The following is a 72089-nucleotide window of genomic DNA, read 5'->3' on the forward strand; positions in this document are numbered from 1 at the left end:
TTCTCAGGCTGACGAGCCCTCACGGGGGCACAGCCTGGCAAACGGGGAACAGACCCCCCGATCCCTCAGTGGCCACGCACAAGTACACTACTATCTGGGGCAGCGCACCCAACATAACGTGCCAGGAGGGGGGGGGTTCACTGAACGCACCCCACGTTAAGAACCAGGAATAAGCTAGAGGATGTGCTCTTGGAGGTATGAGCCAGAGGCTTTGCTTGACCTGAAACACGCAGAATGTGCGGCTAGTGGAGTAGCCTGGGGAATTGGTTGCCCCATCTGGCCAGACAGTAGGTGCATAGCAACGGTCCACAGCCCCAAACAGCTGCCCGTCGTAACGGACACAAAAGGTCAGAAAAATAACATTTTAAAACCCAGAAAGTGCCAAATCCATACCTGGAAAAAAATCATCGCACGCCCGGAACGGGTCCTGGAACTGACAGAGGTCATCTTCTCACAAGAGAGGCTAAGAAGTCCTCCAGCGCCCTGGCTGCCCCAAGTGCCCAGCGGCCCCGGTGAGGGCTGCCTCGTGCGTTGCTGGGCTCCACTGCAACAGTGACCCCGGAGGTAAGTCTCGAAGGACAAGGAGACGTTGACAGAGAGGGCACAGACACGTAGGGAGGTAGCAAATCGAGAGAACATTACGTCCACTATCGGGGCCTCAGCCACGCCTGGGCAGATGGGGAAATGGGAAGGAAGAGGTTTATGGAACTTGTATTTGCATGACCCCGAAGACCAAGATATATTTAGGGGAACAGAGTGCTCGACACCAAGCGCGCGGCTTGTTAAAGGAGAGGGATCCTTCTGCGAGCAGAGTGGTGATTCCCGTTGCATTTTGTCTCCTGGTTAGAACCCCATGAACCTGTGCGTGAGTCCAACGGTGGGGAAGGGGTAGGGAGTGCTGGGGGAGGGAGGTGGGAGGCACCATCAAATAGAACCTGCAAGGACTGACACTGAGCTGTAAGACAGTGGTCACAAGTAGCCACACGTTTCAGCCCCTAGGATGGTGTCACAAGAGGGGGCATGCTTTACCCTACTCTGTAGAAATCCCTTGTGGTTTGGGACCTTCAGAGGCTGGGGGAGGTGCAGGGTTTCGGTGCCTTCTGAAGGTGCTGGTGCTGTCCCGAGGCAGTGAAAGAAGCCATACCCAGCAGAGGGGACCCCAGGCCTGGAGACATCGTGGGGTCAGCAGATGGCAGTGCCCCTAGAAGCAATATGACTGAGGAGAAGGATGGAGACAGAGCCACATGGGGAGGGATGGATCCCTGTTTGATCATATGCGACCTGCCCCTGGGGACCTAAAGGTGACTGGGGGGAAACATGGGGACTTCTGTAGAGGCCTGGGGTCCAGCATTCACAGACCACCGCAAGAGCTAGCAAAGCCCGACTGCACAGGGAGGACGCACAGGTGTCCTGACAGTTGGGAGAACAGGTAAGAGCCAAGATTACATCCGTAATCCAAAATGATTTTCAGTATCCTAAAAGTGCTTCATTGCCTTTCCGAACCCAAACTGTGAAATGTAAAAACATCCAGAACGGCTCCCACAAAAGCGCACTGCTCCTCGCCTGTGACGCTCGGGCCTTGCCCCTCACTAGCCTTATCTGTCCCCGGAACACGCCAAGCTTGCTCTCACCCGTGGGCCTGTACACTTGCTCTTCCCTCTCTCTGGAATATTCTCCCTCCAAGCTTTGCAGAGTGGGCTCCTTCTTGTCATTCAGATCTCAGCCTAAATGCCATTTCCTCAGAGAGGCTTTTGTCTGACTGTACAATTTTTTAGCCCATCTTTCCACCCACAGCTACTCCCGCACATTATGTGGTTTTATGGTTTTAATGACACTTATCATTAGCTGAAATTATCTTGTTTGATTTTTTTTTTTTTAAGTTACTTATCTATCGCCTGTCTATCTCCAACAAAATGTTAAGTACCAAAAAATCCAGGGCATTTGTCTGTCTTATTCCCAGCCGTATTCCCTGGCACGTTACCGCCTGGCACGTACAATGTGCTCTTTAAGAATTAGTGGAATCAATTAATTTTCAACATTCATTTTCAATTTCCCTGCAATTGGGGGAAATACTCACCATAGGTCCACATAAAAAAAAAAAAAAAAAAAAAAAAAAAAAAAAAGAATGATGTCTCTAGACCCTTTATCTGATCCATTTTCCAGGTAAATGAGAACAAGAATTTCTGCCTCAAATTTAGCCTGGAACTGTGATTTGTTTGTGTGTGCTGACAGATCACTTTCAAATCCACGTCTCTGACATCTTTGTACATTAACCCTTTGCACACATCAGTACGTTAACATTCATTTTGCCAGAACATCAGGTGTCTCCACTCTTCTGACCGTGCCTTCTCTAACCCGGTGCCGTTAAAACAACACGTCGCTAATGAGAATTTGCGATCTATCAGCAACGTGTAGGACAACCTTTTACCCCAATGGCAACACCAACATCCTCCGCCTGCTTTGTGGCAATTCTGATCCTCAACATTCTGATCCTGCTTTAAAAATATTTGTAGCCAGAGACTGTGTTTGGAAGAGAATCCAGGTCCCTTCCTGTGTTCTAGTAACTTTGCATACCCACTGGGATTATGTCTAATGTTTTCCAGGACCTTTTAGGTGACTGATGTGACACCAAATGAGCTTCTAAGACACACTGCTGAATCATCTTCATTGGAAAGTTTTAAGAATAGAACAGGTAACTGCCTATTGCTAGATGAGATGTCACAGCACTCTGAAGCTAGGGATAAACCAATACACCCCTTGAGATTTGCTCTAGGAAGGTGATTTTTCTACCTTTGGATAATAATTAGTCCTCTAAAACTGGCAAGTTTTTTTTAAGTGTATTTATTATTTTTTTTAATGTTTGTTTATTTTTGAGAGAGAGAGACAAGGAAAGAGTGAGTAGGGGAGAGGCAGAGAGAGAGGAAGACACAGAATCCGAAGCAGGTTCCAGGCTCTGAGCTGTCAGCACAGAGCCCGACGCAGGGCTGGAACCCACAAACCGCGAGATCATGACCCGAGCCGAAGTCGGACGCCCAACCGGCTAAGCCACCCAGGTGCCCCCTTTTTAAGTTTATTTATTTATCTTGAGAGAGAGAAAAAGAGAGAAAGTGGGAGAGAGACAGAGAGGGAGAGAGAGAATCCCAAGCAGGCTCTGGGCTGTCAGCACAGAGCCCAACGAGGACTTGATCTCATGAACCATGAGATCGTGACCTGAGCTGAAATTAAGAGTTGGATGCTTAACTGACTGAGCTACCCAGGCGCCCCTAAAATTGTCAAGTTTTGCTCTTAACAAACAAAATTATCTTGAAAAAAACTTTATTAATCAATATTGTGGAATGCATATATATTATACATGTATTATATATTATATATGTATTTTCAAATATTTGTTTATATTATATACATGATATGTATTATATGTAAGATACATTATTTACATTTCTATACATGACATATATATATAATATGCATTATATACATTTATGTTTATATATGTTTTCCGCCAGTTAGGAATACCAACAGAGTATTGAAATGATGTGGGTTTTTTTTGTTTTTTGTTTTTTGTTTTTTTTTTTGAAGGGATGTTTAAGACCAAAAAAGACCAGTGACTTTTGGGGATATTTCCTGATGTGTTTGGCATTTTTTAAATTTTTGTTGTTGTTCTTTTTTCATGTAAATCATCCCCTAGTAACTAGCATGGGGTATTTCTGAAATTCATTTACTGCCATTTTGCTATATTGTCCAACAGATTGTTTCTAGTACCTTCTGATGTGTGGCAGCTGTGTTTTAACAATTCCAAGTGTACCATATGAAAGTAATCAAAGACATTAACACACTCGTGTCTGCAGCTCTGGAGGTATTTCCTGAATGTGGTACTGCTGGGCCATGCAAAGTTGTACGTAAATTACTTTTTCTTTTTCTCGTTTGTATGCTGATGTCTTCTCGAAATATATGTAGAATCATCACATGTTTGTGTCTGTGGATCCCTGTCTTCATGGACACAGCTCTCTACAAAGGGCGAGCATACCAAAATCTGCATTCAAGTGCCATTTTTACAAAGCATAGAACACCTGACACATTAATCTGTGCAAAGTGATCTCTCAGATTCCCAAAGGAGGAAATAGTTAAAGTTTAGTGTTTTCTCTGATATAGTGTACCCTGGGTAGAGTAGTAATCGCTAACGGCATAACATCCTAATGCACGTGGTTATTGGGAAATGTTTCGCAAACAGTATTTTATTATAGTGAGATTGCACTGTACTTAAAGTAAATACCCCTGGATCCCCTCCAAAGCCGAAAGAATGTAGTTAGGTTACCGAATCTGCTCATTCAGCAATTGTGTCATGATAAATTAGGAATTTGGAGGGGGAAAAAAAAGTTCTTTGTTTATCATAAAAGGTGTAGAGAGGGAGAGTAACCTGAAGAAGGTACACTTTCAGAATACCGTTTGTCAGGAAAAGGATGTGTTGTGCAATTTCGAAAGAAGGTATAAAAATATGCACGTTGTATTACCTCCCTGACTGTCAAGTCACGTATATCATGCAAGCTAGGTATCCGAGGGTGAAGCTTAAAAAGGAAGTTTCCACGTGTGGCACATGGAGTCCTCAGTCATATTTCAAGATTTAAATCTAGCTTTCCACACATACAATTTTACAACACTTTTGAGACCTTTATCAAAAAAACGTAAACACTTTCATTCGCCGACTATGGATTCCGCATTTCGGTGGACATACGTGTTATAGATAGAGTATAGATCTGGAGAGAGATTTAGAGAGAACGCCCAGTCCCAGCTTCGCTTTCCTCGCTAGAGGAAGTGTGGTTTCCAAACACGCTTTACATAAGGGTTCTAGGACTCTGTGGTAGAATCCAAGAGCCTGCGTTTATTTGACATTCCATTTCTCCCCAATGACCACTACTGACTGAGCCTGGCCCTTGAGGAACTTTCACTCTTAATTAAAATAGTGACACCAAAAGCTTTTAATGATTCCCCAAATGCTATTACAAGATACAGGGTAAATGTTAGAGCTGGGGCCCATCTTTGGGGAATAACTACAATTTGGAAGTAACGTTTTCCATACTGCTTTGTCCATTGCCTTCCTTTGGCCTTCCCACAGGAGTTCAGTAGGCACTGGGCCACATCTAACCTTAACTCCTTGCTGAAGGAAACCCTTTGCAGCATCAAACACCAGAACAGGACATTTTTCCAATCAGAAAGAAAAAAAATGTGAACACGTTCAACTCTGTCCAATTCCTGGCTTTCTTCTGGATTCCATTGTCTTACTTACTTTAGATAAATATTGAGGAAACGTGAAGGAATTGTCCCCTCCCCCAGAGCACCTCGAAAAACTTACACATTATCAGTCCTCGGGGGAGTCTGTATTTATGGAGTACTTACCGCTGACAAATGATGATACTGAAGATTTCTTTTTAATCTAGGCTTAATCCTCGTCATTCTGGTTGTGCATGAATGTGGTTCCTAGATCCACCTGAATCGTGTCTGTTCATAGACAAATAGATGTTGCTTTGAAAAGGAAGAGTTAAGGATTATCCCGCAATACAGAACCCTTGCTGTCTACCTCTTATTTCTGAACCTCAAACTTGCCTGTCGTTTTCGGGCAAAGACAATTAGAAACACTTCCTGAAAAATTACCATTTGGATCGGCTACTTTCATTTGCCCCACAAATCCTTTTGACGATACTTAGAATGTGAAGGTACTGTACTGTGCTGGAGAGATCCACAAAACGTGAAATCAAGCACCTTTCCTTCCATCACTCACTCCCCAGTGGGAGGCCACGTCTGTGAAGGAAAGGACTTCCAGCTGGCAGAGAAGCCAGTGGGCCCTGAGGGGGCCACCTACAAGGAGGAACTTGTATAGCAGGCTTAGAAACGAAGAGGTTGATTGCTTTGGCTGAAGATTAATCTGCCTGGAGAAATAGAGAGAGGTAGGAGAGGGACTAGGAATAGAGGTGAGGCTCTAGGACTTAGAATGTCAGGCTTAACATTTGGCTGTTACATCCTGAGCAATGGAGGGCCGCTAGGCGCTTTGCAAGGACAGGGAGCTCTGTGATCAAATATGTCTCTTTCATATTTACTGCTGAGGAGGTCTTCGGTGTCGAAACTCAGAAACTATTCAGGAGACTTTTAGCAGCATCCCTAATATCACCTAAATCTTGTGAGAACGTGGTGGTTTTAAAACTAACAAAATCATAGCAGAGGAGGCAGAAATTACACTAAAAACCTGTATTTTCCACATCAAGAAGCTATGTGCTGGGGCACCTGGGTGGCTCAGTCAGTTAAACGTCCAACTCTCAATATCAGCTCAGGTCTTGATCTCAGGGTCATGGGTTCAAGCCCTGCACTGGACTCTGTGCCGGGTGAGAAACCTACTTGAAGAAGGAGAAGAAGGAGAAGGAGAAGAAGGAAAAGAAGAAGAAGAAGGAGGAGGAAGAGGAGGAGGAGGAGGAGGAGGAGGATGGGGAGAAGGAAGGGGGAGAAGGAAGGAGGAGAAGAAAGAAACAGTAGCACCTATGTGCTTAGTCATGGTTCACCTTAGCACAATCACAGTGTAGAAGAGCTTTGTGTTGGTGTTTCCCCACCCACTGTACCACAGCCCCCCTGATCCCTGCATCTCCAGGCATTCATCTCCCAGCCCAGCCCCACCTGGAAAAAGACTAGCTCTCCGCCCTCACCTAGCCAATAGTTAGCTTCAGTAAGGCTGTAATGGAGGTGAAGGGGCAGGGTATTCTATAAAATTAATGTCAGAGTAAATGGAAGACTCCTTCGGGTATGATTCGTGAGGAGCAGATTTTAATCTTCTTGCCCTTTCCTCCCCTACCAGTGCAAACTCCACCTGATTGTTTATCCATGAAATTCCTGGGAACCAAAAATCTTTTAGTGCCACAGTTGGACTTACTATCACAAATGGCCGAGAGAGGAAGAAAACCTTGAACTAAATTTATAGTAAGATGTAATGACCCATAGTGTAGAATAGTGTATCCATCACGTTCTGGCGGGAAGTAGATGGCATGCTCAAATTAGCATCATTCCATGAGATTTTAATAAATTTAACAAAGAGACTATTTACAGAGCTGTAGGGAAGCCATAATGGTTAGTACAGCACCCTGACCCAATAAAAGCACAGCTGTTACCATTTCTAGGCCCAAGATAGGAGGGGAGGGAGCAGTTACTGAAACCAAAATGAGAGAGTCCTGCAGAGAGGGGTGTCATGAGAGGAGCTCGGACCTTCGGGCAAGGGATACCACTGGCTCAAAGTGACTGCAGAGACAAAGCCAAGGGAATAAACATGACGATGTCACTTCTGTCACTGCCTTCACTCATTCTCCGGGGCTCCGCATTGGCGGAACTCAACCAGAAAAGGAAGGGCAAGAAAGTCTATTGATGAAGACGTTGTAAGTCAGCTTTTCTGTGCAGAGTCAGGGAGAGACGAGTTCAGAGAATATTTGGAGGGATGAATGGCAGACCCAGCACTAGAGGGAGGAAGAAAGAGAAAATAGAAGTAGCAAGCTTGGTGGGGGGGTGGGGGGGTATAGGAGACGTTGGAGAAGGAAGGTCTAAAATTTACTATTCCAGAGGATTGACCTTGTGGTTGAATACACACACAAACACACACACACACACACACACACACACACACATGCCCCTTTCGAAAAGAAACCCAGTGTTGGGACTTCCTTGCTCTCAAGTTGAAGGGAGACCTTTTCAGGTGCCCCTGACTCCCCAAGATGACCGCCCTTCTTTCTTCGAGGAAAACAAACTCATCAAAATCCAGACACCAATGGGATGTTAAAGCATGCAAGCAGATCACTGTGAGGTAGGTAGACAGTTTTATTTTATTAGCCAACTGAGAGCACCCATGAGGATCAACGAAAGAGCAAAACATTGCTTCCCTCTTCCCATGGGATTACCTTCCAGGGATACAAAGTCGGCCTCAGAAGGAAACCCAGGTGTTCCTGGAGTGTCTCCAACATTTCCTTTTCTCTTTTCTACTCCTTTGTCCTTCCTCCAGCCAGGGCTTCTCTTCTCTAGGGCAAAGACTTAGAAATCTTCATCCCTGGGTCTATCCTGGAAGATACCATGAAATTTCTATTCTGCACCTCTTTAATTTTCCCTGGGAATAAGATCCTTATGCCTGAAGCATCTACAGGGGAAACTTTATCTTGCTAACAACTGGCAACTTTGAAGCACGATTGTGCTGTAAGAACCTCTTCCCACCTGCACACATCTCGCCCCCACTAGTTCCCCCCAAATCTGAAACTTTGTTTTGTCTCACTGACTTGAGGGAATTATTTTTTGTATGATTTTTATTGAACAATGGACTTGTTGATTAGGTTGGCTTCACAAACTATGTTCATCTTTTTGTTTATAACTGAATTGCCTTTTGGTTTTTAAGCTTTTATTTGGTTACCTGTAGCTGCATAAAACTATGCCAAAATGTGGTGGCTTGAAACACAAAACAAAACAGTGTATTAACTTTCACAAGCGTATGAGTTGTCTGGGTGCTTTTCGCTTAGGATTTCTCGCTTAGGCTCCACTGGGCTGGTCATCCAAGATGGCACTCACACATGGCTGTTGTTGGCTGAGATGAGCTGGAGACTTTGACTAGAACGCCTGTCTGTGGCATCTCTATGTGGCTTCCATTTCTCACATCATGGCAGCTAGGCTCTGTGAGGAAGTTTCTCAGAATGAGCCTTCCAAGAGACCCAGGGTAGAGGTTGCCAACTTCTTATAACCTAATGTCAGAAGTCCCACCTCAGACTTGCTCCCAAGATCACCCAGATTCAAGGGGAAAGGAATTAGACTCTCCCACCCACAGGAAGAGAGGAGCAATCTGCACCTACAAAGAGGCGAGAAACTGATGATGGCCACATTTGGAATCCAGCATAAAATTTCATCTCTTCTTTTGTGTTTTCCTAATGAAATCATGATCATTCATTTGTGCTATCGTTATTCAACAGTCTGCTTAATATAGTGGAAAAGAGCACTGAATTCAGAGTGAGAAGGCCAAGCCAACAGGCCCAACCAGTGCCAAAATGTATCCAAAGCAGCAGCTGGGCTCTGAGGTGCCTGTGCATCCTGGGCAGCTCTTGGACTCGGGGGCATTTCTGTGCCTTCTAATCCTACTCCAGTGAGCGCGGAGTTAAGAAGAACTAATCTGTGGTTGTCTCATCCATTTTAACATCTCCCACCCCCTGAGAGATTTGGGGAGGAGAACTGAGCAGGCAAATTCACCTGAAGCATTCACAGTAGATGGAATAGGACCAAACAAAAATGGCCCCTCTTCAACCACAGAAGAGGGAGGATAAGTAGGTCTCTGGATGGCCGATTAGTTGCCCTCTCCTTTCCAAATGTTGTCATCTCTAGTGCGCCAACCGATCACTTTGTGCTAATCCCAAAGTTGCCAGGTGCCACCTCTGTGATCTTGGGTTAGTCACCTTCTAATTTTATTTTCTTGTTTTCTTTTTTTTTTTTTTTAACAGGAAATTCCCACTGGACTTTAAGTGTCTAAATTAAGAGATTAGGAGAGAAACTGCCTATCGGTATACTTGCGTTATTTCCAACTTGACTGCATCCCATCTTTAACTCTGTCCCTGAACACTTTGGGTTTTATTTTTATTAATTTTGTTTTATTTTACTTTTTAATTGATGCATAGTTGACCTGCAATGTTCTGTTAAATTCAAGCGTACAGCATAGTGTTGACCATTCTGTACATTATACCGTGCTCACCACAATAAGTGGACTCACCGTATATTATTACAATATTAATGACTGTTCTCTATGCTGTGTTTGTCATCCCCGTGACTTATTTATTTTGCAACTGGAAGTTTGTACACCTTAATACGCTTCACCGATTTTTGCCCACCGTCCCAACCCCCTCTCCTCTGGCAACCACCAGTTTGTTCTCTGTATTTATGATTCTGTTTCTGGTTTTGCTCGTTTGCTCATTTGTTTTGTTTTTTACAAACAAAAACATGTTAGTGAAATCATATGGTATTTGTCTTTCTCTAATTTTCCCATCTGTAAAATGAGAGAATAGGCATTTCCGAGGTACAAGAAGACCAAGATAAATAAGATAAGTAAAAATGTCGTGAACAGTAAAGCCCTGGGTACAGGTGAAGTATTTTCAAGAATGTTGAAAGGGCGCCTGGGTGGCGCAGTCGGTTAAGCGTCCGACTTCAGCGAGGTCACGATCTCGCGGTCCTTGAGTTCGAGCCCTGCGTCGGGCTCTGGGCTGATGGCTCGGAGCCTGGAGCCTGTTTCCGATTCTGGGTCTCCCTCTCTCTCTGCCCCTCCCCCGTTCATGCTCTGTCTCTCTCTGTCCCAAAAATAAATTTAAAAAAACGTTAAAAAAAAATTAAAAAAAAAAAAAAGAATGTTGCCTAAATCAGGGCAAAGTTTCTCAGTGAGAGGATGGCCTGTTAATCTTTCCAGCCCAGTGGACCACATGGTCTTCTGTCGCAACTGCGCACCTCCGCTGTTGTGGAGTGCATGTGTGAAACCAACCTTAGACAAAAAATAGTAACAAACAGGCGTGGCCGGATTTGGCCATCTCGCCTTAGTTTGCCGACCTCTGGTCCAAATTATGATTTCACCTGGGAAAAGGATGGGAGAAAAGTCAGGACAAGTAATCTTTTGACAATATCTTTCGTTTATACATACTGTGATTCAGACACTAGACAAGGTGAATTAGAAATGCAAAGAAGTGGGAAAATACTGTTTGATACAACCAGTAGATGCCGGATTTCCCTCCTGGAAAGAGAAGAGCAAGAGAAAATATCCTGACAATGGAGAACACGAGACCTTGCGGGGAGGAGGTCTGGTGTAGCTGAGAGAGGAGGAGTAATATTCCATTGATTCCAGATAAGAATTGAAAGGAGGGGGAGGGCCTAAATGTTTCTCAATGGAGCCCTACCCCATGAACCTCCATTTCCCTCCCAGGGCTGTTTAACTCCTAAAATGTTTAGAGCGAGTGGTTGGTTGGCTTGTCTGTTTTAAAAGCCAGTGAAGAGATTGGGGCCTCCTATTCATTTCATTCAGAGCAGATCCTCAGTCTCCTTCCAGGATCTTGGCATGTAGGTGCAAAGAAAAGCCTAAGAGTAGGTTCTAGACACATCAAGAAATCACACGGAGGTCTCTCGACTGCCACGCCATGGAAGTGGGGTGCAGAGGGCAGGGTCCCTGGCTGGAGTCTCTGACAGAAATGTTGAGGGGCGCCTGGGTGGCTCAGTCAGTTAAGCGACCGACTTCGGCTCAGGTCACGATCTCGCAATTTGTGAGTTTGAGCCCCGCGTCGGGCTCTGTGCTGACAGCTCAGCACCTGGAGCCTACCTCAGATTCTATGTCTCCCCCTGTCTCTACCCCTCCCCTGCTCACGCTCTGTGTCTCTCTCTCTCTCGATAATAAATAAACGTTAAAAGTTAAAAAAAAAAAAAATGTTGAGTATAGCATGATGTAAATAACAATGATTATAGCGCTCTTATAAAATATGTCAAAAACTTTCTATTAAAATATGGCAATTAAAGTTTTTTAAAGATCACTAACTATCCCATTCCATTGATTACAACAGTAATCGATGTAAGCAACTGGCAATTTTACACAGTTTTTAACGGAGATTTATCCAAATTGTGCCTTTCTGGAATGAAACTTTTTTCTAAGTGAACATTTCTTTTTGGGAAGAGGTTTCTCACACTTCATATTCTCTGCAGTCACATTTCCAAATGGCCCATTGCCAATTTTGGTTTGGAAAAAAAGAAAATTAGGAATTAGCAATTAACCCTGGGCATTTGAAGAAAGAACGTTTATAATAATAAAAGACTCCAGATAACCCTTCCATAGAATAGTAACACATAAATGTGTGCGTTCACTTCTCCGGAAATGAATGATGCTAAGAATGTCATGGCTGGATATGTGCTCACATATTCTGCCATATTCTTGGCACATTGTATTTGATTCTTGACTGTAAGATTGGAGCGAGCCCCTGCTAATGATGGCTGAAGAAAACATTTCAGAATGTCTTTATTTTACAGGCAAGCCACTGTGATTGAGAAGAAAAACTTCTAACCAAGAAATGGGTGAACTGAATTGGAGTTTGAAATCTGCTACTTCTGAACTCTGTATCTGAAGTGACTTCTAGAGATCTACGAGCATCCGTATCATCTGCAAATGGTAATAATAATATCCCTTCATACATCACCTGATTGTTGTGCAAATCAAGGGAGAAAAGTAGGCAGAAAAACCTTTGCAAATCAATGTAGAAAAAGAAGTTCTTTTACTCTGATGTTTCAGATTATACTGCAACTAATTGTTAGGTATTTAAAGAATATTTTCAGGTTTCACTTTGGAGGATTCAAGCATGAATTTACTTAGAATATGTATATTAGCAATATATCGCCAGTACCATGGACTCTTAAACAACTTGAGTTTGAACTCTGGGGGCACCACTGATACACAGATTTTCTTTTGATAAATACAGTACCATAAACGTATTTTCTCTTCCTTATGATTTTCTTAATAACATTCTCTTTTATCTACCTTGCTTTATTGTAAGAATACAGTATATAATATATATAACACAAAAAATGTGTATTAATTGGTGGTGTATGTTATCATTAAGGCTTCCAGAAAATAGCAGGCTATTAGTAATTAACTTTTTTGGGGGCAGAGGTCAGAAAGTTACACATGGATTATTTTTTAAATGTTTATTTATTTTGAGAAAGAGAGAAAGAGGAGGGTGAACAGGTAGGTAGAGAGAGATGGAGAGAGAGAAATCCCACGCAGGGTCCATGCTGTCACCACAGAGCCCGATGTGGGGCTCGATCTCACCACCTGTGAAATCATGACCTGAGCCAAAATCAAGAGTCAGTCGTTTAACCGACTGAGTCATCCAGGTGCCCCTTCACGTGGATTTTTGACTGACGGTGTCAGTGCCCCTGACCTCTACCTTTGTCTGAGTGTCAACTGTATATGTTAAGCAAAATATTCTTTGCCTCCACTTTCTTCTCCCAACATCGCCACGGTTGGCAAATTGATAATGAATAGGATGAAAGTCATTGGCAAGCTGTGCATTGTATGGTCAACAGTACTGGTGGCCTCCCCAAGAGCCATCTACCCATTCTCCCTTCCCTGTTAACAGAGTCCAGGTTTTATTCATATATCCATATAGAGATCCACATTGTTAGCCCCCATTTTGAGGATAAATACTGAGTTTCAAAGCCAATCGTGGTAACCTCCTTCCTTTTGCCAGTAGCTGATTAAGGGATGGACATGTAGCCCAATTAGGTTGGTTGAATGCATGATAATGGACACTTACTGAACACTTACTATATGCCAGGCACTTTTCCCAGTACTTTATGTATATTAATACTAATCCTTACACCACCCTTATGAGGTAGGTTGTATGACTAAGTTTTGCAGCTGAGGAAATTCAGAGCTAGAGACACTAAAAATACTTGTCCTGGGAAGTGTGTGGAGTAGAGCTAGATTACAGACCCAGGGTGTGCAGCTTGTTATCCACACTCATTGCCACTATGCAGTAGTAAGGTGGGAGTCTTCTGAGGGCTTTTGGACAAGGTCTCCTCACTAACAAAAAAGAATCAAACAGGATATGGCCTCTTTCTTCTGCTGGGTGTCTGATGATCGTGTGTGATGCCTGGAATAATGGCAGCCATCTTGTGACAATGAGGGGCACTAAAGCTGATACACTGAGGATAGTGTAGTGAAAAGATTGAGAAACCCTGGGTCTTTGACATTGTGTTGAAACACTAACTTCACAAACTATGAAACTTACCTACTTCAGCCCTTCTTATCAGATGAAATACTGTATTTTCATCTTCGTTTGAACAATTTTGGAGTCACCTGATACTCGCAGCTGAACACATCCCAGCTGAACTAACACAGACATGCTGTTAAGTATGGTATGTCCAACCAAAGTAATTGGCTTCTTTCTGAAGTAGCAATTTACTATCACTAGAAATATGTTAAGGATGCTAAAGGGGGATTATAATTTCAGGAGAGTACATTAGACAAAATGATCCAAGATGCCTTCTAGTTCTAGGTTGCTGATTTCACTGAAATGATGGTTTTCTCTCTATCCAACAGGATCATTACGATGGAAGGTGTTAAAATACAACTGAACAGTCTTCTGGAGAAAAAACAAATATTTGGAAGATAAAGGAAGAAAAGATAAATGAGCGGAAATGTAGGCAGGTCCTGTGGTTCAGTCAAGGAACTGAAACCAAAAATAACTCGGAGAGCCAGGATAAGCCAAACTGAATTTGGGGACTTGAATCCTCAGTCCCACCAGGTAAGCAAAACTCTTAGCCTCAACATCCATTTGGGGACTTGATTCCTCAGTCCCATCAAGTAAGCAAAACTCTTAGCCTCGACATCAACTACCTGCGTACTTCTCTTTTCCCTTTACTTCCAGTTTCTAGGAGATCACAAGGCCTCCTTCCTAATTTCTCTCAAAATCAGTTACTTGGCTTCTCTCAAAATCAGCAGGGACTCCTCAAGCAGTGGCTACTCACTTCTCCACTTGCAAATCTTACAGCATGTTCAGTGCTTGACCGGTCCAATCTCTTCTTGGTGTTTAGCCTCAACTTGCAGCTCTTGCTTCACCTTGCGTTGTCCCTCTCTGAGTAACCACCCTGTCTCCCACTGGTGCACGCCCCGTTCTATTTCACCAGCCCAGAGCTCTCTCCCAACCTCTAGACCCCTGTTGACAGCTCCATCCTGGATGGCTTCTCTACACTCTGGGAAACCAGCAGTCATCTTGGCTCCCCTGTCTCTCTCTGCCTCTACCTCCCTTGCATCTCTTGTTGGTTCAAACCCTAAAACATGTTTTCCATCTGTCCCTGATCCATTTCCATTGTCCAACGCCAGATCTTCATCTCTCTTCTGGGCTCCCAAGTGGCCCACCCTCAAATTCCACGCTGGCCACCAGCGTGGTAAGTCCGAAAACAAGTCAGTTGATGCTTTTTCACTTTTTTACCTGGGATGATTCCTCATTGGTTTGAATGGTGATTGCCTTCAGAATAACATCCATTTTAGTTTGGCTGTTTCTCCAACTGGCCCCATCCTACCTGCCAGCCTCAGCTCCAGCTATGCCCTCCACGCACTCTGTGGTTTTCCTATGTGAAATTGCTTCCTTTTCTATGTCTGTGCTGTGAATGGGTGCTGGTTCTTTGACTGAATTGTTCCCATCTACCATTGCATGGCCTGGCAAACTCATCCTATCTCAAGGCACAGTTCAGATTGTGTCTTTTCCCTTTATCTTGCCCACCACCAGGCAGACTTTTAGCTCCCCATCTGTTTCTATAAACATGCCTCCATTCAAGCATGCATTGGGAAAGCAGGAGCTGTCTGGATAAGGCAATGTATCACCACCCCCAGCTCCACAGAAATGCCCAAGTCCTGAGGATCTAACCACAGCTGAGCTAATGTGTCCCTTTCTGGACATGTTTTGGTTTGAGACCAGAGAGAACTAGCACTGAATCTCTCTGACATTCAGTCAGGGAGGAAAACTATTATCCTACACAAGAACAAACTCAGCCTTAACCTCAGACTTCTGTAAAGGGGAGAATCAATGGAGCAACTGTCTAAAGATTTTTATAGGAAGAAATTGTAACCAATAATTTTAACCTAAACCGTTTTCAGAAATCTCAGAAATCTAAGGACTCAAAATAAAGTGCCACCCACATGTTTGTCTTGAACAATTCAAGAGAGGGAGCAAAGCTAGAAGAACTTGAGACTTGAAAGGTTGAGTGATTAGGGACTAATGGTAATCTGGGATTATTATTTTTAATCAAAAATAAACACAAATATCAAATTCGTTTTGATAGAGAAGATAAATAAAAGAATGATTCAATAATAATTGATCTGGGTATAAAATCACAGAAGACAAAACAAAGGTGTTCCCATTAAACATTATGATTAAGCCTTTTTTGAAGTTCTGGCCAATGCAGTAAGTAAGGTAGGACAATAAATGGAGTAAAAATGAGAAAATTATTATCATGATCCTGAGATGATATTATTTACGTGAAAAACTCAAAAGAATCATTTGATAATAACAAGTTTCAGTGAACTTATTTTATGTGAAAAGAATGTGCATGTGATATATTCAAACTTCAGGAGCTCTTTCTATGTATCAGCAGTAATTAATTAGAAAATATAATGGGGAAATCAACTATAGTAGTTATGATGCTTTGGGGTACAAGTTGATGAAGAGAGAGATTTTTTTCTTAGGTATTATATGTATTTTTTGCTTACTCTTGTTAATGATATTTTAGTAACTCTTACTTGGGGAAGAATGCTCTTTAGTTAAGAACTGCCCCAAGGAAAAAAATATTCCCAGAAGACTTTAAAAATTTTTCAGGAGCACAATGACTGTAATAAATGGACAAACAGCGACAAGAAGACAACATTAAAGAAATGTCATCGACACTCCCCAAAATCCTTAAACTTAATGAAATCCAATCAATCTCAATATATTTTTTCTTGAAACTTAACAATCGGAGGCTCACGTGAAATCAAAACAACAAAGACAAATAAAAATCTGAGAGATTACAGTAATGAGAGGGGCTTTGCATTAAGATGTCAGAGTGTTACAAATCCACAATAATCTAAATAATCTGGCACTGACGTTATTTTCTAACCCTGATTTTTGTTTTCTCTTCTTCTTTGCCTACTGTAATCCTTACCAACTCAAAATCCTCCTTTTCTATGAAACTTCTTTGGACCACCCAATCTGGAAGTCTTTTCCCACAAGATGCCCTTTTCTTTGGCCATTGATCCGTACTCTTGGCTACCTAGCAAAAATTTTACATGCCTTTTCTTCCCCGCAGAAGATGCTTACACATCTTTAATATGTTTATACCTACAAGATAAAAACAGTTGATTTCAGTATCATCATTGACAGACGGCAATGTGAGATATAATAACATCATGATGCCAAGGCTTCAAAGTTAGCTCTGAGGGACCATGAGTAGCAGCACCTGGGTGCTTAGAAATGCAGAATTGCAGGCTTCATCCCAGGTACACAAAATCAGAAGCTGCATTTTAACATGATCCTCAGGTGATTTGTGTGCACATTAAATTTTGAGAAGCACTGCCCTCAAGAATTTCATGGAATAAAAATATTTCATAGCACTCCTGAAGCAATCAGACATAGTCAGATATCTTCCTGTGCAGCAAACGAATAGAATTATTCAAATCTTGTTTCCCTGATAGGTAAAAATTTAGCGATACCAAAAGAACACTAAAGAAATGTGGGTTCAGGGCATGGGATAAATCGAATGATAAAAGCAGACTGAGGGGGTGCGTACATGGGGAATGTAAAGGCAGTGGTTTGTGATTTGGAAGTGATTTGGTACCTGATTACTTCCACTGGGCTTTCTAATTTCTTCCTTCTAACCCTCGTCTCCCTACGATGACATTATTCTTTATCGTTGCTCTACACTTTAACATGGGCTGCCGTAATCTCACCTCCAACTCACTATCTTCTAATAAAAACAGTCCTCACTCATGAGTCCCTCCCCACCACAAGCCATAGCCCCCAGAGCATCCACTAGAATGTAAGTTCCCTAGCAGCACAGAATGGGGCTGTCTGGCTTACTTGCTGTATCTGCAGGGAACAGAATAGCATCAAGTACCTAGTAGGCATTCAACAATTGAATAGTCAACAGATGAAGCAAACAATTTGACAACCTTTATTATACCAGGTCCCGCCAGGGAATAATATCTGGATTGATTTGCATTCAGTCCCCACATCTCCTTGGAACAGTGCCTATTTTACCCTGTAAATTCCTTTAAGTCTGTTTTCATTGCATCACTACCAACACCGCCTCGTACCTGTGCTGCCATAGTAAAATCTGGGATACTCTCCTTTCTCTGGTTCCCTGAGTGAGCTCCAACTAACTTTCTATAGTCCGCTCTCATCCAAAGTATTACATCCAAACCCTTTACCCTGACTCTGAATTCTTTAGAGTCCAAACCTAAGCTTCCTTTCTAGCCTTGTGTCATGCCTTCCCAAAGGGAATCTTCCTTTCTAGCCAAGGTGATCTACTCATGTCTCTTTACTATGCTTCCTCTGCTGGAATTTATTTGCCCAAAGTAAAATTGTTTTTCCCTATCATATTTGCCTATCAAAACCTACCCATTCCTTGAGACTTGGCTCATCCACTTTCTCATGGAAACATGGTAGCCAAGCACTCTAATCTGGCGGAATTCATCACGGATTCATTCCAGGAATACCCAATAGTTTCTCCTCTGAATTCTCCTTTCAGTCATGATCTATAATGCCCATCACTTACTGTGCATGCTCCTTTGAACATATATCCTTCTACATATGTGTTGTACATATAGGTAAACAAAGAGTTCAAGACAGGTGGCCTGAGATTGAAACATCTGCCACATAATAATGGAGTAACATTAAGCAATTTTCTTCCCTTCTCTGGGTCCCAGTGTCTTTATCTGTAAAAAAGTACCTACCTTAGAGGAGGATTATAGTTAAAATAAATCACATAATTTGAAAAGCTCTTAGCAAGGTTCTGGAACATACAGAGTACCCAAAAATATCGGTATTCCTTCCCCAGAACATCTCACTTACTGTTGGTGCTACTTTATATTCTTATGTATTTAGGTACATCAAAATAGCTATTTATTCATTGATGGATTGATAATATTAGTGCTGGCTACCAATACAGACTTTCCACTGAAGAATTTTAGGAACAAAATTTCCTATTCCTTTTGGATCAGAGAGTAGACATCCCTCTCTAAAGGAATGGTATTTGGGGGAATATATGAAAAAGAAAGAGACAAACAGACAGATACTATGATTAGAATCCCATCTTAGATTATTTACTCTATCTTTGATAACATATCTTGTAAGGGAGTCTGTCTTTGTGATTAAAACTATGTTGAGAAATGGAATATGTCCGAAAGAAATTTCTACTGTTGTAGCTTTGAACAAGCAGCTTACCCTTTCTAAGCCTGTCTCCCCATTTAACAATGAGATTAGACCAGATGACCCCTATTATCCCTTGGATTGCTATTAGAATATAGTTACTTTGCTGTGGCAATACCAAGATTGCATTATCTCTTCCATCTTTCGTGTGTGTAGCAGCCCTTAAGAAAAATCCTTCATAGAAGTAACAAGTCATTCCAAGATTTATTTCGGATTATAGAAGAACAATTGTTAGGCAATTGTTAAGATACTATGCTAGGTTGTCATTCAGTCGTTATGAAACCCTCACTCTGAAAAAGTATGATGGTCTAATATTTAACACTAAATGATAACAATGCTTAGTCTTACTTTGGAAGAAGACAGATTATTATATACAGGTTGGGTTTACTCAAAATCAACTACCAGCTTATTGGCCCAAATAGTCATGGTCCATGGCTTGCCTATTTTCTACTTGATTTTACTAAGTACTACACATGCTCTTCTGAGTTGAATTATGTTTAAATATGGCAAAGTTCAAGTAGGATACTATCACTTTTTATTCAGTAATACAAAAAATATTATTTGCTATTGGTCTCATGCATGCCCTGACTTGACAGGTGATGTGTTTAAAACTCTCTCTCTCTCATTCTCTCTCTCTCTCTCTCTCTCTCTCTCACACACACATACACACACACACACACACACACACTTCCAGCAAATCAACATCCATGCTCTGGGTGACATGGGATGGGAGGGCATGTCTGTACTTGTTTGTGACATAGATTTGTTGATATTTTAGGGAGGGGAGTACTACATTGATATTTATTTCCGATTAGCCTTATTTTAGGGTTCTTTTTCAGAGTCTGTGGAAGGTCATCTTAAGGCCATACTGTGACTTTACTGAATGTGACTACCCATTCAGCAGCCTATGAGGTAGGAGTCGCCAGGCTGAGGTCTCCAGGCTGAGTCCCCAAGCTTCAGTAGGTAACTACTGAATAGGTAGCATGTGTTGCATGGGCCTTCAGAGAGTCTGCGGCCCCAAGTTCAGTAGCACTGGATTCGGGAGCTGGACATCCCATTTACCCAGAAACCTTGGTCACTGTCTTTCCAACAAAGGCTGGATCTTCCTTCCCCATCTCATCTGTCTCTTTGGAGAAGAAAAGCATGGGGACGACTTTCCATGGAAGCTCTCAGAGATACGCTGTCCTTACTCAGACTGCCTGAGCCAGCATTCCCCCACATTAGACCCACTGGTGACTCCCTTATTGTTGCACAAGGTGACAGTGTTCCTATGACACAGAAACACAGTAGGGCACTTGTGCCACAGAGCTATGGGAGAGGCTGGTGGTCTGCCCTGAGATTGCTATCCACCAAAACCGAGGCTTTCAGCAAACTGCTTGGCGCCTGTACACAGGGATCCAAGTGTCGATCGTTCAGCGATGGGCAGACCTCCTGTGGCTTCACCAAATTTCAGAACAGCACTTGGGCTGGTATTCCTGGGGGACAAGATGTGACATCAGTTGGGTTTTCAGCCCCAAACTGCCATCAGAAGGATCTCCCAAGTATCTTACATCCCTGCAAAGGTGTGAGGTTATCTTTTATACACTGTTCCATCTAAGAGTCAAGCCTGGTGCCAACCAAATGGGTTCTGTTGCAAGGAACTTGAGGATATTCTTGTCCTCGATCTGCAGGATGAAAAGGCTCTGGCCATTCTGAAGGTTTTCTTTTAAGTTGATTCAGGAATAAAGGATCACACCATATGATGATTCTGGGCAGCACAGAAAGGCTTCAATTTGTTCTTATTGACTTGACTTGTGCTCCCAGCAGGTTTGAGGGAAACCTGAGGCTATTAACTAAGGAAAGGGACAAGCCAAATCAATGTGACTTGGAACGTGTACCCTCGGCCTCAGTGATAGAAACTGTTTGGTTATGGAGACTCGAAGCACGCCCACATTCATGGGACCCTTGCTTACCAGGGTGTATCTTAGAACCATCCAGGATCATTTTTGAATAGATCAAAATACTATCTCTGCCCCTAGAAAGTCCTGGATCAGAATCCAGGAAGTGGGGAGTGCTATCCTCCTTTGATGTCATGGTCAGATCATCATTTTACCTGGGGAAACCGTGACTTGGCAAACCCCTCCTTCCTTCCATACCATGCTCTGGGCACTGGGGCCATTGATGAGCAATGAATGGGTGGGGGCGGGGGAGGGGGTGCTTCAGTGATATCACAGATGTCGGTCCATACCAGGTCAGCTTTCCCTCTCCCTCATCACCCCCTTCCTTTGGCCAAAGTTTGTATGCTGGACCTGTAGGACATGAAGTCATATGTGACCCTTCCTTGGGCTGGATGCTGTCGTCTGGCCAGATAAACCAACAGGCTAGGAGATCCAGCTGGGGCTGGCTGTACTTTGCCCACGTCTGTTACAACATATGGTACACTCACTTGAAGTGACTGACAGAGCTATTTAATTTTACAGTTTGTCTGATGCCCCCACCCAAATACCACGCATACCGTCACGTGCTGATGCAAAACGGCATTTGTGAGCAGTCTCAACTTGGTTTCAATCACGGATTTCACGAAAGGAACACTTTAAAATTGGATTTGAACTCCACAGCTCCCAGGATAGGGCAGAGCTGGATGGAAACATCTGGAGATGTACCCGGGAACAGGGCCCACCATGTTCCTCGGGAGGAAATCGAGGCGGCAAGATTGACGCCCAAGGACTCATCCAGCCAGTTGACACAAGCCTAGAGCTTTCCGCCTGACTTCCAACCAATACTCTTTCCAGCCCGGGCTGTCATCACACGTGACGTTTTGCTTCATGTACAAAATAAGGCCCCTCAGAACCTTTCCCGGCACTGGACCTTTGGACCTCAAAATGGTTTAATGCACACTTTTGAGAAGGGAGAGCCACAAGGCCTCTAAGTGGTTTTGATCAAGTTTGCCAATATTTACACCGTTGGATAATCTGCATGAACTTCATAAATAATGTAAATTCCTACAAAGCGAGTTAACCGTGAGCTACGGTGGTCTTTCGAAAAATCCATGTTACACAATCATCCTGACAAAGTTAACAACTCGATGGAATACCGAAGGTAACCACTGATTGCACTCGCTGCCATTGACCATTTTAAGTGTGACTATTTTTAAAATACTGTATGCCTCATTACGCTGGGCTCTGAAAATGAGAAATTTGCTTTAACTGCATTGTTTTGAATTGCTGAGAGAAGAATCTATCAACCACAAGGTGCCCTGCTGCTGAACTCAGCCAAAAAGCTGTTAATAACCCCAGCAGATGTTTCAGCTTTTTAGGCCAATAGACTCCCTCTCTCCCTGCCCTCCCCTTTCTAGAATCTGATGCCAATATGACTGAACTCCAGTTTCTGTGGTTGCTGCCTCCGTGGCCGCCTCCACCAGAGTCAGTGATACTAGAGCTGCTGAGGAATTGATTCTTTAAACAGCCAGTCGCAACACAGCCCCAGCCCTTTAAGGTCAGAGCATTATTGCTTTCACCGTTAGAAGTTTAAATCTTCAGGGGGGAAAGGAAGATAAGGGCACCGAATCCGTAGTCCTGTTCTGTCGTCTGCCTTCATTGCCAGTCATTTCATTCCACTTGTTGTGGTTTGTCCCCACGCTCAGAGTCCATTTCTCAGACTGATCAGGGCATTGGGCTTGCCGGGTAGAGGTCATTAATACTCGAGTCCCCACCAGTCGCTGAGGGATGTTGGGTTAGCAGCTTTACAAAGGGGGCCTCTGTGCGATGTGCAGTTTGGGATGGTTGTTTGCCTAATACCGCAAGGCTCAGAATGCCCTGACCTTAGCAGTTCTGCAATATTAGAAGTGTGTATTATAAATACAGCTACATCCCTGTGAGATGGGTACATTATGAGGGCATATGGGGCCACGGCAATCCCAGATGGGGATTTGTCAACTTCTCTGGACAAACCTTACGTCTTAACTTGAAATTAAATCTACATTCCAAGGCTTTCCAAATGAGAAGACATTTTTTAAAAAGGGGAGGGGAAGATGCTCCCCCTGCTCCCACTCGCCTGCCCGCCTCCCCATACTCACTTATTTCGGAAAGAGCGCTTTAAGGCACCCCAGTGACAGCAGGGTGACCAAGAAAACACAGGTGCACCACGTTTATGGAACATCACGTTGGCTAGGAACACATCCGAACTGCGCATCGATACATATCACCATGCAGAGAATTGCCATTTCAAAGGGGGAAAAATTGAAAAGCAGAATTAAGTTCATAAATACTTGGTTTCCTTATTTTGATGCAACACAAAGGCAGAATATCCAGGACCCTGTGGACCCCTATTGTCAGCTTCAGCATTCGCCAACCACAGTAATTCAACCCCAAAATCCCCGCTCTACACCATGCAGGCTATAAAAAGTAAGTACCTTTTCCCTCATGCCACCGCCACCATATTGTTTGCAGACTCTCAACACTGTATTTCTCTGTTATCAGGAAAAGCTCAGGAATGCGGTGCGAGTCTTTTTTCTTCTTTTTAACTGGATAAAGTAATAGATTCCATTGTAACTCTTCAGTACACATGCGGAGCCACTCATTAATGCTAATGGAATCTGCATGTAGGTATTGAAGGGAAAATACAGTTGCCTGCATCTGTGTAGTCTTTATTTTCGTATCAGACCAAGCACAACACTGTACGCTCTAGAGTTCAATGGCACCTCCATCTTCTAATTCTGAAATTTAAGTAACTCGGATTAAAAATGATCCCAGTCATTATGAAATTGGGTGTTCCCACTAGCAAATGGGATGGACGCTTCTGCTTAGATTACTATGATTCCAAGAGGCCAGTACCAGATGATGAGTCTTTAGTAAAATAAACAGCCAATGTTGTAATAATAAAACAGGCTAAAAAAACCACAGAAACTCCCTACTGAATCAGGACAGACTATATCCTCATTATTAAAAAATTCCATATTAAATTACCCATATGCATCTCCAGAGGAGTGAAAACACAAGATGAGGAGAAGAGAATTGAAAATAATCATTGTTTAGTTGAGATTCCAGACCTGCCGGCCGTGAATATTGGTACTAGGCATTAATAAACTATGTGGAGGTGTCTGGGGCCCATGGAAATCCAGACCATGCACTTCATTAGGTCCTGAACTTCACCTGGAATCTTCTGCTGCAGGTGATGATATCCAAGCTGTTTTGTTCTTGATTATTTTCAGTCCAAGTAAAATGGACAATAAAGAGAAGATGCTTCTATAGATTTCCATGATGGATGTTCACGACCAAAATAACTTCACCATCTGATGTATTTCATAGTCTTAAGTTAAAACAGACCCGGTATAATATGCTTGTACATCTGGCTCAGGTGGTTTCTTTGCCATATGTTTGTGAAATAATCCAAGGAGATGTTACAATTGTACCGTTCCCCTTGGGACCTGAACAAAATGTGCCCACAAAGAGTTACCTAATTATTCATTCCTGCCAACAACATCCTCGCCTAATAATAAGGGGGTGCTTAAAAATGAGACAATAGTGCTTTCAATCTTGAGAGATGTCAGTGCCACTTATTGTTTCGAAAACTGAAAGTCTTTTGCATTTTTTTAAATAAGAAAAAGATCCTTGGCCTTTAAAGCAGGACTCTGCAGGTGGTATATTTGGTATTCCTGTGGGGGCAAATGTTGCCATACTGATCAAGGCCAATGCTCCCCTGGAACTCAGCGGACCAGTAGCCATTGTGGGACTTAGTGACCCCAAAGGTGATAGTATCTACAGAGTGGCTGTTCCGGTAATAGAACACATTAACGGAGAACTTTATAATTGGCAAATTGCTTTCATCTATGTCACCACATTGACTTCTCAAAACAACCTTGCAAAGCAGGGGGAAAAGGCCCACCTTATTTAGCCTTGCCAACGGTGCTGATTCTTTATAGCGCTAATTAGCCACAAATGTGAGCATCTTTTTTAAATGAAAAAATTAAAAAATTTTTTAGTCTTGATCCCTAAGCCCCAGTTGCCACAATGCAGCTCTCGCTTTGAATCTGACAATCTGCTTTTTTCCCCTGTTCCCGAACTTGCCTCCTTTTGTCCCATGACTGACTCTCTCAATGCTCTGTTGATTCAAAATACATAATTTGATTTTGTTTCAAGGGTTAGAAAGGACACAAAACACAGTGGGGAAAGTAACTTAATGATTAAAATACAGGCCTACCACGAAAATACAGATTTGAATGAGGCTCCAGGCCAGGTCAAAGGTCAAATGGATAAATCATGCTCTTGGCCTAGCTTTCTCCACCACTAAATCAATTTGAAAGAATGTGGCAAAGATGAAGATACCAGCCAATAAATCTCTAGGCATGCGTTAATTGTGTATTTATGGAGATGCCAAATGCTAGGAGAGTTGTGTTTCCATAAGGATTAGGCTGACAGACCCTAAAGGGCCAGATTAGTATAGGCATTGTTTTTCCCCAGAATCCAAATCTCAGGGTCAAACAGGACACAAAGAATGAGAAAAGGAGGCTAGGAGATTTGCCTCGGGTTACCCAGTTCATAAATGGGTCTGTCCATTTGTGTCCAAGATGCTCATTTAAAACACCTGGGAACTACCAAGGAACTACCTTCTTTCTACTTTGCTAGTTAACCTTAACAGTTTTGGATCACTCAATAGCCAATATTTTCTGGATATATATTCCCCATGAGAGGAAAAGTGAGTTATTACGAAGAAGTAATTGAATACTGGTCTCTTGTTCGGGTAAGAGATTCCCCAGGCAAGATTTTTTTCCCACTCATGGCAATTACAGACTTTCTGAAAATTCCTTCACTCTCTTAATGCTTACTGAGGGCCTACCAGTATATTACATGCTGTGGATACAAAGTTGAGAAAGAAAGGTCCTACTCTCAGGGCATTTAAACAAGCAGAGACTCAGACCTGCAAACAAGTCAATCTGATAAGATTTACAAAATCAGATGATCCACAAAGTTGACTGGGACATTAGGATAACACATTTCAATCCGTCCTGGAAAACTTCTCAGAGGAAAGAGAAGTATGAATAGGTCTTTTCCAGGCAGACAAAAGATTTCCAACTGTATGGTATGAGTCAGAGATGCCAATGATCGATTGTAAATTGAGGCAGAAACGTAATCAAGTTTTTGTATTTGAACTCTGGGGCTACTATGAAAGTGTGGGGGGGGGGGGGCGGGGAAAGGGTTGATGGAAATGGAAGTTCCTGGAGAGAAATGTCAAGGATTATATTGCAGTGGTTAAGGGAGTCAGTGCACCTGCTCAAGTAACATGGTAGCCCCCTTAGACATGACAGATAAGCGAGAGTAGAATACATAGGGATGCGTTGCCTGGAATGTGAGAGAGGGGTCCAAGGATCCCAGAATGGTGGCTTGGGAAACTGAGGGAAGGGTCTAACATTCACTCATATGAAGAATCTAGGAGGGAGAGAGGCTTTTGTGTAGTAAATAGGTATGGGCCCCAAAGCAGAGATGTTCTATTCTGAACATCCTGAGTTTGCAGTGCCTGTGGGATACCCAGGTGGAACTTATTTAGAAAACAGTTGGAGATATGGGCTCAGGATAGAGATTTAGATGTAAAACCTTGGGACCCAAGATTTTCCCCAAAAGTGAATGGGAAAGAAAACCCTGGCGTTTAAGGAGAGGGGAGAGAAATAGAACCCAGTCAAGGCACCAGAGAGGAGTAACCAGTGCAGAGGTAAACGAGGAGAGAGAGACATGGGGGTGGAGGGGGGAGGGGGGGGATATTGTGAAAGGCAAACCAGAATTGCAAGCCTGGGAGAATAGTCAGCAGGCAGGACAAGTCATATAAGATGAGAATTTTAAATGCGTCAGGAAGTGAGCAGGGCAACTTCAGTGCACTGACGTGCTTAGAGCCAGGTTAGAATGGTTCCAGCAGTGAATGTGTAATGTGGAGTCAGAGTGAGGAAATCCAGCTTGCGCTTTGTGAAAGAAGGGCTGTCAAAAAAAGAAACTTAGGGGTGCTAAAAAAAAATTAGCTATTTAAATAGGTTTTGTTTGTTTTTTAAAGGAGAGGGATGAACATATTTGTACACCGAGGGGAACAGCCAATGGAGCATCGGAGGTCAGAAAAGGACCTTGCTGATAAAGCACGTTTTCTAAGGAGGCAAGGTGGAATCATACCCCATAGCACCAGTGGACAGAGTTGCCTTTGACGGGAAAACTGTCTTTGGCTAGCAACGGGGACAGGGAAAGGATGGGTGCAGAGGTGGATGGGCTTGTGGCTGAATGGAAAATGAAGCACGCCATTTTTGATGGCGGCCAGTCCCTGACTTAGAAACGAGGTCATCCCCAAGAGAAGATTGAAAGCTTTGAAGAGTGGTAAAGGTTTGGAATAGCAGCTGAGGGAAATGGGAGAAGCACATGTAATAGGACTGCTGAGTAACACTGAAGGCAAAACTGAGATTAGTTTCACTCCAGATTTATGGTCTCCATTCTCTATGGTTGTGATTTTTCTTTTTCCTCCCGCAGAGCAGTGCTCAAGGAATGTTTACAGCTAAGGAGGCTCCATGGAGGATTGCTTGAAGGACATGAAGTCCATCTGTCTCCCTAGATAGTTTAGATTATATCTCAAGGTCAAGGTAAGCCATCCAAACTAAATACTTGAACCATATTGTTTTAGCTCCTTTTACTTTTGCTCACGTTTAGTGAATTGCATGCTGGCATCGGGCCCCAGCTTGCATTGTGGGACCAACAAGAAACAATCATCGGCCTGTCAGCCTTCATTGTTAGCATCATGGAGGACGTTGAGAAAGCCACTAGCCTTCCAACCAGCATGCCCACTCGTGAGGACACAAAGAGCCATTTCCCTTACGCCCAATGCCAGAAAACAATAGGTTTTTCATTAGCAACAACAATATGTGTATCTGGGGGTATAGCGAGGGATGGTCAAGAGCAGAGTCTTGAAACCACAAAGCTTGGGTTCAAATCCAGCATCCCTCATCTAGCAGCTCGTTGACCTTGACCCTCTTAATTTCTCTGGGCCTCAGTTTCCTTGTTTGTAAAATAACAAAAATAATCCTACCTCCTTCATAAGGCTGCAGTAAAAATTAAAAGACACAATCAGTGTAGACGTGTTTAGCACCGTTGTCTGGCAAATCATAAGTCCACCACACATGTTTGCCATTATTGTTGTTGTTACAATTATTATTTTACAGCCGCTCTTCTTTGGTTTTGTGTTTATGTTTTGCTTTCGTCCTCACAGTGGCATGAATTTGCATGTATTAATTCACCTCTGGTTTCCAGTTAATATTCTTTCTTTCTTTTGTTCTTCACCTATAGCCCACTTATTTGTTATCTGCTATCCACCTGGCATCATTTTGCAATGAGGCAGAACACAAAAAAGTAAACTGAAAGAGGCCTTAAGCCAATCAATAGTTATGAGGATAAGTCTGTCTATTTTTGCTCTTGATTTGAGAAGAGTTTCAAAGATGGTAAAGAGGGCTTGGAACTTTCCTATCCCATGTTTGTGTCTTGAAATGCACGTTTCCTTGAAGTCTGTTTTACCTGATATTTACTTTTCTTACGATCATTCTTGATTGGCCCCTGCAGGGACTTAGACCTAACTCAATATTTGCTCAGACACTTCTCCTTGTGAATAAACAGCATGCTAATTTAATTGGGGAGAGGGTTGGATTATTGTAGTTTGAGAAAAAGCTATAGTTTCATGGTGGGATCAGGGCCAGACTCGCTAGTCGGAGGGCCTGCCTTTGGCTGTGGCTCTGGCATTCGCAGCTCTCTGTCGTCGAACCTCCCTTGCTTCAGTTCTGTGGCGGAGTAGGGTTAACAATAGTGATCTCACAGTGTGGTTGCAAGAAATAAAGAAGGCGCTCAGCAGAAATGAGTTGAATTCTGCATGTAGCGCAAGAGACAGCGTTCCAGTTGCCATTCAAACTTGCACTTGAAAAATTGGACCAAGTAATTCAAACTTCCTTTAAACATATTTATTTAGTTAGTTATTTTTATTTAATGTTTGTTTATTTTTGAGGGAGAGAGAGTGCGAGCAGGGAAGGGGCAGAGAGAGAGAGGGAGACACCAGAATCTAAAGCAGGCTCCAGGCTTTGAGCTGTCAGCGCAAAGCCCTATGTGGGGCTCGAACTCATGGACTATGAGATCATGACCTGAACCGAAGTTGGACGCTGAAACTACTGAGCTACCCAGGCACCCCTTCTTTTCAACATATTTAAAGGCAACCCAAACATACTTATCTTACTCAACTTAATTATTTGAACTTTGAAATTTACATACTAGCCATTTAAGAATATTTAGTCAAGAGGTGCCTGCGTGGCTCAGTCAGTTAAGCATCCGATTCTTGGTTTCAACTCAGGTCATGATCTCACGGTTTTGTCAGTTTGAGTCCCCTGTCAGGCTCCACATGGAGCTTGTTTGGGTCTCTCTCTCCCCCCCCCCTCTCTCTGGGCCCCTCCCTGATTCGTGCTGTCCGTCTCTCTCAAAATAAATACATAAACTTTAAAAAAGGAAAAAAAAAAAAAAAAGAGTATTTAGGGGAGCCTGGGTGGCTCAGTCCATTAAACGTCCGACTTCGGCTCAGGTCACCATCTCGCGGTTTGTGGGTTCGAGCCCTGCGTCCACCTCTGTGGTGACAGCTCGGAGCCTGGAGCCTGTTTGTGATTCTGAGTCTCCCTCTCTCTCTGCCCCTCCCCCACTCATGATCTGTCTCTCAAAAATAAACAAACATTAAAAAAAAATTTTTTTTAAAGAGTATTTAGTCAAAAGTCAAAACAAAAAGCTTTAATTCCCTTTTAAGAATAGTCAAGGACTTTCATCTTTGTGTCAGAATATCACTGTGACCTGTAATGTCATCAGAGAAACATGAAAACTCTCCCAGATTGTATTCTTTGCCTCCTCCTAAATAAATAATCTGAAAAACCCCTTGATACACAAATCACATCTGCTTTATCTCCTGGCAGGTAACAGCTCTTGGTTTTTGTCTTGTTTCTCTCGCTGTTACTGTTGGTGTTTTCTTGCTGTATGGACCAATAAGTCCATGCGGATGAAAGGCAGCTTTGGTTTTGTTTCAAATCAAAGCGTGTGGGTGTGGGATGGTTTATCCCACATGTTGATATCAGAAGGAGAGCGGAAAGGGTTGGGAGCGATGCCTGAAGGAAATCAGAGGTCTTCCTTCTCCGTCCGCACCCTCCCACCCCCTGGCTGAACTTGGAGACCCGGAGGGCAGGGCGTGTTGCTGATGGGCCACTCCCACCCACCGCCGAACACCCCGAGAAATCAGTGTCGGGCAGCACAAAAAGAGCCCGACTACAATGGTTGGTCTTCAAAGGGGCTCATTTATTATATCGCTCAGTGCCCCACAGAGTTGCTCGAAGCTCGTAACTGCCACTGATTTCAAAGAGAGCTCTGAACTTGCATACGCTTCACAAGGCACGGCGCGGGATGAGAAATAGTCTGAGTGGCTTGAAGCCATGTTCAGACATTTTTTAATGTTCGTAAATGTCTTTGGCACCATCAGTTTCACATAGAAACCCACTTACCTCCTGCCGCAAAGTGTGAAATAAAGCCATTTTCAAGCCTGGGTAGGGGATGGTCTGGAAATTGGGCTAAATCTTAAAACTGCATGAAGACTGAAAATAGGATTCACAAGCTGGGGCTCAGCTCTCACTAAATCACTTCTAAAGTCAGGTCACCGCGACCCCCTGCTCTGCCAGATAATGTCAGCGCCGTCTTTAAAGGGTTAAGACGGTAAAATGTGGTCACCTTAGTGGCTCCCAAACTGAGGGCCCCCAGCTCCAAGGCATCCCCAAATAAGTGGTCCATTGGAAGGAAACACTATTTCAACTGGGGTTTGATGGGGACTCTAACTGGCACAGCCCTGGGGAGCCTCGGGTTAGAGATTAACATTTCCTACCACCCCCCTGTCTCAAGAGATGCTGTGGGTCCCCGCTTGATCTAGGAGGTTTGTGGGAGTCAGTAAGATCCATCAAAGGCATTCTTCTTTACCACTTGCAGAAAGATCAGACATACGCCCCGATTCTGTTTCTGTGGCTCTCCAGTCCCCACCACAAGGAGAGAGAGAGAGAGTTTCCTTGGGGACTCAGAAGTGACTTCTATACTCCGGGAGGCTCTTGGGTAAGTAACTGCAGAGCCCTCTGAATGGCTTTATGAGTGCCTTGCTTTTAGAAGATTGCAGGAAAAAAGTGTCCAATCCATAGTCACTGTTCAATAAACATTTACTAAATCTTGGGCAATGTGTTGTATTAGCCACCGTCCTTAGTAAGAAACAACAAGTTATTTATTGGGAGAAAAGGAATTAAATAACGAGACATTCGTTGTGGTTTTCAGAAATCCAGAAACTCCCTCCACAAATCTGAAGCCATACAGCCTCTTCAAGAAAGTATTTTGCTAAGCATTTATCTACTACAAATCCTCACTATTTCTTTATTCCCTTAACCAACGCTTGCTGAGCTCCCGATACAAGCCCGTGTTAATTCCACTTGCTGGGGTTCAGCAGCCAACAAAGCAGCCCAAAGTTTCACCCCCAGTGAGCTTGTGTCTTAGTGGTGAAGACACATGATAACAAAGTAAGTACGAAAGCTCTCGAGAATCTGAGATGGTGGGAGAGAAGCAGGAGAGAGCAGGTGGAGAGGGGGTACAGTTTGAGAGGAGATGGAATTGTGAGGTCCTTTGAGTAAAGAACTTTTGGGGAGCCTTCCTTTTAAGTGCTTGCCTTTTTTATCTTTCTGTTCGTTCAAATGTTGGTAGAAAGGAACTCAGAATTACCTGTGACATCTTTTTAAAACTTAAGAAGTGGGGTGCCTGGGTGGCTCAGTCAGTTAAGCGTCTGGCTTTGGCTCAGGTCATGATCTCTCAGAGTTCGTGAGTTCGAGCCCCGCAGCGGGCTCTGTGCTGACAGCTGGGAGCCCAGAACCTGCTTCGGATTCTGTGTCTCCTTCTCTCTCTGCCCCTCCTCTGCTCATGCTCTGAAAAATCTCTCTCTCTCTCAAAAATAGATAAACGTTAAAAAAAAACTTCTTTACGAAAAGAAGTGAAGACATCATGCCCAAAGGATGAGAAGGCAAATCAGCCCTGCTCCCAGGTCCTGGCCACGGTTTGGCTGTGCTGTGATGCAACCACGAAGCACGTCCCACGGAAACAGGCCTACCACCTGGTCTCGTGCTCTGCGCACAGTGAGGGCTCAGTAAATGCTGCTCACCTACACATAAGATCCATAGTCTTAGATCAGCTCTAAAAGTAATGTTTGTTTGTTTTTTGACAAAAAGACTGTCTCCATGTTTGTGTGGGTAGATACAGCCATAGAGACAGATGAGGCATCACAAGTGGTTCCTGGGAAGTTATCAAACCATATTTATTCACGGTGGCATCCCTAAATTTCCCCATCGTCAATATAAATACCTCTGACAAATCTATCTTCACTTACCGCTGCCCTTAAATATTTGAGGCAAAATGCTGGCAGGCTGTTTCCCTCCTGTCTGGCCCATCTCCTTATCTCTGAGATGCGACAGCCACCGCTACCCCTAAAACACGACATATTTCTATCCTTTCTCCCTTCCTTCCCCCTTCCTTTGATCCCTCCTTTTCTTTCTTCGGTGTCTGCGCTGTGCCAGGCATGTTGAACTCCAACAGGCTCCATCCCAACCACGCTAAAAACAATGAACTCTTAATATAGGTACTGTTAGAAACAGCAAAAAGAACCGTGTAGAACGGAAAGACATGAGAGCCGGTAATATTTTTTATTGGAGAACATTTCTCAGGAGAATATATGAGTGCTGCCGCCACTCATATCACTCACTTGTTCCCTCTCTTACGCCCAGCAGTTGACAAGTCCTCTTACACGTGTATCTCATACGTTCCTCTAAATTGTTGTTTCTCAAAGTGTGGTGCCTGACCAACAGCAGCAGCAGCTCCTGGAGATTTCTGGAAATGCAGAAGCCCAGGCTCCACCCCAAAACCTCCTGAAACAGACTACATTTTAATAAGATCCTCTAGAGCGTGATAGTTTGAGGACCTGTACTCTCAATAGTCCTGTGAGGGAATTGGAAATTCTCTTGCCTATTTGACAGAGAAGGAAGAAGCGAAACTGGTGTGTGTTGGGGGGAGGGGCGGTGGCACTTCGGTGGCTCAGTTTGTTGAGCATCCGACTCTTGATTTCGGTTCGGGTTATGATCCCACAGTTTGCGAGTTTGAGCCCGCATTGGGCTCTGCACTGTCAGTGCAGAGCCTCCTTGGGATTCTCTCTCTTTCCCTCTTTGTCTCTCTGCCCTTCCCTCGGCATGTGCACTCTTTCTCTGTCTCTCTCAAAAATAAACGAAGAAGAAAGAAAGAAAGAAAGAAAGAAAGAAAGAAAGAAAGAAAGAGGAAAGGGAAAAGAAAAGAAAAGAAAAGAAAAGAAAAGAAAAGAAAAGAAAAGAAAGAGAGAAAGAAACAAAACTGGGGTCCAAAGATATTCATTTAACTAATAGATAACAAGACGGGAGTCAAAGACCAATCTTCTTTCCACAAAACTATGTCCCCTCTTTGGACACTCTTAGAGGAAACTGTCGCATGCCTCTTTTTGGATCTGACATCGCCCAGCCCAGTATTTCATAAGGAGCATCTGTACAGTAATTATAGCCTGATATTGTCCCCTGGTGGTAAGTCGGCAAATGTTAATCTCCTACGTGATTATATATTCCTTGGTAGGCTGGTCTTGCTGTCTCTTGTCTGAAAGGTCTAAGGTTAATTACATGAAAGAAATTTCAGATTTGGAAATTTCTCCGATTTTTTTCCAATTCCTTATCGGAGAAGAACATGTTCACTGGTTCACATAATTTTTGAAGTTTCTATTGCAGTTTTGTTCTCCTAAAGCAGGTTCTTAAGTGTTTCGTCGACAAGGGAACAGCCACTAACTCAGAGGAAGCACTTCTTTGTGCACCAGACTCGTACTCTCTATGTGTTGTCTCCTGATTCTCGGAGAGACCTAAGAGATTGGCTCCGTTACCCTGTTTTACTTTGTGGAGGCTGAGAGTCAAAGGAGACACATGTGGCAGTGCCGGAAACCAAGTCAGATTCCATCCTACTTTGCTGGCCTCTTCGTAGAAGTCTTGCCTGAATTGGAAGGTGACCCAAGGCAGGGGAAGGGATTATCATTCCCGTCTGTCTTTTGTCACCACTGACGATATGACATTTACCACCCACCCACTGTATTTTTTAAAGGAGAAAAGTGGCCACCGAACTCTTCCTGGTTTTAAGGGTGAAGTAACAGGACTGAAATCAAAACAAAGAGGAACCAACTCAACTAGAGGGATACAAGTTACATAGGCAGAACCTCCCCGTAATGGACCAGAAACTCAACCCAGCAGTCTCGCCGGGCAACATACTTGGGAAAGCCCGTTTCTTCACCACACAAATTGGCTAAAATCCAGACGTAGGATCGAAGCAAGGCTCTCTAAACTGGTTAGCCTTAAATTCTTCGTGCTCAACAGAGAAGCAGAGAATTTCTGACTCTAAGAAAAGAGAATGAATAGATTTCTCACTGAGAAAGACATCATCTCCCAGGCTCTCTTGTATCTGTGTTCTCAAAACTCCAGCCCTGTCAGCTCAGTCCCAGCTGAGACACTGGACCGAAATATCCTCTTGTGTTACTCTCCGGGAGTCTGCAGATAGTTCGTGTACAAGCCGCTCCACTCGTCTTAAGGATTTAAATAGAGTTATAACTACTCAGATTTTAATATATGCTACAACTGTTTTGCTGGCTTGGCATTTAAGGATGCAAACTTTCCAATCTCTTCTAGAAGCATGACACCATAAAAGGGACTACCGTAATTAGGAATAAAACTGTGTAGTCCTCATTAACCAGAAAAGCACTTTCTAAACCCAGGGAGGCTCTACTTCTATTCCAAGAAAAGTCAAGAAAACGGTGTCTCTAGAACCCAATAAAGATTTTGGGTCAACTTGTCCTCTCTGGCATTGACTGGGATTGATGTGAAATGCCTTTAAAAGGCAAAAGAACAACAAATATTTCTAGCAGAAGAGACCTAAGTGGAGAAAAGGCTGAAGGATCATGTTAAGCTCAATCTTGTTTCAAGTTGTGCTATTATTTGAGTCTTGATTGCCCAAATTCATTCAGCCTTAGTGCATTGTGATAGAGCCTGCCCTTATTAGCCAAGGACGTTATGGTAACTGGTTGTGGGTCTACTGTTCTCATGGTTACAACATGTGACCAGAAGAATGCTTTCTGAATTGAGGCCGGGAGTGATAAGCCCCTGGTGACTCAAAATAGCTAAGGAGTGTATATAAAACCAGGCACAAGCTAGTCTCAAAGATAATTGCAGGCTTTACTTTAGTTCTTTAATCTCCACGTCCATTTCTGTCCTGTCAGAACTATCTACACAGGGGCCTCACCACGGCATTAGTCACAGTAAGAACCAAATGTTTTATAAGCTGGTACCTTCTTATACCTGTCCAAGGGGATTTGGTCACTCAAATCACAAATGAACCATGTTAGAAGGGGTTTGGCTGTGAGGCAGTCCCACACGTAGGAGGAAGACAAGAACATTCTGGAGGAATTTGATTTATTTATGTTTTCTGCATAGAACTTGGGATGTGTCTGCTTCCTGGAAAAGCTACATTGATAGATTGCAGGGATCAGAATATCTACCTCTAATTCTCTCTTTTTGCCAAAATTCTTATCACCCGTGTTTTAAAACCTAATTAAGCTATGGTTCATTTATAACAAAAGGACACCAGACAGGATCCGGGCTCTAATCTCTGCTTTGTCACCAACCAGCTCTGGGGCTGTAGGCAAATGAGCTTTCCACCGGAACTCTGTTGTTTTGTCTTGTAATCATAACACCTGAATTTGTTAAACACTTTCTCTGAAGTAGGGGTTAAGCCAAGCACTTTGACCAGAGTATCTCATTTAAACCTCACATACCTCCCCTAGGTGGGGTCTGTTACTACCTCCATTTTGCAGACGAGGAAACTGAGGCACAGAAAGGCTGAACAGCTTGTCCAAAGTCACACAACTGGGATGCAAAAGAGCCAGGATTTTAACAGGTTTCCTGAGCCTGCCCTCTAAACCCCTGGGCTACATGTTTCTCTGATTCCCCCGCTCGCCCAGCATAGGAGGACTTCTTGCTCCAGAAATCCCTAACTACTTAGAGATGATTTGGTTTAACTCGTGTGGCTCATCTAAGCTGTTGTGTGCTATTTCATTTCTTAATTTTCTAAATCTTTTTTTGTTTCTAAAATCTTGTTTCCTCGACTGAGTAAAATGTCTGAATGAGTCCATGGAAAGACCTTCTTGAGGATGGTTTAGGTTTTATGCCCTTTATAGATCCCTTCCTTTATCAATGGAAATAATAATGCCTGGCTTAAAGGGAGGCTCCAAGCAAAATGTCTGTAAGGTGAAAAACACTGTATGAATAGCATTTGTTACTCATATTTTAATTTTTTTTTAACGTTTATTTATTTTTGAGACAGAGAGAGACAGAGCATGAACAGGGGAGGGGCAGAGAGAGAGGGAGACACAGAATCTGAAACAGGCTCCAGGCTCTGAGCTGTCAGCACAGAGCCCGACGTGGGGCTCCAACTCATGGACCGTGAGATCATGACCTGAGCCGAAGTCGGATGCTTAACCGACCAAGCCACCCAGGCGCCCCTGTTACTCATATTTTAAAATACCCTTTCAGAGAAGCCTTTCTTTCTTTTTCTTTCTTTCTTTCTGTCTTTCTTTCTTTCTTTCTTTCTTTCTATGTTTATTTATTTTTGAGAGAGAGAGACAGAGAGAGAGACAGAGAGAGAGAGAGAGAGAGAGACAGAGTGCGAGACGGGGAGGGGCAGAGAGAAAGGGAGACATAGAATCTGAAGCAGGCTCCAGGCTCTGAAACCGTCAGCACAGATCCTGATGCAAGGCTCGAACTCACGGACTGTGAGATCATGACCTGAGCTGAAGTCAGACGCTTAACCGATTGAGCCACCCAGGCGCCCCAGGGAAGCCTTTCTCATATGATGTATTCTTCATAGCGCGGAGCACTGTGCCCTCAGAGTTGTGAGGTGCTGAAGAGGATGTGTTGATCATTACTTTGATTGCACTTTGCAATTAAGAAAAGAATTCTTAAATGCATTTTTATTTACCTTCACACCATAAATTGATGTAGCAGGAGGAACAGTTTAATGGAGATACTGAAGCAAAGGAAGAGAACTAACATTAACTGAGGACCTGAATTTGTCCTAGATACTATTTCACTAAATTCCCACCATCTGTCTGTAAGAAAGGTAAGCAAAAACCAAGCACAGAGAGGTTAGGTGGCTTCCACGGAACACACAGCTTTGGCTAAGAGTTAGGATCGAAACAGAGACCAGGGTTTTGCCATGCCACAGTGAAGATGAATTTTCTTTAAGATTTTTGAGCCTGAAGCTCTATGTACATATTGTTCATGTATCATTATATTAAGATGTCTAAATTATTAGTCAACATTTTCATGAATACAATGATCAACCGTTAAAGCATAAAACTAAGAATCCTAAAAGCACACTTTGGAAATGACCTTGAAGTCAGCAGGTGCAACAACCAGTCCATGGCTTTTCCAGCTCCTACTTGAACACCTCCCGTGATGTGTAACTCACCATCCCCAGCCGGCAAACAATTTCATCTTTGAATACTTAGACAGCATTACCACTAGGCTCTCCCTCAGGCGCTTCAAACTTAAGATACTTAAAACTTAGTTCATAAAGTACTTTTGTAATTTTGTTTACAGTTAATGGGGGAGTTGGGCTTACCAGAGGAGAATGAGTGCTACAAAAGGGAACATTATCCCATCAATAATTAACCACAGATTGCATTCTAAACAACCACTCACTTTTTCATTACTGAGGCCAAAGGAAAAAGCCAGTAAAAATTGTTACCCTGTCTCCCTGGGATTTTCCAAGATCCTCTTGTCTGAGCTTCAGTGCTCTATTTGCCTTAGAAGACAATTGTATCCATCAGGGTTCCCAGCAAGAAGCTGATGGTGCATTCAAACAGAACTTGAGGCAGGTTAATGAAGGAACATTTACAAAAGTATGGGCAGGGATCAGGGAAATCAACAGAGTATGGTGAAGCGTCCCCAGACCGGCAGTAGTGGAGAACTTAGTACCTGTGGACCAGAGAGGGTGAGGGGAAGAAGCAGATCCCAGAACCCAAGAGGGTCACCCTGGAAGATGACCCCCACATACACCGAGAAGAACTGTGGCCTGAGGTGGACGTTTACTGATGATTGGAAATTCAGCAGAGAGATAGACACCCTGACCTCACTATTTCTCACCGCCAGAGTTCTGCTGATGGCTGAGTTCTGCTGATGGCTCCAGAGTTCGTGTTGGCATCAGTTGGAAGACAGAAGACAGGGAGCTTACAGTTCAGCAATGGCAGCCGCCTTCAGGACACAAAGCAAGGCACCACAATATTCCCCGAACCTTGTTTTTCCTCCTTATCCCCCTTTTGCTTTTATCTACACCTATTTCCCCCCATTTGCATCTACTAAATCAGCAATGGGAAGGAGAGCTAGTTTGAAAGTAGCCTTGGGTCATGGATGGAAATGATAATCCTACAGCTCTATTAGATTTTGCCATTAAAAGAGGTTAGCAGTTGTCTCTTAGATTTCACGAATTAATTCTAAAAGCAATTGTGTGACCCCATTTCCACATTTTTGTGTCATAATTAGAAGACCAAATCTGCCAAGAAATCTATAGAAATACACACGCACACATGCGTGCACACGCACACACACACACACACACACACATACACACATTTGGAGGCTGTTTAGTGTTCACACATCAAATAAACTTTTCTTTTTCTCTGATTTCTTTCTGAGACTTTGTCTAATTGTTCTTTGTGAAAGCCTTTATTAAGCTTTAAATACTGCCAGTGTAAGTTCTAAGCTCTGAATTACTAGTCTAATTGCTTTCTCCCTCTCCCCAATACGTTCAAAGCCTTTCCTTTAGGGAATTATGTTTTAACTAAAGTTTCCTGAGATTAAAGTTTTCTGGGTAAGGGGTCTCAGAACCAGATTGTCCGATGGGGTCTGCTAACATGCTTGAAGATAGAGAGGGCTGACAAGAACTCATTTCAGACAAGCCAGCTCCACTGGGGAGACCATTGGTTGCAGAACCGTTGAGATGGATTTGACACAATTTCAACAAGTTCAAGGACATTTTTGCATCCATATTACTCGGATGTCAGTGTGATAGTAGGTTCATAGGTGTTCTGAGCCTGAGATAGTTTTTTCTTCAGACTCCTGTGAATCACATACTAGTCTACTCCACCATGCTGTGAAGCACCAATCAAGAGCAATACAGCTTGGTGATAAAGATGACACGTTCTTATGCGGCATCAGCAGAATAAGGGCGACATTTTGTCTTAAAAGGCAGCTGATACATTAGCATCACATTATCTACATTAGTGGGGGCTTCAGAGTTTCATAATTCTTTAAGGCATGTGTATTTCCCCCCTTAACGTTAGTAGTATGGCAGGTACACTGAGAAATAAGCCTTTTTAAATTCACGTACTCAGTCAAGTATTTATTAAGCCCCTCGTTTGAGGCAAGTATGACAGTAGGCTCAGGACATGAAATCGGGAGTTAAGACATGATCCCTCTCCTTAAAGGACTTGTAGTTCAGATGAGTGACTATATCACATCAAAACGGGGCAGGGGGGGAATTCTGAAAGCAAAACATCGTCAGAGACTCTGTTCCAGCCCCCGGATCTTTTCCTTTGTTCCGTGCCACAGCCCTTAAACTGACAAGGATCCATGAGGCCACATGAGTGAAGATGTCGGGGCTGTAAATGTGCCATGGGCTCAACAGATCATGACTCCTGTGGTCATCAGTGGATTGTTACAGTCATCCCATCCCACAGCCCCCTGACACTCTAGCCCAGACAGTGGTTAGTTCTTGTGTTAAGCAGTTGCAACAACCTCCTAATCAATTTCTTCGTTTATACTCAAGAGTATCTTCCCTTTATTCCTCCTAAATCCATTCTCTAGCACCCCTCTAATGATCTTGATACAACATGCGTCTGATAGTTCCCATTTCCCTCCTTAAATGCTTCACAGTTTCCCACGTCCATCAAGGTAAGGTCTAGACTTGCCAGTGAGGGCCACCACGACCCGATTTCTGCAGACTTCTCCCACACCTTCCCGTGGTTCCCGCATCTGCACCTTTCCATGGGTTCTGTCACTAGTGACCTACCCTGGCAAGCCCCAACCAGCTTCCGCTGCATGCTTTGACGCCTCCATGCCTTTGTGCAAGATGTCAGCCTCCCTGGGCCAGTCTTCCCCTGGCCTTCCTAACTCCACCTCTGCTGCGTAGGTCTAGCTCCACGTCTCTCCGTCTCTGTTTCTACCTCGCAAGCCCGGTGATCTATTCCCTGACCAGCTGCAATAGCTTCCTAACTGGTCTCCTCTCTGCGTCCACTCTTGCCCCCTTCCAGTCCATTCTTGACTGCCAGGATGATGATAACCATCAGGCAAACTGCCTTTACCCTTTTCCTATCACATTTAAGATAAAGAACAAAATCTTTACCAGGGACAGCACAGAAGGGCCCTTCCAGGCCCTGCTTCTCCAACCTCATCCCCTATCATGCAGCTTGCTCCAAAACACTACAGCCTTCTTTCATGCCTGGGAATGCCTTTGAATGTCAGGTTTCCTCCCGCACAGGTTTTGCACATGCTGGTTCCTCTTAGCTTGTTCATCTTTCCTACCCATTCCACAGATCTCAGCTCAAGAATTACTGTCGGAAGGAAGCCTTCCTTGATCTCTCTGGTCCTGGCTAAGTTTCTTTATGGAGGAGTATTCCTTTTCTTCACAGAGCCTACTTCATTCTGCAGGTGGCTGAAATTAATGTCTAACTCTGCCCCAAAAGCAAGCTTCATGAGATATGGACAGCATCTGATTTTGTTCATCATTGGATTGCTAGCCTAGCACAGTATCGGATGCAAAAGGCATACTCAAAAACATTTTAATCAATCAATCAATCAATCAATCCTCCAAGAAATCTGTTTCTTCATTTGGAAAGCCCTACCATCATTACCACTATCATCACTGGTGGGATTAGCCTCCAGCAGCCTGTTTATGTGTCTGAGCATATACCGTTATTCTGTATTATTTCACCTGCCGGTCCCTTAAGGATCTCAGAGTCCAGAGAGAGGAGCACTATCTTAATCCACTCTATATCCACTATGCCTGACACATAGACGGTGAATGATACATTCATCAGGAAGTTTTTTTTCATTGAAGTAAAATTTACATGACATAAAATTTTAGCTGTTTTCAAGTGTCTAATTCAGTGGTATTTATCGCACTCACAATGTCGTACCATCATCACGATCTGGTTCCAGAACATTTTCGTGCCTGTTGAGCTGTCATTCCCCACTCCTGCCTTTCCCCAGCTCCTGGCCACCGTCAATCTGCTTTCCATCTCTAGACTTTTCCGTACTGGGACACTTTGCACCAAGAGAATATAAATATGTGCCTTTTGTGTTTGGTCTCTTTCACTCAGCATGATGGTCTCAAGGTTTCTCCGTGTGATAATGTGTGTCAGTATTTCATTTTTGTGGCTGCATAATACTCCATTCCATTGTACAGATGGATCACATTTTGTGTCTTCATCCATCTGATAGGCGTCTGGACCGCTTTCACCTTTTGGCTCTTGTGAACAGTGCTGTGAACTTCCATGCAAGTCTTTGAATACCTGCTTTCAGTTCTTTTGCTATATACCTAAGAATTGTGTCACACGACGGTATGCGTGGCTGAGGGAGCAGCCACCAAGCTGTTTCCCACGGAGGGTGCAACATTTTACGTTCCCACCAGCCATGTAGGAAGGCTCCAGCTTTTCTCGCCCATCTTCACCGATACTTGTCTTCTTCTGTAGCGGTCGTCATTTTTTGAAGCAATGATTGTAGCCAGCCTCATCTGTTTGATGTAGTATCTCGTTGTGGCAATACCAGTTCCTACCCATTAGGATGACTGTTGTTAAAAAATAAAAAGAAATAAAATAAACAAATCAGAAAATAACAAGTACTGGGGAGGATGTGGAGACATTGGAATCCTTGTGCACTGTCGGTGGGAACGTACATGGTGCACAAAGGAAAACCTACTGTTATGGAAGACAGTATGGTGGCTCCTTGAAAAATTTAAAATAGAATTACTATATGATCCATCAATTCCACTTCTGAGTATATACCCTGAAGAATTGAAAGCAGGGACTGGGACTGATATTTGCACACCTATGTTCATAGCAGAATTATTTGCAATAACCAAACAGTGAAAGCAACTCAAGTGCCCTTCAGTGGATGAATGGACAAGCAAAATGTGGTGGGTACATACAGTGGAATATCACTCAGCAGCTTTGAAAGGAAGAAAATCCTGTTGAATGCTGCGGCACGGATAAAGCTTGAGGACATTATGCTAAGGGAAATAGGCCATTCACAGAAAGACGGATAGTGTCTGATTCCACTTATACCTGTAGTCACATTCGTGGAGACAAAAAGTAGAAGAGCTGTTGCGGGGGGCTGTGGAGGAGAAGGGTGGTCGCGGGGGGCTGTGGGGGAGAGGTGGTGGGCAGAGGGTTAAGAGAGGCTTCCATTTTCTCAGAAGAGGCAGAATGCAAGTGGGCACTCCCGTGGGATTGCAGCCTGGATGTTTCGCTGTCCCCTGTGTTCCACCAACAGGAGGCTTTTCCCTAATCTGAAGCCTCCCCAACAGTTGAGATGATGTTAGGCATGGCCTTCAGAAAACAAGCGTCAAGTCAATGCAACGGGAGGAAAAAGGCCCTGGAGAAACTGACTGAGAAGGGAATAAAATTCAGAGAAGTACCATTAGAAACCATTGTGTGAGTGGAAGAAGCAAAGGAAGCATGGGGAATTTGTGACAAGACATCTGATCAAGAAAGAGGAAGACAGTCTAGAGAAAAATGTTGAGGCCCAGGGGTTCTGGTTAATGAGCAGAATTGTTGGCTGGCCAGGTCCTGGCTTAAAGATAGAAAAAACACCCTGTTTTCTAGAAGTAGCCAATATTTATTACCTGAGTGTTAGTTCTGATGAAACACCCAGCAAATTACAATATTTGTAAGCAGATGTTTTGTAAGTGGGAAGTCATGGAAATACACAGAGAAATCAAAAAGCAGAAAATGCTATGGTTCAGAGTCATATATTTTGGGATTCTTTTTAATAAAAATTCCTATTTATTTTGTGGCAGGAAGAACACCAGGGAATAAAATTATTTTGAAAAGAGGCTAGACGAAGTACAATTCATATCACTCCTGAAAAACGGGCAATAAGTAATTGTATCCGAATAAACTTTCATATCTAGCTGTTTGAGTAAGTACTTAGGTTTTCGTAAAATGATTATTCAGGAAAAAAATTTCAGTTGGGATTATCCTTACTTTTTATAACCCTTTTTCTTCCCTGGTATGTGGCTTTTAGCCAGTCCTCGGATGCTCAGAATGCTTCCGAAAAAGATGAATTAAGGAAAAGGAAAGGAAATTCAAATAAGTCAGTGGGACCTGCTTGGCAATAGTGAAATAAAACATGTGATTAGGAAGAGGTTGAAATGAACTAAAATCAAGGCAACTGCTTTTTTTTTTTTTCAATAGTACTTGCTATTCCTATCCTTTATTTCCATAGAGGAAGGGAAACTAAAAGGGTATAATAAAAACAGCTAATATTTATCCAACTAAGCATGCGAGGTACCAGGGCCAGTTCTAAATGCTTCCCACATATTAACTCATTTAATCGTCACATCATCGGCCCTGTAAGGACAATACCATGTAAGGGTCCATTGCTGAATTTTCAGGAATTTTGTGAGCCTGTTGGTAGCTTGAAATCAGCCATTGTGGGAGTATTTATTTATACCATGGAAATCGGCATATGTTACAAATCGGGGCTTCTGGGGGGAGAGCCATTTGTTAAACATTTTCTAGAATACCACGGCTGTTGCCCTTCTTTCACAGATGGGGAAACTGGGACACCGAAAAGTTAGGTAAAATTTCCATGATCATGCAACTAGTAGTTAAAATTGGTAGCGTTAAAATTGTGTGCTAGGCAGCACGACTAGAGAGCCCAAGCTTTTCACCATCGTGCCATGCTGCTTCTGATATGACTAACTTGCTTTGGCTGGATTTAGAAAGCCTGGGACTCTAATTTGGACTCTTCTACTATCCACTGTTTAAGTTTTCTGAGGTCTCAAGCCATTTTATAATAGCGATGTTACAATCTAAGAATGTTTCACACTTATCTCTGCTATATCACAAATGAAATAGATTATGGGGAAATGCAAAATAATCCTTGATTATCCCCTTCTTTCCTTCCTTCCTTCCTTCCCTCCCCCCTTCCTTCCTTCCTTCCTTCCTTCCTTCCTTCCTTCCAATTTTGATTAAGTCTTCGCTATAAAGTAGAATATACGTAAATCTCTTCGGACTTTTGGCAGCATGTAAGGAGGGCTGTAGTGAATTTTCCCCCTAATGCTCCCTTACTGCTTTCCTCATTATCGTAGAAACCAGAACAGGTGTGCTGACAGTGGGTATCATCATCATCATTAATAAATATTTATTGAGCATGCCCTTTGTGCTGAGTTCTGAGGACACAGAGAGGCAGAAGATATAGTCCTAGAAGCTTGCCCAACAAGTGGCTCAGGTAACCAGTAGAAACAAAAAGAGCGGGGAGAGTAACCACAATACATGGCGAAGCCTTTCTGGGGGAAGAAATGGCCCCTGAGCTCAAAGAAGTGTCAAACAGGAAGGAGGCATAGGTAAGAATGGTTTGAAGGAAGGCACTGGGGCAACTATCGTTTCTCTGTGGAGTAATTAGTGGTGTGGTTTGGCCTGAAGAGAAGTTCTATAATAGGAGACGAGGCTGGAAAGGATGGACTGCTGTTTGAAGAGGGCCTTTGAGCTCGACTAAGAAGCCTAGGCTTCATTTTTTGAACAGTAAGGAAATCACCCATGGTTCTGAGCACACCAAAGACGCTTAAGGCCGTGCTATGAATGAGATGAAATTTAGCCAGGTGTGTAGAATGAACTGAAGGAGAGAGTTGCTGGAAACAGAGATAACAGTAAAACAATAATCTATTATGAAAGCTTCTCCAACGTGGGAAATCCGTATGGGATGATCAGAATTGTAAGCAAGATACAATTAGAATTATAGACCGCGGTTACAACGGTACAAACACATACGCGATAGGAAAGGTTGGGAGAAACCACAACTACATTATCACAACGATTGAATTGGGCTGGCGGAGTTATGGGTGATTTTTTTTTCTCGAATCAAATTTTTGGTTATGCGGTCATCGTTTGTCATGATGAAAATGCGCGTAAATAATTGAAAACTTATTGACAGAAAAAGAGATGCCTGAAGGGGACACATGTTGGAGGCAAAAATGACAAATTATGCTTCAGACAGAGCAAGATAAAGGGACACCGCCCAAACAGGAAGGCTTTGGGGCAGCTGGAGACACAAGGCTGAAAGTCTGGAGGGTGATCAACATTTGCCAGTCCATTGTGTGAGCCATAAACATGACTGAGGAGTTGGAGAGAGCTCAGAGCAGGAGGTGCTGAGCAAGACCTGAACTCGGGGGCTTTTTGCCCAACAAGGTGCAGAAGAGGAGGAGGAAGGGAAGTCTGTAGACGGGACTGAACATGATTTACCCAAGAAGGAGGAGGAGTGTTCAGACCCGTTAGGACAAAGGGACTAATGCCAGTTAGTTTATGAAGTAATTTCAGTTATTGAGTGTTTTCCTCTGTGTTAGGGCCACGTGTACAGTAGATTACATCTACCGTCGTTTAGAATTCTTGTAACAGTGCTTTGTGTTGGGTGCCGTTATTATATTAGCCCCATTTTATAGAGCCGAGACACAAAATTTAAGGTGGAAGGAAACTTAGAGACTTTGTGGCACAAACCAGTCCACTTTGTAAGAGAGGTAAAAAGGGCTCACAAGTCAAGGTCACATGACTCCTCCAGGGGCCAACCGCATTTGAAGAGAGAAGCTTCCCATGGATTTTCAAAATTGATATTGAAAGGGCTTTGGTGGTTATTTCCGCATGCTTACTTTCTGCATTTTCTCGATACATAAATTGTCTAAATGTACAAATTTCGATGCTTCTGTCACTCAGTGTTATTTGGCTGCTTTAAGCAGCTTTCCTAGTTCATTATTAGCACTGTATCCAATGTCATATGTGGCAAAGCTTTTAAAGCCTGGTAACGAATCCATCACTACAGTGAGAACTTTTTCCTGGAGTGAGGCAGGGTGTGTGTTGTTCAAGACAGAGGAGTTGTGACCATTGAGCAGAATGCTGATTACAAGTCTAATTAAAATTAGGGGCGCCTGGGTGGCTCAGTCGGTTAAACGCCCTACTTCGGCTCAGGTCATGATCTTGCAGTTCGTGAGCTGGAGCCCCACGTCGGGTTCTGTGCTGACAGCTCAGAACCTGGAGCCTGCTTTGGATTCTGTGTCTCCCTCTCTCTCTGCCCCTCCCCCGCTCGTGCTCGCTCTCTCTCTCTCTCTCTCTCTCTCTTTCTCTCTCTCAAAATAATAAATAAACATTTAAAAAATTATATATATATATTGGTGATTCAATCCTACAAACAAGATGTTTAGGTTATAAGTTGCCTAAGTGACCTTCTCTTGTAATGTTTATGTTGACAGCGTCTTTAATGCAGATAATTACTAGTTTCACTCCATTTTCAAAAAGGCCCTGAAGACACAAATCAGCATAGGGCAGATACTATGTGTCCATCATAATGACTAGTGACCAACAAATCCATCATGGATCTACTAACACCTTGGGCCCTGGAAGCATTACTAGAATTTAGAATTATTTAGAGGGACACCTGGGTGGCTCAGTCAGTTAAGAGCCAGACTGCAGCTCAGGTCATGATCTCATGGTTTGTGGGTTCAAGCCCAGCATCCTGCTCTGTGCTGACAGCTCAGAGTCTGGAGCCTCCTGCTTTGGTTTCTGTGTCTTCCTCTCTCTCTCTGCCCCTCCCATCCCTCTTTCTCTGCTCATGCTCTGTCTCTGTCTCTCTGTGTCTCTCTTTCTGTCTCAAAAATAAATAAACATTAGAATTATTCAGAAGTTCACAGTCTAAATTCTTACCAAGGTAGGAAATGTTATCGATTTTGCTGTTAACATAATAAGTAACCTGATATTCACGTGAAAATGTAAACATGAACTAAAATTTTCTTGTTAGTAATTCGAATTAGGATATTGTCTCTATTTCACTAGATTTCCAAAACTCCAAAACTGTTGCATATGCAATTTTAGATGTATTTACGTGTTATTGTCTTTAAATAATGGTTAAATTTTGCATTTAATATCTTACCATAGTTGAGGGGGTTATGCTCATACACACTAATCCTGGTTTGTGTACTATTTTACAAACCTGGTTTTGTAAAATTGACTTACAAAGAAGAATTCTATTATACAATTTTTTTTAATGTTTATTTATTTTTGAGAGAGGGAGAGACAGAGTGCAAGCTGGGGAGTGGCAGAGAAAGAGGGGGAGACACAGAATCCGAAGCAGGGTCCAGGCTCCGAGCTATCTGCATAGAGCTCGACATGAGGCTCAAACTCATGAACCATGAGATCATGACCCGAGCCGAAGTTGGATGTTCAACTGACTGAGCCACCCAGGTGCCCCAGAAGATTTCCATTATAAAAAATGTAACTATTATTGCTATACTCTGAAGGCTCTATAGCAAAAAAAAAGTGAAAGGGATTAATAAGTATTATACCTGGCTATTTGCTGATTATGTAGAAAAATAAGGCCTTTAATTGACTTCCTTCATTGTCATCCAGCACTATTTACTTGGTATCCACATACCAAAAAAGATGGTCCAAGTATGGGAGCCTGGTGGAAATTTGTATTTTACTAATATACATATGATATAACCCATAAAGTTCTGATCATGAAACCCATGTTTTATTTTTTAAATGTTTATTTATTTATTTTGAGAGAGAGAGTGTGTGTGTGTATGTGAGTGAGTGGGGGAGGGGCAGAGAGAGAGGGCGAGAGAGAATCTCCAGCAGGCTGTCAGCACAGAGCCTGATGTGGGGCTGGAACCCACGAACCATAATGAGATCATGACCTGAGCCAAAACCAAAAGTCCAGCACTTAACCGACTGAGCCACCCAGGTGCCCCATGAAACCCATGTGTTAATAACCTGACCTAAAAGAATATTTAGGTCAGGGCGAAAAGTTCCTGAAATGTGTATCCTCTGTTGGTCCAAGCGGTGTTTTCTTAAAAATTGTTTTAATGTTTATTTATTTTTGAGAGAGGGAGAGAGAGAGAGAGAGAGCACACGATTGGGGGACGAGTAGATAGAGAGGGAAACACAGCCAAAGCAGGCTCCAGGCCATGGAACCAATTTCCTGAATAAAGTCCTTTGTTTTCCTGGTTGGACCCCGACTGGCACAATTCACTATATACCCAAGTATGTGTATACTGGGTCATGATATAGAATACATTTTTGTACTGAGAGCGGTTGTTAAAGCGGTATGAAAGCCACAGTCTGTGAAAATAAATTTGACACATGCCGTTGACAGCGCTGGGCCCATTTCTTCACTTGGGCATTGATGACTCTTACTGAGCTGAAGAGCATGAACTTGGAGACTTTCTCTCTCGCTCTCTTTTTTAACAGGAAACAGTGTGGTATAGCAGGAGCTGTATTGACTGGGAGTGAGACGGAGGTTCTAATCTTGGTGGGCGTTCCATGTAACCATGGGCAATCCATGTAGCCATGTGTTCTAGTATATTATGCTTCCTCTGTGCCTGGAACCAGAGGTTCTGAGATTGGTATGTCTTTTTAAAACAGAACTACTATAAGAAGTTATGAGATAAGACATTGATGTATAGTGTGTGACAGCTCAAAGGCCAGGGAGACTAACATTTGTAGGCTGTTTGAAAGAAGAGTCACTCACCTAGATTATTCCATTATGCTTCCATTATTTAATTACTTTCCCAATTGATAAGTAGTTATTTATTATGCTAGCATTAGAAATAATAGCTCATGGGGCTCCCGGAGGGCTCAGTCGCTTAAGCGGCAATTTCAGCTCAGGTCATGATCTCATGATTCATGAATTAGAGAGCCCCACGTCAGGGTCCCTGCTATCAGCACAGAGCCCACTTCAGATCCTCTGTCTCCCTCTGTTTCTGCCCCTCCTCCCTCTGCTTTCTCAAAAATAAACAGAAGAAGAAGAAGAAGAAGAAGAAGAAGAAGAAAGAAAAAATAGCTCAGCATTCTGGTCATAAGTTCTCAGGGAATAAACATTGATATGGGCCATGGAACCTGCAGAACATCAGGTAAAGGTGGTTATGGTCATTAATGTCAGTAAATCATACCATAAAATTGAGGTGTCACATAAAGACAAACACCCCCACAGATATTTTTAAGAAGCTTACTAAAATATAAAGCACGAGGTGTGAGTCTCTTTAAGACGCAAACGTCACACCCACACCCTACGTCCTAAGTATGAAACAAACAAAGAATGTTCCATGCTATGGTGTTCTTGTACCTTATCACACATCCCTTGCTTTCCTCCATATTTCAGAAAAGTCTATTCCCAAAAGGCCCCGAAGAGTTTTCAAAATAGTACAATTCCAATAGATAGCACAATGTCTCTGGTAAGATAAGCGGTTGAATGTGCACAATTATAGACCAAATGTGAGCTTTTCCTTTATGTCCAGCCCTCGGTGAATCCAGCGACTATTCAGCTGAGTTTATCGAAAGGGGAGATAAAAGATAAAAGCTTCCTGCCTAGCATTAAACCTTGCCCCATGCAGAATCCACACGCTTGCGACCCTTTCCCCAAACTTCATATACTTGTGTTGTTGTTTTTTTTTTTTTTTTCTTTAATATTCATCATTTTCTGGCTGGTAACACCATTGAAAACTAAAATAAAGCCGTATTGTTGTAGAATGTATTTTATCCCCACCTGTGGAGAGACGGATTCCCCGCCCCCTCCCCCAAAGCAGATTATTTATCTCAGTTTCTTTAAAGAGTCATCTAAGGTAATTTTCATGGTTATTTCTGTTTTTATATGTTCCCGGTTTATTTTCTACTCTCCTCTTGAATTTACATAGAACAACTTCAAGCGTAGAAAAATGGCTGGAATAAAACAACAGCAGATTGCGCTTTTGTGTGCTGAACTTGAAGCAAGAATCTGGTGGGTGATGTGTTGGAAGTCAAGCTGGAAAAGGGTCGCACACAAATAAAATGCAACGAAGGGCTACTGAAAAGATAAGGCCGGTAACAGCTGAAGGTGGTCTAAACGTGAAACGCTGCCATAAAATCTAATGAAACAGCGTGGGAAAGGGATACAGCGTTTTCTGCCACCGTGGCATTTGGTTGAGGGACTTGGAGAGGATCCACAGTGTCACACGGGACAGAAGCATATGATCATTCAGAGAAACGCAGTACAAGTCTAAGGGCAGTCGGTACAATGGCCCGCCAAATAAAGGTTAAAATATTTGAGCAATTTATGACAATAAAAAATTTTTAGGCTCTGAATTCATGTTCTGATGCCTAACATGCAACTGTCCAAAGATGTGTCAAAGCCTCAAAGATACGTTGATGACAACATTTATAAAAATCCTTTCTTGTCCAGTCAGCAATATATAATAGAGTATTATTGAGAAAATCCTGCAGAATGAAATTATTCTCAGAAAGCCGGTCTCCAGAGACAAATGAAGCTTTCCTTTGGGCAGTTAGGATGTGTTTGAATTATCTAGAGAAATATTGAGTTCTAAATGGTTTTTCTAAGGGTAGACATGATTGGACATATAAAATGTGCACACTTCATTTTATGAAAGTTAAAGGAAAGATTAGTTTCTTATCAGAAGACTATCCTAGGTTATTAATGCTGCTAATGACTCTTTATCAGTAATTCTTACCCCCTGTGGTGAAGATCCCCTTGGGAATCTGATGAAATGTACGGACTCCCTGCAGAAAATGTACCTTAACATGATCACGGAATTTCAGTTTCAGGGCTTCTCAAATGCGCCAGAGATCATTTATATTCCCCCTCCTCTCTGCCCCATAATGGGTTAAGAACCCTGTATTGATGACAAATGACTGAACAGTTTTTACATGAGCAACATACGTCACTCTAGTCTGGAGTCTTACCAAGCTGGGTTAAAACTTCGGACTTCAGTGGGGCGCCCAGGTGGCTCAGTTGGTTAAGCATCCGACTTCGGATCAGGTCATGAGCTCATGAGCCATGAGTTTGGACCCCACATTGGGTTCTGCACTGACAGCTCAGAGCCTGGAGCCTGCTTGGGATTCGGTGCCTCCCTTTCTCTTTGCCCCTCCCCCTCTCCGGCTCTGTCTCTCTCTCCCTCAAAAGTAAATATGCATTAAAAACATTTTCTTTAGGGGCACCTGGGTGGCTCAGTCAGTTAAGCAGCCGACTTCGGCTCAGGTCATGATTTCACAGTCTGTGAGTTCGAGCCCCACGTCGGGCTCTGTGCTGACAGCTCAGAGCCTGGAGCCTGTTTCAGATTCTGTGTCTCCCTCTCTCTGACCCTCCCCCGTTCATGCTCTGTCTCTCTCTGTCTCAAAAATAAATAAACGTTAAAAAAAAAATTAAAAAAAATTTTTTCTTTAAATTCCGACTTCATCATTTAGTTACTTCCATGTTGTTTGATCACATTCCCCTTGCAATGAAAAAGGAAGAAACAAAATAAAAAGGATAGAGTATGATCTATGTATATTTATTCATAATACATGTATTCAAGTATTAATATATCAAGTGCATTATAAAACATATACAAAATAGAAGTTATGAAACAGATGAAGATGAAAGAATAAAATACCTTGCTAATCATGATGATATCATGCGATATCAATAGCTAATACCCCCTCCAGGCAAAATCTATGCTTACATCAGAATTCATCATTAACGGTAGTGCATATAAATCCAAATGGCAACTAGTCTTGAATAGATGTGAATGTTTTTAACCTATTTCTTGTCAGAGCTAATTAGACCGTCATTGTTTTCACTTCTCAGAATGGCTGGCAAAAAACTCAGAACTCAAAGTGGCAGGTTTGATCTTGATTTTCACCTGCGAGTGCGTTATTGGATCTACCTCAGTCTTCAATTTCTTGGAAGGACTCTTTTTAAGCCACTTGTTTTCCAAAGAAGAGAATCCATTGGGCAAAACCAGACAAGGCACTTTGTGGAAGGCGTAAACTTCAGGTAACATCAACACCCTGCACCTGAAAGAACCAGACGGGGGCGCGACCGTCACCCCTCTGCCCCTGATGCTCCCCTAAGTACTCCTCAGATAAAATACTTGGCATGTGACCACTTTCCTAGGCACCATGTAAAGGTGCCAGGGTAAATGAGTACAATACACATTGGTAAAGCCCTTGTCTTTTTGGTCCTTACATTTTTTTTAATCATTAAAGGAAGAAGAAATCGAATTTCCAATGTTCTTCCCAAATCGCAGTGAATTGTCTTGCTCACTCCACTTTGGAGACCCCTGCCTTAAGCAAATTATTTACTGCTTTTCAGTTTCTTCATCTGTAAAATGGGGATAATATCGCATAAGTCACTGGGTTAAGTGGATAAATGGCATATGTACAGGCCTCTGCATAGACACTGGTGTGTGATTTAAAGGAGAAATAAAAGAAGATAATGATTACTACTGTATTGCTGTGCATGCACTCACGTTACTCCTAGCCTAATTTAAAAAGCAAACGAAACCTCTTCTCGGTGCTCTTTACGTGAGGGCAAGAGCCATACCTTCTCACCTCCCACCTGACCTCCCAAAACAAAACAAAATAAGACAAAAACCAAAAGCATATTAGCCTTTTCAGCTTGGAAGGCGACAGATTCTGAACACTTGGTGATCTCGTTCATTAACATGATAATTACTGATGGGGAAGGCCTGTTCAATCCTACCGGACAATTTTGATATATGATCTCCCATCCTGTCATTCAACCAAGTTTTTTTGCTTTTGTTTTTAAAACAACATACAACATACTAGACCTCCGGCTGAGGGCTGAGGTTTCAAAGATGAATTGAACTTGCCCTACACCCTCCAGGCACTAACCATCTAGTGGAGGATACCAAACAAATAATGGCATCAAAGTGATAAGTGCTGTAATGGAGGTAGGTGCTGGTTGCTATGGGAGCAGGTAGACTAAGACGGCTTCCTTTGCGTGGGCAGGGCAAGGAGGGCCACTGGAAGACACTGATGTGGGGCCATAGCTGCATCTTGGAGGACGTGAATCAGGAACTTGCGTTCTGGTCAGAAGGAAGTGGATCCAGTGTGGCCCCTTGAGACCCAGTAGGTAGATGGGGTTTCCGGAGCTGCAGGGTTTGAGGAGGTCAACAAGGCTGGCAGAGATCTGTCCATGCACCCACCTCCTTGGATGACAATCTACGTCTGAAATATATCACAGAATGGATTGGAAACAGACAAAGACCCTTACGCTAGGAGGGGGCCTCCATCACAAAGAGTGGTCCTTTGGAGGAATGACCTGATGAAAAAAACAAAAATCGCTTCGAGACTGTCGACTGGGGGAAAAGGAAAGTGAGGAGTGCTCACCTCTGTAGTCAGCTGACTTGCTAAGTCTAAACTCGTCACTAAATTAAATGTCGGCTGATTCACCTTGTCCAGGTTTAGGCTCCATTACCGGATTCGTTCCCGAAGTGTCCGACTTGCTCCGCTTTGAAGCTAGGCCACGTTTCAGCCAGCATTAACCGTTTACCTGGTGGGATTACAGGCCTCCTGACTTGGTGCATGGAATTTTTCTTTCTGAGGCTGTTACAACCACATACCAGTTTTCAAACCCAATACCCACTCTAAACAGAACATCAACCACAGCCGACTTACATAACAAGTCAATGTGGCCATACAGACATGAAAAAGTGACTACTATCTCCTGACGCCAAACTAGAAAGAGAAAAGCAAGTTCAGAGAACACATTATGACTCATCAAAGTCCAGAAGGCAAAGCTTCATGTGAATACAGCATCCTGTGCACCCTCGGGGTCCCTTTAGCCTCCAACCATATTTGCTTTTGTGTGGAGCTTCTGCAAAACAAAAGAGCCCATCATTTCCTTCCTTACCATCAATTGCTAAATGTTGCTTTCGCTCAGAGAGGAAGCTTATGCTATAGGTTCTACAACCTTTTTTTTTTTTTTTCCTGTACTGAGTGAATGGTGCTGCCTTTTCATGTCTCCCGAGTATAGGCCTTATTTTCTAACCTTCCTACCTGCTACAGTGCAAGCTACAAACAAGACGGGCCTTCAGAGGAAAGACCTGAAGGGAGAAGGTGGTGCTTTCTTAGACCAATACGAAGGGAAAAGGAGATGTAGTATCTATATTTAAGCTCTACTCCCAGAGATAGATTTTATTTTTCGGTTCCCATAGTTGAGCATATAATGCATTGGTACCAATCCCTCTAAGTACTGCATCAAAATTTTACAAGAGCTGAAGAATATGTACATGTAGCAAAGCGAGCATTTTCTTCTCTTCCTCTCCCTCTGACAAAATGACAGAGGGAATGGCCAGTCCCTCTCCTCCAGGGTCTTACTAAGGTGATTGTTCTCTCCTAGAGATTTGGCACAGCAGGGGAAGGTGGCATCCTAAAGGGATAAACGGCACTTATTCACAGGGAAGAAAATGTGTGAGGTTGGCATGCCAGGGAAACAAATTAGGCCTGAAAAAGAATTAAAACCTGATATTCACTAATGTGATAAGCATTGCCATTAGGCGAAAGCCCTTTTACAGACAACTCGGTTACCTGGCTATGTTATTAGTTGCGATTTATTAGGCAGGTAGAAGGTAATACTTTTACCACATTGCCACTTTTAAGGTTTCTCACTGTTTATTTCCCGGTTAAAAGTTATACTGGCATATCTTCAGGCAGAAAATAAGTTCTTGCGGTAGCTTCTTCAGGGCCTACTATATTTTGTTTCTCTTAGATGCATCCTCTTTTGTTGTCTTGAGGTGCGCTTTGGGACAGCCAGGACATTATAACACTAAAGTTATCAAGTCAGTAACAAAGCCTTAGAAAACTACAGGGCGGTTGACATTGACACTCCCAGCCGCCTGAACTTGATGCCCTTGCAAACAAACTCCACTTCCCCCAGCAGTGGACCAGCAGTGCAGACAGTTTTTGCCATTGAATGACCAAATGCAGCATTGTATGTTCTTTCCATTACCTCTTGCCTTCACCTTCCTCAGTACATAGTGTTAAGCATCCTGGAACTGCATTTCAGAGGCCGTTGCTCCGAGTCAATTTTGCAACAGCAAAACGGTCTTAAAATAGGATTTTACTCCAGGGGGAAAATCCTCAACCAAATAGTCACGGTGCACTTTGAATGACTAATTGAAGCCATTACATTACAAAATAAGGGATACATCCTGCTTTTCATAACACTGCCATATAGGAACAGTTTTAAGAGTCAAGTACTTCCATTAATCTGAGTCTAAAATAATAGGCCCCTGATTTAAAATCTCCTAACATTCTTTCACACTTCATAAAACTAAAAATAAAATTGTCTCAGCAAACACTGACCTATTCGTCCAGCCAAAGAACTATATTTCAAGGAGAATTGGAACAAGAGGTCTCAAAACTGCCAAGTGCCAGCAGCTTGGTGTTGGTAGCCTTAATTGGTGTTAAATGTGGGGTGGGAGAGGAGACACTATGGGCTACAGAGAATAAGAGATTTATTCCCCTTCTTAAATCAAAAGCAGATTCCATGCTTCAAATGTCCCTTAACCCGCTCGCTCCGCCCCCACGGGGTTGTTCTTTCCATATTTTTGTATATATTTTACAGGAAGATGACAGGTGAGGGAAGCTTAAAGTGCCCTATCTGGTCCACAAAGTAAACAGAGGGGTTAGGGTGGGATTATTTATTTACAAGGCGTTCAGTCTCTCAGCTGTTTTCCCCTCATTGGCATTTGGAAGCTTGCCGTCCTTTAGAAAAGAGACAGATTTGGCAGGAATGTTCTTTGTGCCCGCCTCCCTTTTTACCGGGGAGAAAGGGGGCAGATTTATAATTACAACCTGGAGCGGAGTGTTGGGGGCGGGGGGGAGAAAAAGTTTCAACCGGCACGACAATGCCTGTTTTTGCTTTTCATGGTCAGCACCGTGCCACACACAGCTTTGGTACCACTCGGAGCCCTCTCCCCGGTCCCCTCCCTCTCCCTCTGCAGGCTCGCTCCGGCAGGCGGAGGCACAGTTAAATTCCAGCACCTTCTCCACATACCCCCAAACTACTACGCGCTATTACTACGGATGCCCTCCCTCTCGCTCGGGCTCCTCTGCTTCCCCAGCCTCCCCGGGGCGCCCCGCAGCGCCCCTGCAGGAGGACGGCGGGGAGAGAGAGGGATAACGGGCGCCCAACTCCACCCGGGCTTGGGGCTCTCTGCGTCCTGCGCAGTTTCTCTGCTCCAGGCACAAGCACGGCCCGAGAGCCGGCGCCTTGCAGACACACACGGATCCACGCATACAGTAGAGCCGTCTCGATCCACATTCTTGCACACCGCCCCCTCCTTCCCCCCGAGCTCCCGGAGTCGCTGAGCGGGGCGAGTGACAGGCGCGTCCCGCCAACCCGCGTCCGGGCGGGCAGGGAGGAGCGGCGCGCGGGGCCAACTGCGGCGCGTCTTCCGGCGCCCGTGGAGGCGGCGAGGGTGGGACGCGGGGCGGAGCCCGAGTTTAGGAAGAGGAGGGGATGGCTGTCATCAATGAAGTCATATTCATAATCTAGTCCTCTCTCCCTCTGTTTCTGTACTCTGGGTGACTCAGAGAGGGAAGAGATTCAGCCAGCACACTCCTCGCGAGCAAGGTAAATATAACTTACAACTCCTTTCTCCTCTTTCCCCTCCCTCCGGCCTCCTGGCTGCAGCCGCCGCACAAACCCCTCCGGCACCGCGCCGCCTTCGCCGGGGATTATTCATTATTATCCTAATTATTATTTATTGTGCATGCACGGAGACCAAAACAAACAGGCGGGCCAACCGCCACAACAACAAAAAAAGCCCGCCTCCTCCCCGCGGGCCTCAGGTGGAATGCTCTAACGACAGCTCCCGGGCGGCGGTGGAAGAAACGGGAAAGTTTCAACCGAACCTTGCTGTTCTAATAATAACAGTAATAATTACTACTTCAAGGAGGCGAGGGAGGGGGGGGAATCCCAACAAACCACAGCCTTGACCCTAGGTAGGCAGTCAGCGACGCGCTGCCAACTCAAGGTTGCAACACACACACACACACACACACACACACACACACACACACACACACTGTCGACAAGGTTGCAATCCCCCCCATCCACTTAAAGCTGGGGGAGGGGGCACGGAGGAGGGGAAAGGCTGGAGGACCCGGGAGGAGGATGGAAAGGCGACAGTTCACCCCGAGGAGTCCTCCCCGGAAGAGTTGGAAGGGGAGCGAGAGAGGAGGGCGAGGTGCCCGGGCTGGCGGCGGGGCGCCAACGAACGCTGCTGCCACCCGCTTCCCGGGGACTTGTTTAAAGGGCTCCGGTTGCCGAGACGCGAGCGGATCTCGGCGGGAGAAGCCGGAGCTGGCGCGCCGAAGAGGCGGCCGCCACGCCGCGGGGCCGGTGCGTGCCGGATCGGAGGTGTCACCTCCAGTTTGCGGGTTCCCTCGGGCGGGGATGAAGACGCTGACCGGTAGGCAGGCCTTTAGGCAAAGCGGCTATCTGGGGGCTGCGCCGGGGCTCTGCGGAGACGTCCCTGCCCCTGGTACCTGGCGGCCGCGCGGGCTCGGGTGTTGAAGTTCGGGGTGTCCTGCCCGGGCCGCACTGCTGGTACGGAGGGAGGAGGCCCCAAAGAAGGAGGTCGGAGGTGCCCGCCGGGCTCAGTTACCCTGCCCTCCCCCTCCCGGGGTTTGTTTTCTTTTGCTTGGCGTCCTCCCCTAGCTTGAACCGCGGGAACCTCGGGCGTGGGTCGCCCGCGATCGTCCGGGTGCTAGGGGCGCGCTGGGGCCCGGCAGAGCCACCGTGGCTGCGGGCCGGGAGGCCATGATCCGGATAATCCTCTCTGCCTGACTGTCACAAACAGGACCCGCGCGCACCAGGGCAGCAGTGGTGGCGTTCGCCGGAGAAGGGGAAGGGCTGCGGGGGGGGCGGGGGAGGAGGGAGGGGGTGGCGAGGGCGGGAGGCGGGGAGACCGGGTGGGAGCCTCCTCCCAACGATGACACGCACCCCTTCCTTCTCGCTCCCTGCTTTCGAGTTTGCTTTATTCCCATCCCAACCTGGTTTACCCCTTCCTCTGTTCTCCCCCTCCATCCGGCCGTCTTCCCTCCTCCCGTTTGCGTTGCAAAACAGGGCCATGCCATCTGCAAAGGTGTCGCGATGCACTTCCCCAAATAACCGGTCCGGCGTGCCAGCCCCTAGGCTCCCTACGGCTTCGGGCACACACCGAGCCTGGTGCTCCGGGTGCCCCGCACCAGGCCTCGCCGCCTGGGCGCAGTTGCACCGCGCGGGGCGGGGCGCAGCAGTGCGGGCTCCAGGGGACACCCGCGCCCCGGTCCCGGCACTCGGCCGGTTTCCGGTACACGCGGGGAAATCGCCTCCTGCCAGTGTCTTCGCGCTCGCCCCTGCCTCCGCCGCCTGGATTGCATTATTATTTTTATCCGGGTTGCAGCTTGCGGCGGATCCTGGTGAGCGCGGGGCAGGCCGGACTGCTGGGGGTGGGGGGGTGGGGGTGGAGGGAAGTTGGACACGGATCAGGCAGGGAAAAAAAAAAAAGTTTGGCAGGGCGGCTAAGTAGGGAGAGGGGTGGGAGGGGGCGGCGAGCTCCCGCAGCTCGCGTCTCCGCGCCTTCGGGGCCGGCGCGAGTGTGTCTGCGCGTGAGTGTGAGTGTGTGTTGTGCGCGCCGGGGCCAGTGCGTCGCGAGCAGAGGCGCCGGCAGCCGCCGGGAGCCCGGGGAGGACCAGGCGAGGTTTGGTGGCGGAGGCTGGTGGGGGTGGCGTGTGCGTGTGGCTGCGAGTGTGAGTGTGAGTGTGCGCGCGCGAGCGGCGGAGAATCAGGAAGTCACAGCAGCGAAGCGCACACAGACATGTTTGATCGCCGTGACATGACGCGCGCGAGGGAGGAAGCGGCGGCGGCGGCGGGGGCCGGGCCGCGGGCTCGGGCGCGGGCCTAGGGCTCCGGCGGGGAGACCCGCTCCGCCCGCGCCGCCGCCGCAGGCTCGGCGAGCCCCGCTCCTCTTTTTGTTCCGCGTCCCCCAGGTAAGGAGCCTGCGCCGGCGCCGCCCGCTGAGTGCCGAGCTTTCCAGCTCTTTCCCAGCCGGCCCCCTCTGGTCTCCCGGCTTGCCTTTCCTGCAAAGTCAGGCAGGCGGAGGGGGGTGGGGGGGGGCGGGAAGCGGGCTCCTCGCCCTCCGATCGATCGCGTGGAAAACTTTCCAGCGGGAAGCACCGTAAGGGGCAAGAAGAAGAAGGCCTTGCTGGGTGCTGTCGCTTGTCAGTTCTTTCTCCTCTGGGTCCGGGGAGTGGAGTCGCTGCGCCCTGGGGCTGTTGCACATTCAAACTTTGGGCCTAAACGTGCCTCCCAACTCTCGCAGGATTTACTCCAGCAATAAAATAAATATTCAAAGTCGTCCATTTGGTCTTGCCAGGCGTTTGGATTTCATAAGAGAAGGACACGGGCTTGGGAGTCGAGGAAAGTGGGGGTGTTGTGCAGAATCCATTCCTTCTTTAATGTCTGCGCCGGGTGTTATGTAATTTTGGTAGCACATGGGTGCAAAAGCCCACATTGGGCTTCTCCCCTCCTTTGTTTATATAACTTTTGGGAGAGTTTTGCAAGGTTTCGCCTTTTTTCCTTCCTCCCTAATCTGATGGACGTTGGTGCTTTGGAAACAACAAAGCCACCGGGGTTAATACCTTTATGGAGAGGTGTCATCATTGTGCTCCGGTCATTAGGTAGACTGTATTCCTAAGTATGTGTAATGTTAGAGCATAAGGAAGGCATTAAGGGTACACGTTTGTCTACTTCATGGAGTGGTTATTTTTAACGTCTGTGCGTCATGAGCAGCAGAGTTAAATTTTAAACTTCCATTTCAAAGGACTTTTTTATTTACACCTGGTTGTTTCGTGCTTGTGGGAGCAGAATGCCTGTATGAACAGAAAGATTGTTGCTGGCTTGTTGGGTAGAAGAAAATTTCTGTCTAACCACCTAAGACTCAGAAGGCCCTGAGAGCTGTACTAAAATCAAAGCCATGCCCAATATTATGTGTGTGTATCTGCACTTCTATATGCACATTCAAATTTTTCAGTAATATTTTCCATCAGTAATTTGGGGGGGCCACTGCCCCAGGCTTGTTTGCCAACACTAGACTTGGTAAGCTTCCAGCCTACTTTTAGCACACTGGTTAAGTGTTAAGAGGTGTGGCAGGTTTGAATCCAAGTTGGGTCATTGTTATGCAAATCCAGACACACTTTCTCTTTTAGGGATCTAATTGCGCTTTTATTCTCCTGGACTTTTTTTTTTTTTTAAGCTCCCTGACAACTCAAATGTCTGCGACTGGAGAAGAGGGGATTTGGAGATACCTATTAGGTACCAAAGATATTTATTGCCGTGGACAGAGAAACAAACCCCAAACCTGGACACCGCGGTCCATTTCCCTTGTTGGAGGCATTAAAAAGAGATGCCTTATGGGTAAAGCACATTGTGAAATAAATTAGGAGTTTGGATTATCGGAACCCTTGAAGAATTGTCAGAGGTGAGGGAGTTCTTCCTTCAATGCAGGCTTTCTCTTATGAGTGACATCAGTTACATCCCAGCACCGCGACTAGCTGCACTGTGGCGTCTCAGAAAATATTCACCGCAAGAGTGTGTTCAAAGCAGCTTTAGATCTTTTCTTTTGTTCGGTTTTAAAGTGGTTTTTGAGCATTTCTCGTCAAGTTTCTTGAAAAGTGCTTTGACCAACACCTGAGGCTTGGAATTGACAAAAAAAAAAAAAAAAAAAAAAAAAAAGCGTCCCTGCTTGTATTATACCCTTAATGCTTGAATTCTGTTTCAAATATTTCTGGCAGCATAACTGGAAAGTAACAGTTTGGCAAATAATTATTTTAAAACTTTTTTTCTTTGATTCAGATAAGTCATTTACAGGCCAGTATAAAAGCACATTCCATTCTTTCCAGGAGACAATTGTGATGCCCCTCATATTACTGTAGTATTTTCGACATTTCATTTTAAAGGCTTATTATGTATTGGAGCAAGACCATAAAAGAGAAAACTTTCATAAATTATAAAAGTGGTAGTGTCCTCCAGTGTTTTCATGGCCCCTTTTCCCCCCCGTTTAGAAGTCTTCCTTTGTAAACAAGGCCTTTGTTTGTCAAACTCCCCTAGGTCAGCAGCTTTTTGATACCCCAGAGAAATAATAAATCACGATTTGTGACATCTTGACATGTTTGCCCTCACCTCGCGTTATCGGGGGGAGTGTTCGTAGGACCTGATTTCAACCAGCGTGAGTTCTGAGTTTCACTGCTTGTGGTCGAGATGATTTTAAGGGAAGCCATGGATGGTTTGTTGCTTAACATGAGTGGACTTGGAAAACTCCCTGTATATGAGTCACATTTCTCTTCTGTGGCATTTCTGGTGAACAGATGAGAAAATTTCCCTAATGGGAAAGCCATATTTGGGAGCGACTTCTGATTTCCTCTTGTCACTTTTTTTTTTTTTTTTTTTTTAATGTGAAAGAATTATCTTTTGGATCACTCCTTGTCCTTAACTGTGTTAGGTAGATTGTGTCAGACCAACAGAGGAGGCTGAATTTTCTGTCGTCTTTGGAAGGGTTTGTATTATGGAACTTTAGTCTCTAGCCAGTTATAAAAGTCCTGGGTCATTCTATAAGGAGTTGGGAACAGAAAATACAGATGGTGGTGAAGTTATTTGGTAGAGTATTTAGGAAGGCCTGAGATGTTTCTTTTTTGCTACATAGAAAGCCATGACTTTATGTTTACCAGGGAATATAGAAGTCTAAACCTCAGTTCTGCCAGTCATGAAAGATAGCGTATTTATTTTGACGTATTTATCAGCCAAGTTAAAGGGGATCTTGCAACCTGGGTTTGGAAAACTTTACAATCTTATTGTTTATGATGACTTTATTTTCTCTCCTGTTAATAGAGTACTTTTCCTTGAAAGCATTCAGGGTACATTCGAGATTTTAAAGATACAGTCAAATTTGGGGCGCCTAGGTGGCTCAGTCGGTTGAGCATCCAACTTCGGCTCAGGTCATGAGCTCACAGTCTGTGAGCTCGAGCCCTGTGTCGGGCTCTGTGCTGACAGCTTGGAGCCTGGAGCCTACTTTAGATTCTGTGGCTCCCCCTCTCTCTCTGCCCTCCCCTGCTTGTGCTCGCTCTCTCTCTCTCTCTCTCAAAAATAAACATTAAAAAAATTAAGAAAAGATACAGTCAAATATAAGTTTTAAAGATGCAGTCAAAGATGCTTGAATAATTATACCTTAGCAAAACATATAATAGAGCTGATGAAATTCAGCAGCTATGTAGCTGGGTCTTTAGGGTGTTGAATATAAACATCATTTAATCTTAATTATGAGCGAATAACTCATTAATTCTCTCATTTGGAATGATGGTGTAGATACGGAATACGGGATTTTTGACTCAGATACTGACGTAAGTGGTGCCCTTCTGGACTTCTGGATTTATAATATGTGATTCTTTAATTGAAGCTAACTATGAATTGTGATGATATCTTCGTATGCAAGACTTTCAGAACATTCAGACAGTTATAATCAGGCCATATGCCTGTATGATGTAAAACCTTTAAAAATCACAATATTCTGTTGTATTTTTAGGTGTGGAAGCATCAACTTAAGCTTTGGTCTCATACCAAGACATCATCCACTGCTTTGCAAGCACTGATGCATTAGAAACTTTTTGGAAACCGAACTAATTTCAATTCAGGCTGACCCTTTTGTGAAGTGTTGAGTGGCGTCCACGGAATAGAAACAAATTTGAAGTTTCAAAACCATTAAATATAATTATAACTCCGCCCCTCCTCCCCTTTTTTAAAAAACGGAATTCCGAATTGGGAAATTTAAGTCACTTAAAAATAGACAAAATGTCTCTGAGCAAAAAGATCGAGATATATTGTTTTGTAGGTTAACAGCAGTCCAAGGAGATCCCCTTATCATTTTGTGTTTGGATTGTGTTTTTCTTGTTTAGGATGACTGTATATTTCTTCACCTCCTTCATGTTGTGTATTCCAGTTGTTAGCATCCCACTGGGACATAAGTCATTGAACTTGGAAATTCAGTGTACATGACCAACGTCCGCCCCCATCTTCCCCCAGTGCCTTTGAAGTGGGTGCGTGTTTAGCTTTGCAGTATCTGCAACTCTTCTGTACTTTGCTGCCACGCTGTATTTATACATGTGCTCAAATGCTATTAAGCAAAGCCCATAATTCCGTAAAAAGTAAACAACGTACAGTTGAGAATTTGTGTTTTAAAGAATGTACCTGAACATGACAAGCTATTGAATAACATCAGGTCAACTGCGCAGACCCCATGACGCAGGGAGAGGTCAGGGTGAGCTGTGATGGGTCTAGGGGATAGATAAGGTCTTTGAGATGGGGTAGCCTTATGACCAGAGGAGGGTAGGGGTGGAGGAGGTGGGCTACTGATCATCAGAGGAAAATCCAGAGCTCACAGGGACCAGTCTGAAGACTCCATGAGAAGGCATTTGACCTGAGAAGAGACCTGTCAGAGAAAGAGGTTCCAGCCAGAGAGGATTTGCGGAAGGGATGGTGAATTATCCATAGGGATAAATCCATAGGGATAAGATTATCCAGTATGCGTTGGAGGCTTGTCTCAGAAGTTTTGAGCAGGGAATTCATGATCGAAAATATTGCAGATTCACATGTGGATTCAAGTCCAGGGTGGGAATTGAAGCCATTAAAAGGATCCTCGTGATAATGCACATTTTTACACCCCAGCTCACAAGGTAGCACATCTTTTACTTGATTTATATCAAAATTGTGGTTGTAGCCAGCGACTCTTTTGCCTATTTTTTTGTAGATGAAGAACCTGAAACTTGAACAGCTCAAATGAGCTATGTGGCAATTTTTTTTTTTTTTTATGGCATGTTAACGTGTAAACAGCCATTGTCCATTTTAATTGCAGTGAACTTGAAGGGCTCCTTCTTGAACTTTTGTTGCTACTGAGAAAGTCAGGGCATATTAAAACCCATCCGTCACATACCTGGGGTCTGTTCAGCGAATAAGAGTCGAGTTTTACTGCCAACTCCAAGTGTGCCATCTCAGAGAGCAGAGTTTGTAAAATATCTATTTCCGACTCTTAGGTGTTTAATGTACTAATAAAGTTATCTTAGCAGACAGAGCAGGAAGTGGCTATCATTGATTCCTAGCAGCATCCCAACCGAGGTTGCCTCGCAAACGGGCCTAAGAGAACCTAGGAAGGATGGTTTGCACCTGTAAGGTATACACAAGCTATTACATTTCACGGTGGCCTGCTGTGAAACTAGTTTTTGTCGGTTTGGTTTTGACTGATTGCCTAGCCGTTCAGGTTCAACTGAGTGTTAGAAACGACAGTAATTCATGATAACCTTTATGCCTACCAATGGACATGGGTCCTGGCTTAGAAGGATGTTCTGCTGAAGTGCTTTTGTTGCTGAGGGACTTCTTCTGGGTACTTTGGGTTTTCTCGGAAGCAGGCACCCTCCTTTAAAGACTTTGTCCTTTGTGGAAATGTTGGCTGTCCTCACAGAGGAGGTCTTGGGATTGTATCCCAGGTAGGCTCTCGGAAGAAGGCGACTCAGCAGGATGTGCAAGGTGATAATGTTAAGATAATGTTCCTGTTGAGCGTGGCTCCCAGGATGGTGGGGCAGTAATTAGCCGCTACAGTGTTTGTGTGATCTTCTGTCCCTCTCTCGCGCAGAGCTGCCATAGAGACTTTTCCAGGTCTGACTCTGGGCAAGGATGGTCCCAAAGCAGGTTATTTGAAGGGAGGGCAGCAGCTAACATCCTAACCTGTTTCCTTGACCGAAGGACAGAAGGGTTCACAGACGCCTGACAAACAGAGCAATTTTTTTTAATCCAACCACATTTTATTTAATTTTGTTTTTTTTTAACTTTTTAAAAGTTCATTTATTTATTTTGAGAGGGAGAGAGAGAGAGAGAGGAAGAGAGAGAGAGAGAGAGAGAGAGAGAGAGAGAAAGAGAGAGAGAGCCTCAAGCAGGCTCTGCACTATCAGCACAGAGCCCAACTCAGGGCTGGAACTCACAAACCGTGAGATCATGACCTGAGCCGAAATCAAGAGTCGGATGCTTAACCGACTGAGCCACCCAGGCGCCCCAAATCCAACCACTTTTTCAAACATATTCAACTTTGAATGGGAAACTGACAGGAAGCCCTGGGAGAAAAATGTTTTCCACGCTCTTCTAGAGTTTTGGGTCCAGTACGAGTCATGTTTTTGTTGTTGTTGTTTTAACGTTTATTTATTTTTGGGACAGAGAGAGACAGAGCATGAACGGGGGAGGGGCAGAGAGAGAGGGGGACACAGAATTGGAAGCAGGCTCCAGGCTCTGAGCCATCAGCCCAGAGCCTGACGTGGGGCTCGAACTCACGGACCGCGAGATTGTGACCCACCTGAAGTCGGACGCTTAACCAACTGAGCCACCCAGGCGCCCCAAGTACGAGTCATGTTTAACTTCAAGCCCAGCACGGTTTTCATCGTGGTGCAAATCATGCCGCACACTGTTGAAAGTTGCTTGTCCCAGACCCAGAAGCAGGAGGGCTTTGGTAATGTTTCACTGTCTATCCAAGCAACCTTGGTCTCTGAAAAAGAAACTTCTGGTAGATTTATTTCCTTTATCTTCCCTGCTGTTCTCCCCTTGCCCCGCGCCCCCGCCCCCCCCCTCCCCGTTAAGAATGGCAGCGCCCTGTGCTCCAGTTGGAGAAATGTTGTTACTTCTTGTAGGGGCATTATCAATCCCTTCGTGGAGAAAGCTACACAGAAAACGAGAAGCCCTTCGGGTCAGGAGATGTTCTGAATCAGCAAACAGACATAAAAAGAACTCTTATCTTAACTATCTCCTGAGCCTTGTAGTTTTCCCGTTAACAGCCAGAAAACTTTAAAAAGACCAGAGCTGCTCTCGGGGATGCGAACCGGGCCTGAGTTTTATTTCTAATATTCTACCTTTGACCCGTACCCCAGCCTTTCTGTCAGCCCAGCCGTGAGAAAGATGTGCTGCTGGATCTGAAAACGGTTCCTTATCGCATTTGGTAAAGAGTTATGTAAGGGGTGCTGTCTAGTCGACGTGGTTTTTTGCCCCCAAACCCTTTCGTGACTAGAAAACAAAAGTATCTAGGAAACAGTCATTCGTTCATTGGTTTGTTCCTCATTCATTCATTCATTCATACTTCTTTTTTTTTTTTTTTCAAGGCCTAGCTGAAATGTCACCTTCTCCGGGAAGCCTCCCCTGATCCCCTCTTCCTTCCTCCCTCCACCCTGCAGGCCGGCCCTCCTGTCTTGTGACTGCTCTGGACAGCCTTGGCTATACCCCTTCTTGTTTTGCAGGAGCTCCCCTTTGTTTTTGTTTTTTTTTTTTCCCCCCCCTCTCGCTGCTCTTTAAGGATAAGTCTTGTTTCCCTATCAGACTTGCAGAGCCTTGGGGTCAGCCCTTGGGCCTTTTCCTACATCTTACCTGCCTCATGCCCTTTGGATATTGAGGACAGGAGGCCCTCTGGCTGTTTGATTGGACATCACCAGCCTCCTTAGTTCATGACTCCACCTCCTATGATCCCTGCGGCTTCTCCTGTCTCTCCTTTCCTAGACTGATGGATCATCACAGCCAAATCCTGAGCCCTGCCTGCAAAATATCCCTCCCCTTCCACGCCCTTCTCTTTGCCTGCCTGCACATTGTTGCATTGTGCCGGGGGGGGGGGGGGGGGGGGTGGGGGGTGGCCAGTGGAAGCCCTCCACCCTGCTGGATGGCCTTGCCTGATGGGTCCCGTGGCTCAGTCCCGGGTCGGGGCTAGAGATAGAAAGCTCTCCTTACAGACGTGGCTTCTTTGGGCAAGCCGCGTGGTCCTTTCCTGACTTCCCGCCCTCACCTTTTCCGTGGGGATGTGACAAAAATGTATCCTCAATTGAAGTCGCTAACGTTACTGCAAAGCCCTTGCGGGTGCCTTTAAATATGACCCCAAGGGGGGCGGTCCTTGGTATCCTGGTTGATTGCGGTACCACGGTAAGGTACATATTTTGTCGTCGTTGTCACGGTTAGGCTGGCAACGCTTAGAGTTCCTTGGAGTTGAATTCCTATTTAATCTGCTCATGGCTGTGCTGGGACTTTTAGCTCAGGGGAGAGGGAGGAGGTTGGGGCTGAGGGAAGGTGTCTGTGGTAACTGCAGCTTTGCGAAGCTCTGAAGACTTTTATTTTAAAAACACACACTCCCCCGTTGTAAAGGCAGGGTCAGGACACAGAAAAGACAGGGTGTGATGTCTTGGCCAAGAACACAGCGGCCGGCCCTCTGGGGAGTGCATTATATGGAGGACAGGGGCTCCTCTCTCCTCCGCAGTGCGTGCACATGTGCATGGGGGCTGCCCCTGTGCCTTACCCTGTCCCCGCACCCCAGACACGTTTCCTTCATTGTATCAGCCACATAATTGTGGAACAGGCTGTGCTTTTCCGTGACAGTGTCCACCTCTCCCCTCTCTACCCCCCCAACAAATAACAGCAGAGTCTGAGCAGAGACCTGTCACTCCAACCTATCAAGGTGAGCTGAGCCGTCCCTTCCCCCCTCCACCCCCCCCAAACCCGGCTGGGCCCACCCCCATCCCTGCCTGTGGGCATCCTGTCATCAGTGCTTTGAAGCGGGAAGAAAGGGGGTCCATTCCGAGGGATACCCATGGCAGCGTTGGTGAAGGAGACACTGAGCTGGCCGACACTGGACTTCAAACCTTAACCACAGTGACTTTGGTAATAACCCGCGCCTCTTCCTGAGAGCTGAATGGCTTTGTAGTTTACACCCTGCGAGTTGCTTTGCGCTGTGGGAAAGTCTAGTTAGGTCCTCTCGAGGTGTGCCATAAAGGTGCCAGCAGAAACGAGGAGGGAGGGAGAAGGGGCCAGGGCTACGGACTCCTCTTGGAGAGTCACTCCTCTGCAGTATTATACCTGCGTGCTGGTGACCAGGCAGGAGTCCTGGGACAGCCCAGGTTCGGCCCTTGGAGGGACCCTCGTGAAGGCCACTGCACACAGGATTGCAGAAATCTTTGAGGTGCTTCGAGTCCTGCACGGGCAGGTTGCGGGGAGCCTGGAGATCCTCCTTTCTCTAGCTCAGAGGAACCAGAAAGACTGCAGAGGAAAAGCACTCTGGCCAGGGCCCCGCAGTTGGTGACGGTCCTGGAACGGGAAGACGAGCATCTGCCTCTCTGGATCTTTGGACACCCGGTGCCTTCGGAACAGCCAGAGTATCCCATCCAGGTTGTGTGATTGTGCAGATTGCTGCCCTCCCTTAGCAGGGGACAAGGGCCCTCGTCTCTCAAACTCCGCAGTGGCTCACAGCTATTTTCTTGCGTTGACCTGTGCTGTCTCACGGACAACATGCATCAGGCCCCTGCCTCGGAAGGTTCTCTTCTGATTAGAAAAGTTTCCCCCACGATACGTTCCCCTGTTGACATTCTACTGAAACGCCCAGTACTTTTCCGTCCCCTTTTCTTATCTCTTTTCCCCTTTAAGAAGCTTTTTAGTAGTTTCCTTTAACAAAAAATGAGGAGCATTCTTATGGGGCAGTATACAAGTATAATCCCAGCATTCCGCCACATTCCCAGATGAAAGCCACCACGTATGCACAGAGCAGTATTTCGGGAGAACGTAGATCAAAACATGAAACATGGAAAGTGGGACTCCTGGCTGAGCATTTGTATCTTCATTGTTCAGACTTGGGGTAGGTTACGGTAACAGCTGTTGAAGCCCATTTCAAGGTAAACCATAACAGGAAGTAAGCAATTTCCTTTTATTCACTAAAAAATAAAGGGGTGTATTAGTTTGCTGATATACATGAAAGAACATTATAACTTGTAGTACCTCTGAATTGACGTCAGCTTCCTAAATTTAAAATGCTGACTGGACCAGTGTATATGTGAGGGAGTGGCATGCAAAAAAAAAAAAAAAAAAAAAAAAACCAAAACCAAAAAACAGTTACTTCCGCCTGCTTTGTTAATCACAAAGAATAAATAATAACATTTGGCTCTCTAGTGGATCCAAGGCTATAATTCACCCTTGAAGCTTCCCTGTTGTTTTAGAAACCACTTCAACTGGGTTCTGAGTCCCGTCTTGGATCAGCAAAACACTGTTACGATCACTCCCAGGTAGCCTCCCACTGCTCCCTGTTTTGGCCCTAATTCATTTATCAGAATGGCTTAAATTCTTGCCTACACTCCTTGGATCTCTTTGTGTGAACGTAGCTCAGGCACAGATTACTCTCTAATTTTTATTTATAAAATAACTGACTCTGTTAATAAATAGTTTGCTCTTGGTATTCCTGGGCTGTTTATTCACATCTTTTTTTTAAATTATTAATATTATAAAGTTTATTTATTCATTTTGAGAGAGAGAGAGAGGGCATGAGCAGGGGAGGGGAAGAGAGAGGGAGAGACAGAATCCCAAATAAGCTCTGAGCTTTTCAGCACAGAGCCCGAGGCGGGGCTCGAACCCACGAACTGTGAGATCGTGACCTGAGCTGAAACCAAGTGTCAGATGCTCAACTGACCAAACCACCCAGGCACTACTACGTCTCTTTTTTATTGAGCACTTCCTACATGCGGGGACACAGAGGAGTGCAGAAGAGCAAGACCCTTGCATTCCAGTGATTTAGCAGGAGGTGAAAGCAAGCAGGGAGCTAAGAATGGAACTAATGTGGCTTTTCGATGTGTTTCCCCTTTAACCTCGTTTCACCGCGTGGAAATACCCTGGCTGTGAGTGCCTGGGCCCCTATGGTTAATTCCACCCTGCCCCTAAGCCGTGGGTAAGCAAATTCACTTAGGGTGTCTCATTCTGTGTTCTGGGAGGTCGTCTGAGAGCAGAAAAGTGTTTGCATGTACAGGTGCACGGGTCCCCGATAACGAAAGGTCCAGTGTCACATTTCCTCTCACCAGTGGTCTTCACTGATGTCCGTCGGAATCTGGGAAACCGCTTATTTGCTCGTTTTGGCTCCTTTCCAAGATGTGAGGCATTTCCCCAGGGAGGGGGGAGGATGCCAAGAAATCTTGGAGTGTGGGTGATGGACTGTTTGCCGAAATCAGAGCACCGGAATCTCCACACCTAGTCTGTGCTGGGCCCGACCCAGTAGTCATGGATGACTCTTCTCGGGAATCTGGGACCCCAGAGAAGCTGAGGATGAATGCGTGGCCTCAACTCTCCAAGTGGTCGGCAGTTACTTAGCTGGCAGGAGGAACCGCAGTTTAAACTGTTTCTTCTGATCGCTTCTGGTACGGCGGAGGTGGTGGGGAAGATAAGGCTGCGTGAGGACTGGCTGCTTGCTTGGTGCCGGGCACGGAGCTGTTTTGGTACATGTGCCGACACTGCATTTCGGTCTCAGCTGGTGGTTGTTACATGTTGGGTATTTGGACCCATCTATCTATTTGACCCGGGCAACCCCCGCTTCTCCCTCGCCCCCCAACGGGCATTCCCTTTCGCTGTCAGTTTCTGAAATTGTACTCCTCTGGAGTTCTCTGTGAAGTTTCGAATGCTCACTTACTTATGAAAACGTGTCTTGGTTATGAAAACTTTCTTAGGGGTTTTATATTTTACTGGCTTTGGGGGGTTAATGACTCGTCAGGTGCCCAAGCCAGTAAGTAATGAACAGCATCTGTTGACTTGGGTAATAAATTTCAAACTTGTTTAGAATTCTGCTTATGTGTTAAATTTGAGTTTCTCCAGTGAGTCTTTTTTGTATCTTAGATGATTTATATCTTTCTGGGGAATCATTTAGAGTGTTCTTTTTTTTCCTTTTAAACAAGTGGTCTTCATAAAGACTAGGGCAGATGGATATATATCACACTCACTCAAACATCTGGACGAGACAGGGCAGTTCTGTTTGATGTTTGTTACAGAAATGGCACCATCAAATACTAACAACTGTTTCATTCTGATCTCAACATCATGCTTAAGACATTCCTTTCTCTTTCCTTCTTTCCAACGCAGTATCACTCTACTGACTGGCAGAGACAGGAGAAGTAGATGTCCACGCCCACAGACCCTGGCGCGATGCCCCATCCAGGGCCCTCGCCAGGGCCCGGACCCTCTCCTGGACCAATTCTTGGACCTAGTCCAGGACCCGGACCATCCCCAGGTTCTGTCCACAGTATGATGGGGCCGAGTCCCGGACCTCCCAGTGTCTCACACCCTATGCCAACAATGGGGTCTGCCGACTTCCCGCAGGAAGGCATACATCAAATGCATAAGGTAAGAGTTCATTTTCTTGTTCACTCTTGTCTTCTGAGTCATGGATGGCTAATATCCCTGATAACCCCCCCTTCTCTCTCTCTCTTTTTTTTTTTCCCCCTACTATTGTTAACAAGAGAATCAAGCTAGGACTCTGTTTTATCTTGTATGTTATTAAAAACATACGTTCTGAGGCTCTTTTTATTGTTACAGATGTTGTACAGGAAGATCAGATCTTGGGTTTTCGCAAAAGACTAGATAGAATATGCAGTTCTGACAGTCTGTGATTTGTAGGTTGCAGGTACCTTGGCCTGGTGAGTAAGTGTATTAGTGAGCGAGTCTTGGTTCTTTTCCAACCGTAGATGTTAAATAACATATCATCCGCGAATGTATGTATTGAAATTGATCCTTCCCTAAAAATGTTGACATTTATTTAAAAAAAAAAAAGATCCCACAGAGTGAAAAGAAAACAAGTCATTTCCTAAGGGATGTTTTTAAAAGACTGTATCGAAATAAAATAGTTTCTCGGGAATCCCTAAAATGCACTATGCTATCCCCATGTCAAGTGGCTTTATTCTGATTTTGGAAGAGGGCTGGGAGTTTGCAGAGTGCAGGTCCCTATCTGTTCGTGTCTGGACTAGGGTTATAATAATCTTCTGTTTATGAGGCTTGGATTGTTGCTGCAGGGATGA

The 72089-nt window shown here is 44.5% G+C and overlaps 1 protein-coding gene and 2 long non-coding RNA genes across 3 annotated transcripts in view; all 3 read left to right on the plus strand.

Moving 5' to 3' along the window:
• The first annotated feature begins 12051 nt into the window (after window positions 1-12051).
• LOC121013569 (uncharacterized) lies at window positions 12052-27050 on the plus strand. Its single transcript, XR_005782778.1, has 3 exons — window positions 12052-12184; window positions 14117-14321; window positions 26997-27050. It is a non-coding gene; the product is annotated as an uncharacterized LOC121013569 (long non-coding RNA).
• Window positions 27051-27453: 403 nt separating this feature from the next.
• Window positions 27454-31204, plus strand: LOC121013571 (uncharacterized). The gene is made up of 2 exons (XR_005782779.1): window positions 27454-27567; window positions 30971-31204. It is a non-coding gene; the product is annotated as an uncharacterized LOC121013571 (long non-coding RNA).
• Window positions 31205-56669: 25465 nt separating this feature from the next.
• SMARCA2 (SWI/SNF related BAF chromatin remodeling complex subunit ATPase 2) overlaps window positions 56670-72089 on the plus strand; it is a 185551-nt gene continuing 170131 nt past the window's right edge. The window contains exons 1-2 of the mRNA XM_040449259.1: window positions 56670-56799; window positions 71158-71418. Coding sequence (XP_040305193.1) covers window positions 71194-71418 — 225 coding nt within the window. The 5' untranslated portion in view covers window positions 56670-56799; window positions 71158-71193. The remainder of the gene's footprint in view (window positions 56800-71157; window positions 71419-72089) is intronic.

This window comes from Herpailurus yagouaroundi, unplaced genomic scaffold (assembly GCF_014898765.1).
Source record: "Herpailurus yagouaroundi ecotype Mexico unplaced genomic scaffold, PumYag 199, whole genome shotgun sequence".
NCBI lineage: Eukaryota > Metazoa > Chordata > Mammalia > Carnivora > Felidae > Herpailurus > Herpailurus yagouaroundi.